Genomic DNA, 72,089 nt, shown 5'->3' with positions numbered 1-72,089 from the left:
GAATTTTCTGGTAGGCCTGCATGATTGCGCATTACATTTTTGAAAATAATTTTGGAATATCAAAATATACCATCGTAGTATTTTTAGAGGGTGTTCCTAGGACATGTGAGAAGAACTTTGCATATTCAGAATTTTCGGGTAGGCCTGCATGATTGCACATTACATTTTTGAAAATAATGTTGGAATATCAAAATATACCATCGTAGTATTTTTAGAGGGTGTTCCTAGGACATGTGAGAAAAACTTTGCATATTCAGAATTTTCGGGTAGGCCTGCATGATTGCGCATTACATTTTTGAAAATAATTTTGGAATATCAAAATATAACATCGTAGTACTTTTAGAGGGTAATCCTAGGACATGTGAGAAGAACTTTGAACATTCAGAATTTTCGGGTAGGCCTGCATGATTGCGCATTATATTTTTGAAAATAATTTAGAAATATCAAAATATACCATCGTAGTATTTTTAGAGGGTGTTCCTAGGACATGTGAGAAGAACTTTAAATATTCAGAATTTTTTGGGTAGGCCTGCATGATTACGCATTACATTTTTGAAAATAATTTTGGAATATCAAAATATACCATCGTAGTATTTTTAGAAGGTGTTCCTAGGACATGTGAGAAGAACTTTGCATATTCAGAATTTTCGGTTAAGCCTGCATGATTGCACATTACATTTTTGAAAATAATGTTGGAATATCAAAATATACCATCGTAGTATTTTTAGAGGGTGTTCCTAGGACATGTGAGAAAAACTTTGCATATTCAGAATTTTCTGGTAGGCCTGCATGATTGCGCATTACATTTTTGAAAATAATTTTGGAATATCAAAATATACCATCGTAGTATTTTTAGAGGGTGTTCCTAGGACATGTGAGAAGAACTTTGCATATTCAGAATTTTCTGGTAGGCCTGCATGATTGCACATTACATTTTTGAAAATAATGTTGGAATATCAAAATATACCATCGTAGTATTTTTAGAGGGTGTTCCTAGGACATGTGAGAAAAACTTTGCATATTCAGAATTTTCGGGTAGGCCTGCATGATTGCGCATTACATTTTTGAAAATAATTTTGGAATATCAAAATATACCATCGTTGTTTTTATTTTTAAGGGTGTTCCTAGGACATATGAGAAGAACTTTGAATATTCAGAATTTTTGGGTAGGCCTGCATGATTGCGCATTACATTTTTGAAAATAATTTTGGAATTCCAAAATATACCACCGTAGTATTTTTAAAGGGTGTTCCTAGGACATGTGAGAAGAACTTTAAATATTCAGAATTTTTCGGGTAGGCCTGCATGATTACGCATTACATTTTTGAAAATAATTTTGGAATATCAAAATATACCATCGTAGTATTTTTAGAAGGTGTTCCTAGGACATGTGAGAAGAACTTTGCATATTCAGAATTTTCGGTTAAGCCTGCATGATTGCGCATTACATTTTTGAAAATAATTTTGGAATATCAAAATATACCATCGTAGTATTTTTAGAGGGTGTTCCTAGGACATGTGAGAAGAACTTTGCATATTCAGAATTTTCGGGTAGGCCTGCATGATTACACATTACATTTTTGAAAATAATGTTGGAATATCAAAATATACCATCGTAGTATTTTTAGAGGGTGTTCCTAGGACATGTGAGAAAAACTTTGCATATTCAGAATTTTCGGGTAGGCCTGCATGATTGCGCATTACATTTTTGAAAATAATTTTGGAATATCAAAATATACCATCGTAGTATGTTTTGAGGGTGTTCCTAGGACATGTGAGAAGAACTTTGAACTTTCAGAATTTTCGGGTAGGTCTGCATGATTGCGCATTACATTTTTGAACATAATTTTGGAATATCAAAATATACCATCGTAGTATTTTTAGAGGGTGTTCCTAGGACATGTGAGAAGAGCTTTGAACATTCAGAATTTTTGGGTAGGCCTGCATCATTGCGCATTACATTTTTGAAAATAATTTTGGAATATCAAAATATACCATCGTAGTATTTTTAGAAGGTGTTCCTAGGACATGTGAGAAGAACATTGAATATTCAGAATTTTCGGGTAGGCCTGCATGATTGCGCATTACATTTTTGAAAATAATTTTGGAATATCAAAATATACCATCGCAGTATTTTTAGAGGGTGTTCCTAGGACATATGAGAAGAACTTTGCATATTTAGAATTTTCTGTTGGGCCTGCATGATTACACATTACATTTTTGAATATAATTATGGAATATCAAAATATACCATCGTAGTATTTTTAGAGGGTGTTCCTAGGACATGTGAGAAGAACTTTGAATATTCAGAATTTTCGGGTAGGCCTGCATGATTGCGCATTACATTTTTGAAAATAATTTTGGAATATCAAAATATACCATCGTAGTATTTTTAGAGGGTGCTCCTAGGACATGTGAGAAGAACTTTGCATATTCAGAATTTTCTGGTAGGCCAGCATGATTACACATTACATATTTGAAAATAATTTTGGAATATCAAAATATACTATCGTAGTATTTTTAGAGGGTGTTCCTAGGACATATGAGAAGAACTTGGCATATTTAGAATTTTCTGTTAGGCCTGCATGATTACACATTACATTTTTGAATATAATTATGGAATATCAAAATATACCATCGTAGTATGTTTTGAGGGTGTTCCTAGGACATGTGAGAAGAACTTTGAATATTCAGAATTTTCGGGTAGGCCTGCATGATTGCGCATTACATTTTTGAAAATAATTTTGGAATATCAAAATATACCATCGTAGTATTTTTAGAGGGTGTTCCTAGGACATGTGAGAAGAACTTTGCATATTCAGAATTTTCGGGTAAGCCTGCATGATTGCGCATTACATTTTTGAAAATAATTTTGGAATACCAAAATATACCATCGTAGTATTTTTAGAGGGTGTTCCTAGGACATGTGAGAAGAACTTTAAATATTCAGAATTTTCGGGTAGGCCTGCATCATTGCGCATTACATTTTTGAAAATAATTTTGGAATATCAAAATATACCATCGTAGTATTTTTAGAGGGTGTTCCTAGGACATGTGAGAAGAACTTTGAATATTCAGAATTTTCGGGTAGGCCTGCATGATTGCACATTACATTTTTGAAAATAATGTTGGAATATCAAAATATACCATCGTAGTATTTTTAGAGGGTGTTCCTAGGACATGTGAGAAGAACTTTGCATATTCAGAATTTTCGGGTAGGCCTGCATGATTGCGCATTACATTTTTGAAAATAATTTTGGAATATCAAAATATTCCATCGTAGAATTTTTAGAGGGTGTTCCTAGGACATGTGAGAAGAACTTTGCATATTCAGAATTTTCGGGTAGGCCTGCATGATTACACATTACATTTTTGAAAATAATTTTGGAATATCAAAATATACCATCGTAGCACTTTTAGAGGGTGTTCCTAGGACATGTGAGAAGAACTTTGAATATTCAGAATTTTCTGGTAGGCCTGCATGATTACACACTACATTTTTGAAAATAATTTTGGAATATCAAAATATACCATCGTAGTATGTTTTGAGGGTGTTCCTAGGACATGTGAGAAGAACTGTGAATATTCAGAATTTTCGGGTAGGCCTGCATGATTGCGCATTACATTTTTGAAAATAATGTTGGAATATCAAAATATACCATCGTAGTATTTTTAGAGGGTGTTCCTAAGACATGTGAGAAGAACTTTGCATATTCAGAATTTTCGGGTAGGCCTGCATGATTGCGCATTACATTTTTGAAAATAATTTTGGAATATCAAAATATACCATCGTAGTATTTTTAGAAGGTGTTCCTAGGACATGTGAGAAGAACTTTGCATATTCAGAATTTTCTGGTAGGCCAGCATGATTACACATTACATATTTAAAAATAATTTTGGAATATCAAAATATACCATCGTAGTATGTTTTGAGGGTGTTCCTAGGACATGTGAGAAGAACTTTGCATATTCAGAATTTTCTGTTAGGCCTGCATGATTACACATTGAATTTTTGAAAATAATTTTGGAATATCAAAATATACCATCGTTGTTTTTATTTTTAAGGGTTTTCCTAGGACATATGAGAAGAACTTTGAATATTCAGAATTTTTGGGTAGGCCTGCATGATTGCGCATTACATTTTTGAAAATAATTTTGGAATTCCAAAATATACCACCGTAGTATTTTTAGAGGGTATTCCTAGGACATGTGAACTTTAAATATTCAGAATTTTTCTGGTAGGCCTGCATGATTACGCATTACATTTTTGAAAATAATTTTGGAATATAAAAATATACCATCGTAGTATTTTTAGAGGGTGTTCCTAGGACATATGAGAAGAAATTTGAATATTCAGAATTTTCGGGTAGGCCTGCATGATTGCGCATTACATTTCTGAAAATAATTTTGGAATATCAAAATATACCATCGTAGTATTTTTAGAGGGTGTTCCTAGGACATGTGAGAAGAACTTTGAATATTCAGAATTTTCGGGTAGGCCTGCATGATTGCGGATTACATTTTTGAAAATAATTTTGGAATATCAAAATATACCATCGTAGTATTTTTAGAGGGTGTTCCTAGGACATGTGAGAAGAACTTTGCATATTCAGAATTTTCGGGTAAGCCTGCATGATTGCGCATTACATTTTTGAAAATAATTTTGGAATACCAAAATATACCATCGTAGTATTTTTAGAGGGTGTTCCTAGGACATGTGAGAAGAACTTTAAATATTCAGAATTTTCGGGTAGGCCTGCATCATTGCGCATTACATTTTTGAAAATAATTTTGGAATATCAAAATATACCATCGTAGTATTTTTAGAGGGTGTTCCTAGGACATGTGAGAAGAACTTTGAATATTCAGAATTTTTGGGTAGGCCTGCATGATTGCACATTACATTTTCGAAAATAATGTTGGAATATCAAAATATACCATCGTAGTATTTTTAGAGGGTGTTCCTAGGACATGTGAGAAGAACTTTGCATATTCAGAATTTTCGGGTAGGCCTGCATGATTGCGCATTACATTTTTGAAAATAATTTTGGAATATCAAAATATTCCATCGTAGAATTTTTAGAGGGTGTTCCTAGGACATGTGAGAAGAACTTTGCATATTCAGAATTTTCTGGTAGGCCTGCATGATTACACATTACATTTTTGAAAATAATTTTGGAATATCAAAATATACCATCGTAGCACTTTTAGAGGGTGTTCCTAGGACATGTGAGAAGAACTTTGAATATTCAGAATTTTCTGGTAGGCCTGCATGATTACACACTACATTTTTGAAAATAATTTTGGAATATCAAAATATACCATCGTAGTATGTTTTGAGGGTGTTCCTAGGACATGTGAGAAGAACTGTGAATATTCAGAATTTTCGGGTAGGCCTGCATGATTGCGCATTACATTTTTGAAAATAATGTTGGAATATCAAAATATACCATCGTAGTATTTTTAGAGGGTGTTCCTAAGACATGTGAGAAGAACTTTGCATATTCAGAATTTTCGGGTAGGCCTGCATGATTGCGCATTATATTTTTGAAAATAATTTTGGAATATCAAAATATACCATCGTAGTATTTTTAGAGGGTGTTTCTAGGACATGTGAGAAGAACTTTGCATATTCAGAATTTTCTGGTAGGCCTGCATGATTGCGCATTACATTTTTGAAAATAATTTTGGAATATCAAAATATACCATCGTAGTATTTTTAGAGGGTGTTCCTAGGACATGTGAGAAGAACATTGAATATTCAGAATTTTCGGGTAGGCCTGCATGATTGCGCATTACATTTTTGAAAATAATTTTGGAATATCAAAATATACCATCGTAGTATTTTTAGAGGGTGTTCCTAGGACATGTGAGAAGAACATTGAATATTCAGAATTTTCGGGTAGGCCTGCATGATTGCGCATTACATTTTTGAAAATAATTTTGGAATATCAAAATATACCATCGTTGTTTTTATTTTTAAGGGTGTTCCTAGGGCATATGAGAAGAACTTTGAATATTCAGAATTTTTGGGTAGGCCTGCATGATTGCGCATTACATTTTTGAAAATAATTTTGGAATTCCAAAATATACCACCGTAGTATTTTTAGAGGGTGTTCCTAGGACATGTGAGAAGAACTTTAAATATTCAGAATTTTTCGGGTAGGCCTGCATGATTACGCATTACATTTTTGAAAATAATTTTGGAATATCAAAATATACCATCGTAGTATTTTTAGAGGGTGTTCCTAGGACATGTGAGAAGAACTTTGCATATTCAGAATTTTCGGTTAAGCCTGCATGATTGCGCATTACATTTTTGAAAATAATTTTGGAATATCAAAATATACCATCGTAGTATTTTTAGAGGGTGTTCCTAGGACATGTGAGAAGAACTTTGCATATTCAGAATTTTCTGGTAGGCCAGCATGATTACACATTACATATTTGAAAATAATTTTGGAATATCAAAATATACCATCGTAGTATTTTTAGAGGGTGTTCCTAGGACATGTGAGAAGAACTTTGCATATTCAGAATTTTCTGTTAGGCCTGCATGATTACACATTACATTTTTGAAAATAATTTTGGAATATCAAAATATACCATCGTTGTTTTTATTTTTAAGGGTGTTCCTAGGACATGTGAGAAGAACTTTAAATATTCAGAATTTTTCGAGTAGGCCTGCATGATTACGCATTACATTTTTGAAAATAATTTTGGAATATCAAAATATACCATCGTAGTATTTTTAGAGGGTGTTCCTAGGACATGTGAGAAGAACTTTGCATATTCAGAATTTTCGGTTAAGCCTGCATGATTGCGCATTACATTTTTGAAAATAATTTTGGAATATCAAAATATACCATCGTAGTATTTTTAGAGGGTGTTCCTAGGACATGTGAGAAGAACTTTGCATATTCAGAATTTTCTGGTAGGCCAGCATGATTACACATTACATATTTGAAAATAATTTTGGAATATCAAAATATACCATCGTAGTATTTTTAGAGGGTGTTCCTAGGACATATGAGAAGAACTTTGCATATTTAGAATTTTCTGTTAGGCCTGCATGATTACACATTACATTTTTGAAAATAATTATGGAATATCAAAATATACCATCGTAGTATTTTTAGAGGGTGTTCCTAGGACATGTGAGAAGAACTTTGCATATTCAGAATTTTCGGGTAGGCCTGCATGATTGCACATTACATTTTTGAAAATAATGTTGGAATATCAAAATATACCATCGTAGTATTTTTAGAGGGTGTTCCTAGGACATGTGAGAAAAACTTTGCATATTCAGAATTTTCGGGTAGGCCTGCATGATTGCGCATTACATTTTTGAAAATAATTTTGGAATATCAAAATATACCATCGTAGTATTTTTAGAGGGTGTTCCTAGGACATGTGAGAAGAACTTTGAATATTCAGAATTTTCGGGTAGGCCTGCATCATTGCGCATTACATTTTTGAAAATAATTTTGGAATATCAAAATATACCATCGTAGTATTTTTAGAGGGTGTTCCTAGGACATGTGAGAAGAACTTTGCATATTCAGAATTTTCGGGTAGGCCTGCATGATTGCACATTACATTTTTGAAAATAATGTTGGAATATCAAAATATACCATCGTAGTATTTTTAGAGGGTGTTCCTAGGACATGTGAGAAAAACTTTGCATATTCAGAATTTTCGGGTAGGCCTGCATGATTGCGCATTACATTTTTGAAAATAATTTTGGAATATCAAAATGTACCATCGTAGTATGTTTTGAGGGTGTTCCTAGGACATGTGAGAAGAACTTTGAACTTTCAGAATTTTCGGGTAGGTCTGCATGATTGCGCATTACATTTTTGAACATAATTTTGGAATATCAAAATATACCATCGTAGTATTTTTAGAGGGTGTTCCTAGGACATGTGAGAAGAGCTTTGAACATTCAGAATTTTCGTGTAGGCCTGCATCATTGCGCATTACATTTTTGAAAATAATTTTGGAATATCAAAATATACCATCGTAGTATTTTTAGAGGGTGTTCCTAGGACATGTGAGAAGAACATTGAATATTCAGAATTTTCGGGTAGGCCTGCATGATTGCGCATTACATTTTTGAAAATAATTTTGGAATATCAAAATATACCATCGTTGTTTTTATTTTTAAGGGTGTTCCTAGGGCATATGAGAAGAACTTTGAATATTCAGAATTTTTGGGTAGGCCTGCATGATTGCGCATTACATTTTTGAAAATAATTTTGGAATTCCAAAATATACCACCGTAGTATTTTTAGAGGGTGTTCCTAGGACATGTGAGAAGAACTTTAAATATTCAGAATTTTTCGGGTAGGCCTGCATGATTACGCATTACATTTTTGAAAATAATTTTGGAATATCAAAATATACCATCGTAGTATTTTTAGAGGGTGTTCCTAGGACATGTGAGAAGAACTTTGCATATTCAGAATTTTCGGTTAAGCCTGCATGATTGCGCATTACATTTTTGAAAATAATTTTGGAATATCAAAATATACCATCGTAGTATTTTTAGAGGGTGTTCCTAGGACATGTGAGAAGAACTTTGCATATTCAGAATTTTCTGGTAGGCCAGCATGATTACACATTACATATTTGAAAATAATTTTGGAATATCAAAATATACCATCGTAGTATTTTTAGAGGGTGTTCCTAGGACATGTGAGAAGAACTTTGCATATTCAGAATTTTCTGTTAGGCCTGCATGATTACACATTACATTTTTGAAAATAATTTTGGAATATCAAAATATACCATCGTTGTTTTTATTTTTAAGGGTGTTCCTAGGACATGTGAGAAGAACTTTAAATATTCAGAATTTTTCGAGTAGGCCTGCATGATTACGCATTACATTTTTGAAAATAATTTTGGAATATCAAAATATACCATCGTAGTATTTTTAGAGGGTGTTCCTAGGACATGTGAGAAGAACTTTGCATATTCAGAATTTTCGGTTAAGCCTGCATGATTGCGCATTACATTTTTGAAAATAATTTTGGAATACCAAAATATACCATCGTAGTATTTTTAGAGGGTGTTCCTAGGACATGTGAGAAGAACTTTAAATATTCAGAATTTTCGGGTAGGCCTGCATCATTGCGCATTACATTTTTGAAAATAATTTTGGAATATCAAAATATACCATCGTAGTATTTTTAGAGGGTGTTCCTAGGACATGTGAGAAGAACTTTGAATATTCAGAATTTTTGGGTAGGCCTGCATGATTGCACATTACATTTTCGAAAATAATGTTGGAATATCAAAATATACCATCGTAGTATTTTTAGAGGGTGTTCCTAGGACATGTGAGAAGAACTTTGCATATTCAGAATTTTCGGGTAGGCCTGCATGATTGCGCATTACATTTTTGAAAATAATTTTGGAATATCAAAATATTCCATCGTAGAATTTTTAGAGGGTGTTCCTAGGACATGTGAGAAGAACTTTGCATATTCAGAATTTTCTGGTAGGCCTGCATGATTACACATTACATTTTTGAAAATAATTTTGGAATATCAAAATATACCATCGTAGCACTTTTAGAGGGTGTTCCTAGGACATGTGAGAAGAACTTTGAATATTCAGAATTTTCTGGTAGGCCTGCATGATTACACACTACATTTTTGAAAATAATTTTGGAATATCAAAATATACCATCGTAGTATGTTTTGAGGGTGTTCCTAGGACATGTGAGAAGAACTGTGAATATTCAGAATTTTCGGGTAGGCCTGCATGATTGCGCATTACATTTTTGAAAATAATGTTGGAATATCAAAATATACCATCGTAGTATTTTTAGAGGGTGTTCCTAAGACATGTGAGAAGAACTTTGCATATTCAGAATTTTCGGGTAGGCCTGCATGATTGCGCATTATATTTTTGAAAATAATTTTGGAATATCAAAATATACCATCGTAGTATTTTTAGAGGGTGTTTCTAGGACATGTGAGAAGAACTTTGCATATTCAGAATTTTCTGGTAGGCCTGCATGATTGCGCATTACATTTTTGAAAATAATTTTGGAATATCAAAATATACCATCGTAGTATTTTTAGAGGGTGTTCCTAGGACATGTGAGAAGAACATTGAATATTCAGAATTTTCGGGTAGGCCTGCATGATTGCGCATTACATTTTTGAAAATAATTTTGGAATATCAAAATATACCATCGTAGTATTTTTAGAGGGTGTTCCTAGGACATGTGAGAAGAACATTGAATATTCAGAATTTTCGGGTAGGCCTGCATGATTGCGCATTACATTTTTGAAAATAATTTTGGAATATCAAAATATACCATCGTTGTTTTTATTTTTAAGGGTGTTCCTAGGGCATATGAGAAGAACTTTGAATATTCAGAATTTTTGGGTAGGCCTGCATGATTGCGCATTACATTTTTGAAAATAATTTTGGAATTCCAAAATATACCACCGTAGTATTTTTAGAGGGTGTTCCTAGGACATGTGAGAAGAACTTTAAATATTCAGAATTTTTCGGGTAGGCCTGCATGATTACGCATTACATTTTTGAAAATAATTTTGGAATATCAAAATATACCATCGTAGTATTTTTAGAGGGTGTTCCTAGGACATGTGAGAAGAACTTTGCATATTCAGAATTTTCGGTTAAGCCTGCATGATTGCGCATTACATTTTTGAAAATAATTTTGGAATATCAAAATATACCATCGTAGTATTTTTAGAGGGTGTTCCTAGGACATGTGAGAAGAACTTTGCATATTCAGAATTTTCTGGTAGGCCAGCATGATTACACATTACATATTTGAAAATAATTTTGGAATATCAAAATATACCATCGTAGTATTTTTAGAGGGTGTTCCTAGGACATGTGAGAAGAACTTTGCATATTCAGAATTTTCTGTTAGGCCTGCATGATTACACATTACATTTTTGAAAATAATTTTGGAATATCAAAATATACCATCGTTGTTTTTATTTTTAAGGGTGTTCCTAGGACATGTGAGAAGAACTTTAAATATTCAGAATTTTTCGAGTAGGCCTGCATGATTACGCATTACATTTTTGAAAATAATTTTGGAATATCAAAATATACCATCGTAGTATTTTTAGAGGGTGTTCCTAGGACATGTGAGAAGAACTTTGCATATTCAGAATTTTCGGTTAAGCCTGCATGATTGCGCATTACATTTTTGAAAATAATTTTGGAATATCAAAATATACCATCGTAGTATTTTTAGAGGGTGTTCCTAGGACATGTGAGAAGAACTTTGCATATTCAGAATTTTCTGGTAGGCCAGCATGATTACACATTACATATTTGAAAATAATTTTGGAATATCAAAATATACCATCGTAGTATTTTTAGAGGGTGTTCCTAGGACATATGAGAAGAACTTTGCATATTTAGAATTTTCTGTTAGGCCTGCATGATTACACATTACATTTTTGAAAATAATTATGGAATATCAAAATATACCATCGTAGTATTTTTAGAGGGTGTTCCTAGGACATGTGAGAAGAACTTTGCATATTCAGAATTTTCGGGTAGGCCTGCATGATTGCACATTACATTTTTGAAAATAATGTTGGAATATCAAAATATACCATCGTAGTATTTTTAGAGGGTGTTCCTAGGACATGTGAGAAAAACTTTGCATATTCAGAATTTTCGGGTAGGCCTGCATGATTGCGCATTACATTTTTGAAAATAATTTTGGAATATCAAAATATACCATCGTAGTATTTTTAGAGGGTGTTCCTAGGACATGTGAGAAGAACTTTGAATATTCAGAATTTTCGGGTAGGCCTGCATCATTGCGCATTACATTTTTGAAAATAATTTTGGAATATCAAAATATACCATCGTAGTATTTTTAGAGGGTGTTCCTAGGACATGTGAGAAGAACTTTGCATATTCAGAATTTTCGGGTAGGCCTGCATGATTGCACATTACATTTTTGAAAATAATGTTGGAATATCAAAATATACCATCGTAGTATTTTTAGAGGGTGTTCCTAGGACATGTGAGAAAAACTTTGCATATTCAGAATTTTCGGGTAGGCCTGCATGATTGCGCATTACATTTTTGAAAATAATTTTGGAATATCAAAATGTACCATCGTAGTATGTTTTGAGGGTGTTCCTAGGACATGTGAGAAGAACTTTGAACTTTCAGAATTTTCGGGTAGGTCTGCATGATTGCGCATTACATTTTTGAACATAATTTTGGAATATCAAAATATACCATCGTAGTATTTTTAGAGGGTGTTCCTAGGACATGTGAGAAGAGCTTTGAACATTCAGAATTTTCGTGTAGGCCTGCATCATTGCGCATTACATTTTTGAAAATAATTTTGGAATATCAAAATATACCATCGTAGTATTTTTAGAGGGTGTTCCTAGGACATGTGAGAAGAACATTGAATATTCAGAATTTTCGGGTAGGCCTGCATGATTGCGCATTACATTTTTGAAAATAATTTTGGAATATCAAAATATACCATCGTTGTTTTTATTTTTAAGGGTGTTCCTAGGGCATATGAGAAGAACTTTGAATATTCAGAATTTTTGGGTAGGCCTGCATGATTGCGCATTACATTTTTGAAAATAATTTTGGAATTCCAAAATATACCACCGTAGTATTTTTAGAGGGTGTTCCTAGGACATGTGAGAAGAACTTTAAATATTCAGAATTTTTCGGGTAGGCCTGCATGATTACGCATTACATTTTTGAAAATAATTTTGGAATATCAAAATATACCATCGTAGTATTTTTAGAGGGTGTTCCTAGGACATGTGAGAAGAACTTTGCATATTCAGAATTTTCGGTTAAGCCTGCATGATTGCGCATTACATTTTTGAAAATAATTTTGGAATATCAAAATATACCATCGTAGTATTTTTAGAGGGTGTTCCTAGGACATGTGAGAAGAACTTTGCATATTCAGAATTTTCTGGTAGGCCAGCATGATTACACATTACATATTTGAAAATAATTTTGGAATATCAAAATATACCATCGTAGTATTTTTAGAGGGTGTTCCTAGGACATGTGAGAAGAACTTTGCATATTCAGAATTTTCTGTTAGGCCTGCATGATTACACATTACATTTTTGAAAATAATTTTGGAATATCAAAATATACCATCGTTGTTTTTATTTTTAAGGGTGTTCCTAGGACATGTGAGAAGAACTTTAAATATTCAGAATTTTTCGAGTAGGCCTGCATGATTACGCATTACATTTTTGAAAATAATTTTGGAATATCAAAATATACCATCGTAGTATTTTTAGAGGGTGTTCCTAGGACATGTGAGAAGAACTTTGCATATTCAGAATTTTCGGTTAAGCCTGCATGATTGCGCATTACATTTTTGAAAATAATTTTGGAATATCAAAATATACCATCGTAGTATTTTTAGAGGGTGTTCCTAGGACATGTGAGAAGAACTTTGCATATTCAGAATTTTCTGGTAGGCCAGCATGATTACACATTACATATTTGAAAATAATTTTGGAATATCAAAATATACCATCGTAGTATTTTTAGAGGGTGTTCCTAGGACATATGAGAAGAACTTTGCATATTTAGAATTTTCTGTTAGGCCTGCATGATTACACATTACATTTTTGAAAATAATTATGGAATATCAAAATATACCATCGTAGTATTTTTAGAGGGTGTTCCTAGGACATGTGAGAAGAACTTTGCATATTCAGAATTTTCGGGTAGGCCTGCATGATTGCACATTACATTTTTGAAAATAATGTTGGAATATCAAAATATACCATCGTAGTATTTTTAGAGGGTGTTCCTAGGACATGTGAGAAAAACTTTGCATATTCAGAATTTTCGGGTAGGCCTGCATGATTGCGCATTACATTTTTGAAAATAATTTTGGAATATCAAAATATACCATCGTAGTATTTTTAGAGGGTGTTCCTAGGACATGTGAGAAGAACTTTGAATATTCAGAATTTTCGGGTAGGCCTGCATCATTGCGCATTACATTTTTGAAAATAATTTTGGAATATCAAAATATACCATCGTAGTATTTTTAGAGGGTGTTCCTAGGACATGTGAGAAGAACTTTGCATATTCAGAATTTTCGGGTAGGCCTGCATGATTGCACATTACATTTTTGAAAATAATGTTGGAATATCAAAATATACCATCGTAGTATTTTTAGAGGGTGTTCCTAGGACATGTGAGAAAAACTTTGCATATTCAGAATTTTCGGGTAGGCCTGCATGATTGCGCATTACATTTTTGAAAATAATTTTGGAATATCAAAATGTACCATCGTAGTATGTTTTGAGGGTGTTCCTAGGACATGTGAGAAGAACTTTGAACTTTCAGAATTTTCGGGTAGGTCTGCATGATTGCGCATTACATTTTTGAACATAATTTTGGAATATCAAAATATACCATCGTAGTATTTTTAGAGGGTGTTCCTAGGACATGTGAGAAGAGCTTTGAACATTCAGAATTTTCGTGTAGGCCTGCATCATTGCGCATTACATTTTTGAAAATAATTTTGGAATATCAAAATATACCATCGTAGTATTTTTAGAAGGTGTTCCTAGGACATGTGAGAAGAACATTGAATATTCAGAATTTTCGGGTAGGCCTGCATGATTGCGCATTACATTTTTGAAAATAATTTTGGAATATCAAAATATACCATCGCAGTATTTTTAGAGGGTGTTCCTAGGACATATGAGAAGAACTTTGCATATTTAGAATTTTCTGTTAGGCCTGCATGATTACACATTACATTTTTGAATATAATTATGGAATATCAAAATATACCATCGTAGTATTTTTAGAGGGTGTTCCTAGGACATGTGAGAAGAACTTTGAATATTCAGAATTTTCGGGTAGGCCTGCATGATTGCGCATTACATTTTTGAAAATAATTTTGGAATATCAAAATATACCATCGTAGTATTTTTAGAGGGTGTTCCTAGGACATGTGAGAAGAACTTTGCATATTCAGAACTTTGCATATTCAGAATTTTCTGGTAGGCCAGCATGATTACACATTACATATTTGAAAATAATTTTGGAATATCAAAATATACTATCGTAGTATTTTTAGAGGGTGTTCCTAGGACATATGAGAAGAACTTGGCATATTTAGAACTTTCTGTTAGGCCTGCATGATTACACATTACATTTTTGAATATAATTATGGAATATCAAAATATACCATCGTAGTATTTTTAGAGGGTGTTCCTAGGACATGTGAGAAGAACTTTGAATATTCAGAATTTTCTGGTAGGCCTGCATGATTGCGCATTACATTTTTGAAAATAATTTTGGAATATCAAAATATACCATCGTAGTATTTTTAGAGGGTGTTCCTAGGACATGTGAGAAGAACTTTGCATATTCAGAATTTTCGGGTAAGCCTGCATGATTGCGCATTACATTTTTGAAAATAATTTTGGAATACCAAAATATACCATCGTAGTATTTTTAGAGGGTGTTCCTAGGACATGTGAGAAGAACTTTAAATATTCAGAATTTTCGGGTAGGCCTGCATCATTGCGCATTACATTTTTGAAAATAATTTTGGAATATCAAAATATACCATCGTAGTATTTTTAGAGGGTGTTCCTAGGACATGTGAGAAGAACTTTGAATAATCAGAATTTTCGGGTAGGCCTGCATGATTGCACATTACATTTTTGAAAATAATGTTAAAATATCAAAATATACCATCGTAGTATTTTTAGAGGGTGTTCCTAGGACATGTGAGAAGAACTTTGCATATTCAGAATTTTCGGGTAGGCCTGCATGATTGCGCATTACATTTTTGAAAATAATTTTGGAATATCAAAATATTCCATCGTAGAATTTTTAGAGGGTGTTCCTAGGACATGTGAGAAGAACTTTGAATATTCAGAATTTTCGGGTAGGCCTGCATGATTGCGCATTACATTTTTGAAAATAATTTTGGAATATCAAAATATACCATCGTAGTATTTTTAGAGGGTGTTCCTAGGACATGTGAGAAGAACTTTGCATATTCAGAATTTTCGGGTAAGCCTGCATGATTGCGCATTACATTTTTGAAAATAATTTTGGAATACCAAAATATACCATCGTAGTATTTTTAGAGGGTGTTCCTAGGACATGTGAGAAGAACTTTGCATATTCAGAATTTTCTGGTAGGCCTGCATGATTACACATTACATTTTTGAAAATAATTTTGGAATATCAAAATATACCATCGTAGCACTTTTAGAGGGTGTTCCTAGGACATGTGAGAAGAACTTTGAATATTCAGAATTTTCTGGTAGGCCTGCATGATTACACACTACATTTTTGAAAATAATTTTGGAATATCAAAATATACCATCGTAGTATGTTTTGAGGGTGTTCCTAGGACATCTGAGAAGAACTGTGAATATTCAGAATTTTCGGGTAGGCCTGCATGATTGCGCATTACATTTTTGAAAATAATGTTGGAATATCAAAATATACCATCGTAGTATTTTTAGAGGGTGTTCCTAAGACATGTGAGAAGAACTTTGCATATTCAGAATTTTCGGGTAGGCCTGCATGATTGCGCATTATATTTTTGAAAATAATTTTGGAATATCAAAATATACCATCGTAGTATTTTTAGAGGGTGTTTCTAGGACATGTGAGAAGAACTTTGCATATTCAGAATTTTCTGGTAGGCCTGCATGATTGCGCATTACATTTTTGAAAATAATTTTGGAATATCAAAATATACCATCGTAGTATTTTTAGAGGGTGTTCCTAGGACATGTGAGAAGAACATTGAATATTCAGAATTTTCGGGTAGGCCTGCATGATTGCGCATTACATTTTTGAAAATAATTTTGGAATATCAAAATATACCATCGTAGTATTTTTAGAGGGTGTTCCTAGGACATGTGAGAAGAACATTGAATATTCAGAATTTTCGGGTAGGCCTGCATGATTGCGCATTACATTTTTGAAAATAATTTTGGAATATCAAAATATACCATCGTTGTTTTTATTTTTAAGGGTGTTCCTAGGGCATATGAGAAGAACTTTGAATATTCAGAATTTTTGGGTAGGCCTGCATGATTGCGCATTACATTTTTGAAAATAATTTTGGAATTCCAAAATATACCACCGTAGTATTTTTAGAGGGTGTTCCTAGGACATGTGAGAAGAACTTTAAATATTCAGAATTTTTCGGGTAGGCCTGCATGATTACGCATTACATTTTTGAAAATAATTTTGGAATATCAAAATATACCATCGTAGTATTTTTAGAGGGTGTTCCTAGGACATGTGAGAAGAACTTTGCATATTCAGAATTTTCGGTTAAGCCTGCATGATTGCGCATTACATTTTTGAAAATAATTTTGGAATATCAAAATATACCATCGTAGTATTTTTAGAGGGTGTTCCTAGGACATGTGAGAAGAACTTTGCATATTCAGAATTTTCTGGTAGGCCAGCATGATTACACATTACATATTTGAAAATAATTTTGGAATATCAAAATATACCATCGTAGTATTTTTAGAGGGTGTTCCTAGGACATGTGAGAAGAACTTTGCATATTCAGAATTTTCTGTTAGGCCTGCATGATTACACATTACATTTTTGAAAATAATTTTGGAATATCAAAATATACCATCGTTGTTTTTATTTTTAAGGGTGTTCCTAGGACATGTGAGAAGAACTTTAAATATTCAGAATTTTTCGAGTAGGCCTGCATGATTACGCATTACATTTTTGAAAATAATTTTGGAATATCAAAATATACCATCGTAGTATTTTTAGAGGGTGTTCCTAGGACATGTGAGAAGAACTTTGCATATTCAGAATTTTCGGTTAAGCCTGCATGATTGCGCATTACATTTTTGAAAATAATTTTGGAATATCAAAATATACCATCGTAGTATTTTTAGAGGGTGTTCCTAGGACATGTGAGAAGAACTTTGCATATTCAGAATTTTCTGGTAGGCCAGCATGATTACACATTACATATTTGAAAATAATTTTGGAATATCAAAATATACCATCGTAGTATTTTTAGAGGGTGTTCCTAGGACATATGAGAAGAACTTTGCATATTTAGAATTTTCTGTTAGGCCTGCATGATTACACATTACATTTTTGAAAATAATTATGGAATATCAAAATATACCATCGTAGTATTTTTAGAGGGTGTTCCTAGGACATGTGAGAAGAACTTTGCATATTCAGAATTTTCGGGTAGGCCTGCATGATTGCACATTACATTTTTGAAAATAATGTTGGAATATCAAAATATACCATCGTAGTATTTTTAGAGGGTGTTCCTAGGACATGTGAGAAAAACTTTGCATATTCAGAATTTTCGGGTAGGCCTGCATGATTGCGCATTACATTTTTGAAAATAATTTTGGAATATCAAAATATACCATCGTAGTATTTTTAGAGGGTGTTCCTAGGACATGTGAGAAGAACTTTGAATATTCAGAATTTTCGGGTAGGCCTGCATCATTGCGCATTACATTTTTGAAAATAATTTTGGAATATCAAAATATACCATCGTAGTATTTTTAGAGGGTGTTCCTAGGACATGTGAGAAGAACTTTGCATATTCAGAATTTTCGGGTAGGCCTGCATGATTGCACATTACATTTTTGAAAATAATGTTGGAATATCAAAATATACCATCGTAGTATTTTTAGAGGGTGTTCCTAGGACATGTGAGAAAAACTTTGCATATTCAGAATTTTCGGGTAGGCCTGCATGATTGCGCATTACATTTTTGAAAATAATTTTGGAATATCAAAATGTACCATCGTAGTATGTTTTGAGGGTGTTCCTAGGACATGTGAGAAGAACTTTGAACTTTCAGAATTTTCGGGTAGGTCTGCATGATTGCGCATTACATTTTTGAACATAATTTTGGAATATCAAAATATACCATCGTAGTATTTTTAGAGGGTGTTCCTAGGACATGTGAGAAGAGCTTTGAACATTCAGAATTTTCGTGTAGGCCTGCATCATTGCGCATTACATTTTTGAAAATAATTTTGGAATATCAAAATATACCATCGTAGTATTTTTAGAAGGTGTTCCTAGGACATGTGAGAAGAACATTGAATATTCAGAATTTTCGGGTAGGCCTGCATGATTGCGCATTACATTTTTGAAAATAATTTTGGAATATCAAAATATACCATCGCAGTATTTTTAGAGGGTGTTCCTAGGACATATGAGAAGAACTTTGCATATTTAGAATTTTCTGTTAGGCCTGCATGATTACACATTACATTTTTGAATATAATTATGGAATATCAAAATATACCATCGTAGTATTTTTAGAGGGTGTTCCTAGGACATGTGAGAAGAACTTTGAATATTCAGAATTTTCGGGTAGGCCTGCATGATTGCGCATTACATTTTTGAAAATAATTTTGGAATATCAAAATATACCATCGTAGTATTTTTAGAGGGTGTTCCTAGGACATGTGAGAAGAACTTTGCATATTCAGAACTTTGCATATTCAGAATTTTCTGGTAGGCCAGCATGATTACACATTACATATTTGAAAATAATTTTGGAATATCAAAATATACTATCGTAGTATTTTTAGAGGGTGTTCCTAGGACATATGAGAAGAACTTGGCATATTTAGAACTTTCTGTTAGGCCTGCATGATTACACATTACATTTTTGAATATAATTATGGAATATCAAAATATACCATCGTAGTATTTTTAGAGGGTGTTCCTAGGACATGTGAGAAGAACTTTGAATATTCAGAATTTTCTGGTAGGCCTGCATGATTGCGCATTACATTTTTGAAAATAATTTTGGAATATCAAAATATACCATCGTAGTATTTTTAGAGGGTGTTCCTAGGACATGTGAGAAGAACTTTGCATATTCAGAATTTTCGGGTAAGCCTGCATGATTGCGCATTACATTTTTGAAAATAATTTTGGAATACCAAAATATACCATCGTAGTATTTTTAGAGGGTGTTCCTAGGACATGTGAGAAGAACTTTAAATATTCAGAATTTTCGGGTAGGCCTGCATCATTGCGCATTACATTTTTGAAAATAATTTTGGAATATCAAAATATACCATCGTAGTATTTTTAGAGGGTGTTCCTAGGACATGTGAGAAGAACTTTGAATAATCAGAATTTTCGGGTAGGCCTGCATGATTGCACATTACATTTTTGAAAATAATGTTAAAATATCAAAATATACCATCGTAGAATTTTTAGAGGGTGTTCCTAGGACATGTGAGAAGAACTTTGCATATTCAGAATTTTCGGGTAGGCCTGCATGATTGCGCATTACATTTTTGAAAATAATTTTGGAATATCAAAATATTCCATCGTAGAATTTTTAGAGGGTGTTCCTAGGACATGTGAGAAGAACTTTGAATATTCAGAATTTTCGGGTAGGCCTGCATGATTGCGCATTACATTTTTGAAAATAATTTGGGAATATCAAAATATACCATCGTAGTATTTTTAGAGGGTGTTCCTAGGACATGTGAGAAGAACTTTGCATATTCAGAATTTTCGGGTAAGCCTGCATGATTGCGCATTACATTTTTGAAAATAATTTTGGAATACCAAAATATACCATCGTAGTATTTTTAGAGGGTGTTCCTAGGACATGTGAGAAGAACTTTAAATATTCAGAATTTTCGGGTGGGCCTGCATCATTGCGCATTACATTTTTGAAAATAATTTTGGAATATCAAAATATACCATCGTAGTATTTTTAGAGGGTGTTCCTAGGACATGTGAGAAGAACTTTGAATATTCAGAATTTTCGGGTAGGCCTGCATGATTGCACATTACATTTTTGAAAATAATGTTGGAATATCAAAATATACCATCGTAGTATTTTTAGAGGGTGTTCCTAGGACATGTGAGAAGAACTTTGCATATTCAGAATTTTCGGGTAGGCCTGCATGATTGCGCATTACATTTTTGAAAATAATTTTGGAATACCAAAATATTCCATCGTAGAATTTTTAGAGGGTGTTCCTAGGACATGTGAGAAGAACTTTGCATATTTAGAATTTTCTGGTAGGCCTGCATGATTACACATTACATTTTTGAAAATAATTTTGGAATATCAAAATATACCATCGTAGCACTTTTAGAGGGTGTTCCTAGGACATGTGAGAAGAACTTTGAATATTCAGAATTTTCTGGTAGGCCTGCATGATTACACACTACATTTTTGAAAATAATTTTGGAATATCAAAATATACCATCGTAGTATGTTTTGAGGGTGTTCCTAGGACATGTGAGAAGAACTGTGAATATTCAGAATTTTCGGGTAGGCCTGCATGATTGCGCATTACATTTTTGAAAATAATGTTGGAATATCAAAATATACCATCGTAGTATTTTTAGAGGGTGTTCCTAAGACATGTGAGAAGAACTTTGCATATTCAGAATTTTCGGGTGGGCCTGCATGATTGCGCATTAGATTTTTGAAAATAATTTTGGAATATCAAAATATCAGGAATCAGGAATCAGTAGCGTCTGGCTCAAATGGCACGTTCCCCATGTTGATCGGAGATTTGTGCCTTGCCAAGAATCGTTTTTTCATCATTTTCCTGATGGGAAGGATTGGGGAAGTGGTAAGGTTAGGGGTAAGGAAAACAACGACACATAACAATTAAAACAGAGCATTCTGCACCCCCGGAGTGATGCTGAACGATCTGCAGGTGCTACAACAGCAGGAATAAAACTTCCAACCCCCGGAGGGATTTAGAACCTCTACTCAAACAGTGAGCGGATATATCAACACCCCCGAGGGGATATTGAGATAACAGAACGACAACACCCCCGAAGAGATATTGTCATTCAAATACGGCTAAAAACTATAGCTCTTTACCACACTGGGTTAGGAACAAAAGCATATCCTTAAATTTCAGCTCTCTGTACATAGGTTCATCTATGTATGGAGAACCAAAAATCCGGATGCGCAATTGCATTAATACAGGGCAATTGTATATCAAATGATATGATGTTCCGTAATCGGATTCACAAAGATCACATGAATAATACTCAGCGCGCTGAATAGTAGCCATGTGATAATTGAGTTTGCAATGTCCAGTCAGTGCCCTGACCAGAATACTGCAGTTGTGCTTGGAAAAATGCAACAAATTTCTTGACATTTTCGGACTCACATCCGGCAGAAAAACCTTTGTTTGAACGCAAGTTTGCAAGCTACGCCAATGGTTGGCATGTTCGAATGCAGCCCAAGAGCGAATCTTGTGCTTTATCCAACTTATTGACAGTGGTAGAACTGGTTCTGGACCAACGAAATCAGTCGCAGCGCCAGCTCTAGCCAATTCGTCCGCCCATTTATTTCCAGTAATACCGGAATGACCGGGTACCCATAGAAGGTAGATAGCATTTGAAATGCTAAGTTCTTCGATTTGAGTTCGACATGCGATTACTAATTTCGATCTCGAATCTGCCGAACTAAGTGCTTTCAGGGCAGCCTGACTGACAGAGCAAAAATAGATTCTTTTACCGCAAATTCCCTGTTGAAGTGCGGATTGTACGCCACACAGAATCGCAAAGATTTCTGCTTGGAATACGGTACAGTATCTACCAAGCGAATGAGATTGGTTCTCATGACAATAGACACCAGCACCGGCTCGGCCATCCAACAAAGAACCGTCCGTATAACAAACTACGTATTCTTCAAGTTGTCGCTCCATCCAGCCAGACAGCCATTCCTCTCAAAGAGGAATTCTCACATTGAAAGTTTTAGAAGGAAAACTACATGTGAGTGTAAGGTCACTGGGAGCAAGTGTATATTCATCCCAAGTAACCATTTGGGGCCACAGTCTTGTGTGGCTAGTTACACGATCTATTGGGTTACTGTTCCAGAGCCCAGTAACTTTAAGACGGTATGCACAAGAAAGTGCTTCTTGTTTCAGAAACACATGTAGTGGTTTTATGTTCAAGAGTGCCTCGAGAGCAGCAGTAGGTGTTGTCGAGAACGCACCAGTCATCGCCATCAAGACTATCCTCTGAAGATGGTTTAACTTTGATTGGATTGTCATGACTTCTCCCTTCTGCCACCAAACAAGGCCACCCGTATGCCAGTATTGGTCTAACAATTGTTGTGTAGATCCACTGAATGTACTTGGGTTTGAGCCCCCAGGATTTGCCGAAAGCCCGTCTACATTGGCCAAAGGCCATGCAAGCTTTCTTGATCCTGAACTCGATGTGAGCTGTCCAATTAAGTTTTGAGTCGAGAATTACCCCAACGTACTTAACTTGATCTTCGACAATAATTTCAGAGTCAAAAAACTGCAATGGACGAGCTCCGGTTGTAATCCCTCGTTGCGTGAAAAGCACCATTGAGGTTTTATTTGGATTAACTGATAGTCTAACATGAAGACACCACCGCTCAACAACACATAAGGCTTGTTGCATCAAATCAAAAAGTGTGTTAATGCAAATACCGGTGATCATTATATGATAATCATCGGCGAAACCATACGTCGGAAACCCAAGCTCATTTAGTTTTCTCAACAAGCTATCGGCGACAAGGTTCCATAGAAGTGGTGACAGCACACCACCTTGAGGACATCCGCAGACACTCAGTTTCCTCATCTCTACTTGTCTTAACGATGAGCACAGATGTCGGTTGCTAAGCATTGCGTGTATCCAGTTCGTGATATATGAAGGTACTCCATGATCTCGTGCTGCTTCCAAAATGGATTCGAAAGACACGTTGTCAAAAGCCCCGTCAATATCGCAAAAAACTCCTAAACTTGATTGCTTTTGTGAAAAAGCTTTTTCAATGTTGTAGACAACATTGTGTAACAGGGTGGTAGTAGACTTCCCCTGCTGATATCCATGTTGCATTGCATGCAGCGGGTGCTCGCCCAAGCTACCATCCCGAATGTAGTGGTCGATTAAACGTTCCACTGATTTGAGAAGGAAGGAGGTCAGACTGATCGGTCTAAAGCTCTCTGCCTCCTCATAAGTGACGCGGCCACCTTTGGGAATGAATTTGACAGTTATTTTCATAACTGACATACTTCAACCCGCCGGATGCCACGCGGACTCTAGGCTGGTTTTGTCCGGAGAAAGATAATAGAGTTATCAACCTCCTAGTGGACCACAGCCAGTTACTGGGGAGTTCGCCCGGCTCTTCCCAGGCTCCGTTCGCCATTGAGAATATTTTAAACCCCCTCAACAATTTTACCCATAGCACGGGTCGCATGACACTATGGAATTGGGGTTCCCTGTTTGGTGTTACCACCGGAACAGGTGGTCCGTAGTGTAATTCTTAGCCGGTTGAAACAACCACTACCGACACTACACGGCTTATCTAGGCTGTTCGGAGAAAGAAGCTGACATTGATGGACAGCTCCCATAGATGGCCGAACAGCCAGGAATATCAAAATATACCATCGTAGTATTTTTAGAGGGTGTTCCTAAGACATGTGAGAAGAACTTTGCATATTCAGAATTTTCGGGTAGGCCTGCATGATTGCGCATTAGATTTTTGAAAATAATTTTGGAATATCAAAATATACCATCGTAGTATTTTTAGAGGGTGTTCCTAGGACATGTGAGAAGAACTTTGCATATTCAGAATTTTCTGGTAGGCCTGCATGATTGCGCATTACATTTTTGAAAATAATTTTGGAATATCAAAATATACCATCGTAGTATTTTTAGAGGGTGTTCCTAGGACATGTGAGAAGAACTTTGCATATTCAGAATTTTCGGGTAGGCCTGCATGATTGCACATTACATTTTTGAAAATAATGTTGGAATATCAAAATATACCATCGTAGTATTTTTAGAGGGTGTTCCTAGGACATGTGAGAAAAACTTTGCATATTCAGAATTTTCGGGTAGGCCTGCATGATTGCGCATTACATTTTTGAAAATAATTTTGGAATATCAAAATGTACCATCGTAGTATGTTTTGAGGGTGTTCCTAGGACATGTGAGAAGAACTTTGAACTTTCAGAATTTTCGGGTAGGTCTGCATGATTGCGCATTACATTTTTGAACATAATTTTGGAATATCAAAATATACCATCGTAGTATTTTTAGAGGGTGTTCCTAGGACATGTGAGAAGAGCTTTGAACATTCAGAATTTTCGTGTAGGCCTGCATCATTGCGCATTACATTTTTGAAAATAATTTTGGAATATCAAAATATACCATCGTAGTATTTTTAGAAGGTGTTCCTAGGACATGTGAGAAGAACATTGAATATTCAGAATTTTCGGGTAGGCCTGCATGATTGCGCATTACATTTTTGAAAATAATTTTGGAATATCAAAATATACCATCGCAGTATTTTTAGAGGGTGTTCCTAGGACATATGAGAAGAACTTTGCATATTTAGAATTTTCTGTTAGGCCTGCATGATTACACATTACATTTTTGAATATAATTATGGAATATCAAAATATACCATCGTAGTATTTTTAGAGGGTGTTCCTAGGACATGTGAGAAGAACTTTGAATATTCAGAATTTTCGGGTAGGCCTGCATGATTGCGCATTACATTTTTGAAAATAATTTTGGAATATCAAAATATACCATCGTAGTATTTTTAGAGGGTGTTCCTAGGACATGTGAGAAGAACTTTGCATATTCAGAACTTTGCATATTCAGAATTTTCTGGTAGGCCAGCATGATTACACATTACATATTTGAAAATAATTTTGGAATATCAAAATATACTATCGTAGTATTTTTAGAGGGTGTTCCTAGGACATATGAGAAGAACTTGGCATATTTAGAACTTTCTGTTAGGCCTGCATGATTACACATTACATTTTTGAATATAATTATGGAATATCAAAATATACCATCGTAGTATTTTTAGAGGGTGTTCCTAGGACATGTGAGAAGAACTTTGAATATTCAGAATTTTCTGGTAGGCCTGCATGATTGCGCATTACATTTTTGAAAATAATTTTGGAATATCAAAATATACCATCGTAGTATTTTTAGAGGGTGTTCCTAGGACATGTGAGAAGAACTTTGCATATTCAGAATTTTCGGGTAAGCCTGCATGATTGCGCATTACATTTTTGAAAATAATTTTGGAATACCAAAATATACCATCGTAGTATTTTTAGAGGGTGTTCCTAGGACATGTGAGAAGAACTTTAAATATTCAGAATTTTCGGGTAGGCCTGCATCATTGCGCATTACATTTTTGAAAATAATTTTGGAATATCAAAATATACCATCGTAGTATTTTTAGAGGGTGTTCCTAGGACATGTGAGAAGAACTTTGAATAATCAGAATTTTCGGGTAGGCCTGCATGATTGCACATTACATTTTTGAAAATAATGTTAAAATATCAAAATATACCATCGTAGAATTTTTAGAGGGTGTTCCTAGGACATGTGAGAAGAACTTTGCATATTCAGAATTTTCGGGTAGGCCTGCATGATTGCGCATTACATTTTTGAAAATAATTTTGGAATATCAAAATATTCCATCGTAGAATTTTTAGAGGGTGTTCCTAGGACATGTGAGAAGAACTTTGAATATTCAGAATTTTCGGGTAGGCCTGCATGATTGCGCATTACATTTTTGAAAATAATTTTGGAATATCAAAATACACCATCGTAGTATTTTTAGAGGGTGTTCCTAGGACATGTGAGAAGAACTTTGCATATTTAGAATTTTCGGGTAAGCCTGCATGATTGCGCATTACATTTTTGAAAATAATTTTGGAATACCAAAATATACCATCGTAGTATTTTTAGAGGGTGTTCCTAGGACATGTGAGAAGAACTTTAAATATTCAGAATTTTCGGGTGGGCCTGCATCATTGCGCATTACATTTTTGAAAATAATTTTGGAATATCAAAATATACCATCGTAGTATTTTTAGAGGGTGTTCCTAGGACATGTGAGAAGAACTTTGAATATTCAGAATTTTCGGGTAGGCCTGCATGATTGCACATTACATTTTTGAAAATAATGTTGGAATATCAAAATATACCATCGTAGTATTTTTAGAGGGTGTTCCTAGGACATGTGAGAAGAACTTTGCATATTCAGAATTTTCGGGTAGGCCTGCATGATTGCGCATTACATTTTTGAAAATAATTTTGGAATATCAAAATATTCCATCGTAGAATTTTTAGAGGGTGTTCCTAGGACATGTGAGAAGAACTTTGCATATTTAGAATTTTCTGGTAGGCCTGCATGATTACACATTACATTTTTGAAAATAATTTTGGAATATCAAAATATACCATCGTAGCACTTTTAGAGGGTGTTCCTAGGACATGTGAGAAGAACTTTGAATATTCAGAATTTTCTGGTAGGCCTGCATGATTACACACTACATTTTTGAAAATAATTTTGGAATATCAAAATATACCATCGTAGTATGTTTTGAGGGTGTTCCTAGGACATGTGAGAAGAACTGTGAATATTCAGAATTTTCGGGTAGGCCTGCATGATTGCGCATTACATTTTTGAAAATAATGTTGGAATATCAAAATATACCATCGTAGTATTTTTAGAGGGTGTTCCTAAGACATGTGAGAAGAACTTTGCATATTCAGAATTTTCGGGTAGGCCTGCATGATTGCGCATTAGATTTTTGAAAATAATTTTGGAATATCAAAATATCAGGAATCAGGAATCAGTAGCGTCTGGCTCAAATGGCACGTTCCCCATGTTGATCGGAGATTTGTGCCTTGCCAAGAATCGTTTTTTCATCATTTTCCTGATGGGAAGGATTGGGGAAGTGGTAAGGTTAGGGGTAAGGAAAACAACGACACATAACAATTAAAACAGAGCATTCTGCACCCCCGGAGTGATGCTGAACGATCTGCAGGTGCTACAACAGCAGGAATAAAACTTCCAACCCCCGGAGGGATTTAGAACCTCTACTCAAACAGTGAGCGGATATATCAACACCCCCGAGGGGATATTGAGATAACAGAACGACAACACCCCCGAAGAGATATTGTCATTCAAATACGGCTAAAAACTATAGCTCTTTACCACACTGGGTTAGGAACAAAAGCATATCCTTAAATTTCAGCTCTCTGTACATAGGTTCATCTATGTATGGAGAACCAAAAATCCGGATGCGCAATTGCATTAATACAGGGCAATTGTATATCAAATGATATGATGTTCCGTAATCGGATTCACAAAGATCACATGAATAATACTCAGCGCGCTGAATAGTAGCCATGTGATAATTGAGTTTGCAATGTCCAGTCAGTGCCCTGACCAGAATACTGCAGTTGTGCTTGGAAAAATGCAACAAATTTCTTGACATTTTCGGACTCACATCCGGCAGAAAAACCTTTGTTTGAACGCAAGTTTGCAAGCTACGCCAATGGTTGGCATGTTCGAATGCAGCCCAAGAGCGAATCTTGTGCTTTATCCAACTTATTGACAGTGGTAGAACTGGTTCTGGACCAACGAAATCAGTCGCAGCGCCAGCTCTAGCCAATTCGTCCGCCCATTTATTTCCAGTAATACCGGAATGACCGGGTACCCATAGAAGGTAGATAGCATTTGAAATGCTAAGTTCTTCGATTTGAGTTCGACATGCGATTACTAATTTCGATCTCGAATCTGCCGAACTAAGTGCTTTCAGGGCAGCCTGACTGACAGAGCAAAAATAGATTCTTTTACCGCAAATTCCCTGTTGAAGTGCGGATTGTACGCCACACAGAATCGCAAAGATTTCTGCTTGGAATACGGTACAGTATCTACCAAGCGAATGAGATTGGTTCTCATGACAATAGACACCAGCACCGGCTCGGCCATCCAACAAAGAACCGTCCGTATAACAAACTACGTATTCTTCAAGTTGTCGCTCCATCCAGCCAGACAGCCATTCCTCTCAAAGAGGAATTCTCACATTGAAAGTTTTAGAAGGAAAACTACATGTGAGTGTAAGGTCACTGGGAGCAAGTGTATATTCATCCCAAGTAACCATTTGGGGCCACAGTCTTGTGTGGCTAGTTACACGATCTATTGGGTTACTGTTCCAGAGCCCAGTAACTTTAAGACGGTATGCACAAGAAAGTGCTTCTTGTTTCAGAAACACATGTAGTGGTTTTATGTTCAAGAGTGCCTCGAGAGCAGCAGTAGGTGTTGTCGAGAACGCACCAGTCATCGCCATCAAGACTATCCTCTGAAGATGGTTTAACTTTGATTGGATTGTCATGACTTCTCCCTTCTGCCACCAAACAAGGCCACCCGTATGCCAGTATTGGTCTAACAATTGTTGTGTAGATCCACTGAATGTACTTGGGTTTGAGCCCCCAGGATTTGCCGAAAGCCCGTCTACATTGGCCAAAGGCCATGCAAGCTTTCTTGATCCTGAACTCGATGTGAGCTGTCCAATTAAGTTTTGAGTCGAGAATTACCCCAACGTACTTAACTTGATCTTCGACAATAATTTCAGAGTCAAAAAACTGCAATGGACGAGCTCCGGTTGTAATCCCTCGTTGCGTGAAAAGCACCATTGAGGTTTTATTTGGATTAACTGATAGTCTAACATGAAGACACCACCGCTCAACAACACATAAGGCTTGTTGCATCAAATCAAAAAGTGTGTTAATGCAAATACCGGTGATCATTATATGATAATCATCGGCGAAACCATACGTCGGAAACCCAAGCTCATTTAGTTTTCTCAACAAGCTATCGGCGACAAGGTTCCATAGAAGTGGTGACAGCACACCACCTTGAGGACATCCGCAGACACTCAGTTTCCTCATCTCTACTTGTCTTAACGATGAGCACAGATGTCGGTTGCTAAGCATTGCGTGTATCCAGTTCGTGATATATGAAGGTACTCCATGATCTCGTGCTGCTTCCAAAATGGATTCGAAAGACACGTTGTCAAAAGCCCCGTCAATATCGCAAAAAACTCCTAAACTTGATTGCTTTTGTGAAAAAGCTTTTTCAATGTTGTAGACAACATTGTGTAACAGGGTGGTAGTAGACTTCCCCTGCTGATATCCATGTTGCATTGCATGCAGCGGGTGCTCGCCCAAGCTACCATCCCGAATGTAGTGGTCGATTAAACGTTCCACTGATTTGAGAAGGAAGGAGGTCAGACTGATCGGTCTAAAGCTCTCTGCCTCCTCATAAGTGACGCGGCCACCTTTGGGAATGAATTTGACAGTTATTTTCATAACTGACATACTTCAACCCGCCGGATGCCACGCGGACTCTAGGCTGGTTTTGTCCGGAGAAAGATAATAGAGTTATCAACCTCCTAGTGGACCACAGCCAGTTACTGGGGAGTTCGCCCGGCTCTTCCCAGGCTCCGTTCGCCATTGAGAATATTTTAAACCCCCTCAACAATTTTACCCATAGCACGGGTCGCATGACACTATGGAATTGGGGTTCCCTGTTTGGTGTTACCACCGGAACAGGTGGTCCGTAGTGTAATTCTTAGCCGGTTGAAACAACCACTACCGACACTACACGGCTTATCTAGGCTGTTCGGAGAAAGAAGCTGACATTGATGGACAGCTCCCATAGATGGCCGAACAGCCAGGAATATCAAAATATACCATCGTAGTATTTTTAGAGGGTGTTCCTAAGACATGTGAGAAGAACTTTGCATATTCAGAATTTTCGGGTAGGCCTGCATGATTGCGCATTAGATTTTTGAAAATAATTTTGGAATATCAAAATATACCATCGTAGTATTTTTAGAGGGTGTTCCTAGGACATGTGAGAAGAACTTTGCATATTCAGAATTTTCTGGTAGGCCTGCATGATTGCGCATTACATTTTTGAAAATAATTTTGGAATATCAAAATATACCATCGTAGTATTTTTAGAGGGTGTTCCTAGGACATGTGAGAAGAACATTGAATATTCAGAATTTTGGGTAGGCCTGCATGATTGCGCATTACATTTTTGAAAATAATTTTGGAATATCAAAATATACCATCGTAGTATTTTTAGAGGGTGTTCCTAGGACATGTGAGAAGAACATTGAATATTCAGAATTTTCGGGTAGGCCTGCATGATTGCGCATTACATTTTTGAAAATAATTTTGGAATATCAAAATATACCATCGTTGTTTTTATTTTTAAGGGTGTTCCTAGGACATATGAGAAGAACTTTGAATATTCAGAATTTTTGGGTAGGCCTGCATGATTGCGCATTACATTTTTGAAAATAATTTTGGAATTCCAAAATATACCACCGTAGTGTTTTTAAAGGGTGTTCCTAGGACATGTGAGAAGAACTTTAAATATTCAGAATTTTTCGGGTAGGCCTGCATGATTACGCATTACATTTTTGAAAATAATTTTGGAATATCAAAATATACCATCGTAGTATTTTTAGAAGGTGTTCCTAGGACATGTAAGAAGAACTTTGCATATTCAGAATTTTCGGTTAAGCCTGCATGATTGCGCATTACATTTTTGAAAATAATTTTGGAATATCAAAATATACCATCGTAGTATTTTTAGAGGGTGTTCCTAGGACATGTGAGAAGAACTTTGCATATTCAGAATTTTCGGGTAGGCCTGCATGATTGCACATTACATTTTTGAAAATAATGTTGGAATATCAAAATATACCATCGTAGTATTTTTAGAGGGTGTTCCTAGGACATGTGAGAAAAACTTTGCATATTCAGAATTTTCGGGTAGGCCTGCATGATTGCGCATTACATTTTTGAAAATAATTTTGGAATATCAAAATATACCATCGTAGTATGTTTTGAGGGTGTTCCTAGGACATGTGAGAAGAACTTTGAACTTTCAGAATTTTCGGGTAGGTCTGCATGATTGCGCATTACATTTTTGAAAATAATTTTGGAATATCAAAATATACCATCGTAGTATTTTTAGAGGGTGTTCCTAGGACATGTGAGAAGAGCTTTGAACATTCAGAATTTTTGGGTAGGCCTGCATCATTGCGCATTACATTTTTGAAAATAATTTTGGAATATCAAAATATACCATCGTAGTATTTTTAGAAGGTGTTCCTAGGACATGTGAGAAGAACATTGAATATTCAGAATTTTCGGGTAGGCCTGCATGATTGCGCATTACATTTTTGAAAATAATTTTGGAATATCAAAATATACCATCGCAGTATTTTTAGAGGGTGTTCCTAGGACATATGAGAAGAACTTTGCATATTTAGAATTTTCTGTTAGGCCTGCATGATTACACATTACATTTTTGAATATAATTATGGAATATCAAAATATACCATCGTAGTATTTTTAGAGGGTGTTCCTAGGACATGTGAGAAGAACTTTGAATATTCAGAATTTTCGGGTAGGCCTGCATGATTGCGCATTACATTTTTGAAAATAATTTTGGAATATCAAAATATACCATCGTAGTATTTTTAGAGGGTGTTCCTAGGACATGTGAGAAGAACTTTGCATATTCAGAACTTTGCATATTCAGAATTTTCTGGTAGGCCAGCATGATTACACATTACATATTTGAAAATAATTTTGGAATATCAAAATATACTATCGTAGTATTTTTAGAGGGTGTTCCTAGGACATATGAGAAGAACTTGGCATATTTAGAATTTTCTGTTAGGCCTGCATGATTACACATTACATTTTTGAATATAATTATGGAATATCAAAATATACCATCGTAGTATGTTTTGAGGGTGTTCCTAGGACATGTGAGAAGAACTTTGAATATTCAGAATTTTCGGGTAGGCCTGCATGATTGCGCATTACATTTTTGAAAATAATTTTGGAATATCAAAATATACCATCGTAGTATTTTTAGAGGGTGTTCCTAGGACATGTGAGAAGAACTTTGCATATTCAGAATTTTCGGGTAAGCCTGCATGATTGCGCATTACATTTTTGAAAATAATTTTGGAATACCAAAATATACCATCGTAGTATTTTTAGAGGGTGTTCCTAGGACATGTGAGAAGAACTTTAAATATTCAGAATTTTCGGGTAGGCCTGCATCATTGCGCATTACATTTTTGAAAATAATTTTGGAATATCAAAATATACCATCGTAGTATTTTTAGAGGGTGTTCCTAGGACATGTGAGAAGAACTTTGAATATTCAGAATTTTCGGGTAGGCCTGCATGATTGCACATTACATTTTTGAAAATAATGTTGGAATATCAAAATATACCATCGTAGTATTTTTAGAGGGTGTTCCTAGGACATGTGAGAAGAACTTTGCATATTCAGAATTTTCGGGTAGGCCTGCATGATTGCGCATTACATTTTTGAACATAATTTTGGAATATCAAAATATACCATCGTAGAATTTTTAGAGGGTGTTCCTAGGACATGTGAGAAGAACTTTGCATATTCAGAATTTTCTGGTAGGCCTGCATGATTACACATTACATTTTTGAAAATAATTTTGGAATATCAAAATATACCATCGTAGCACTTTTAGAGGGTGTTCTTAGGACATGTGAGAAGAACATTGAATATTCAGAATTTTCTGGTAGGCCTGCATGATTACACACTACATTTTTGAAAATAATTTTGGAATATCAAAATATACCATCGTAGTATGTTTTGAGGGTGTTCCTAGGACATGTGAGAAGAACTGTGAATATTCAGAATTTTCGGGTAGGCCTGCATGATTGCGCATTACATTTTTGAAAATAATGTTGGAATATCAAAATATACCATCGTAGTATTTTTAGAGGGTGTTCCTAAGACATGTGAGAAGAACTTTGCATATTCAGAATTTTCGGGTAGGCCTGCATGATTGCGCATTAGATTTTTGAAAATAATTTTGGAATATCAAAATATCAGGAATCAGGAATCAGTAGCGTCTGGCTCAAATGGCACGTTCCCCATGTTGATCGGAGATTTGTGCCTTGCCAAGAATCGTCTTTTCATCATTTTCCTGATGGGAAGGATTGGGGAAGTGGTAAGGTTAGGGGTAAGGAAAACAACGACACATAACAATTAAAACAGAGCATTCTGCACCCCCGGAGTGATGCTGAACGATCTGCAGGTGCTACAACAGCAGGAATAAAACTTCCAACCCCCGGAGGGATTTAGAACCTCTACTCAAACAGTGAGCGGATATATCAACACCCCCGAGGGGATATTGAGATAACAGAACGACAACACCCCCGAAGAGATATTGTCATTCAAATACGGCTAAAAACTATAGCTCTTTACCACACTGGGTTAGGAACAAAAGCATATCCTTAAATTTCAGCTCTCTGTACATAGGTTCATCTATGTATGGAGAACCAAAAATCCGGATGCGCAATTGCATTAATACAGGGCAATTGTATATCAAATGATATGATGTTCCGTAATCGGATTCACAAAGATCACATGAATAATACTCAGCGCGCTGAATAGTAGCCATGTGATAATTGAGTTTGCAATGTCCAGTCAGTGCCCTGACCAGAATACTGCAGTTGTGCTTGGAAAAATGCAACAAATTTATTGACATTTTCGGACTCACATCCGGCAGAAAAACCTTTGTTTGAACATAAGTTTGCAAGCTACGCCAATGGTTGGCATGTTCGAATGCAGCCCAAGAGCGAATCTTGTGCTTTATCCAACTTATTGACAGTGGTAGAACTTGTTCTGGACCAACGAAATCAGTCGCAGCGCCAGCTCTAGCCAATTCGTCCGCCCATTTATTTCCAGTAATACCGGAATGACCGGGTACCCATAGAAGGTAGATAGCATTTGAAATGCTAAGTTCTTCGATTTGAAAATCATTTTGGAATATCAAAATATACCATCGTTGTTTTTATTTTTAAGGGTGTTCCTAGGACATATGAGAAGAACTTTGAATATTCAGAATTTTTGGGTAGGCCTGCATGATTGCGCATTACATTTTTGAAAATAATTTTGGAATTCCAAAATATACCACAGTAGTATTTTTAAAGGGTGTTCCTAGGACATGTGAGAAGAACTTTAAATATTCAGAATTTTTCGGGTAGGCCTGCATGATTACGCATTACATTTTTGAAAATAATTTTGGAATATCAAAATATACCATCGTAGTATTTTTAGAAGGTGTTCCTAGGACATGTAAGAAGAACTTTGCATATTCAGAATTTTCGGTTAAGCCTGCATGATTGCGCATTACATTTTTGAAAATAATTTTGGAATATCAAAATATACCATCGTAGTATTTTTAGAGGGTGTTCCTAGGACATGTGAGAAGAACTTTGCATATTCAGAATTTTCGGGTAGGCCTGCATGATTGCACATTACATTTTTGAAAATAATGTTGGAATATCAAAATATACCATCGTAGTATTTTTAGAGGGTGTTCCTAGGACATGTGAGAAAAACTTTGCATATTCAGAATTTTCGGGTAGGCCTGCATGATTGCGCATTACATTTTTGAAAATAATTTTGGAATATCAAAATATACCATCGTAGTATGTTTTGAGGGTGTTCCTAGGACATGTGAGAAGAACTTTGAACTTTCAGAATTTTCGGGTAGGTCTGCATGATTGCGCATTACATTTTTGAAAATAATTTTGGAATATCAAAATATACCATCGTAGTATTTTTAGAGGGTGTTCCTAGGACATGTGAGAAGAGCTTTGAACATTCAGAATTTTTGGGTAGGCCTGCATCATTGCGCATTACATTTTTGAAAATAATTTTGGAATATCAAAATATACCATCGTAGTATTTTTAGAAGGTGTTCCTAGGACATGTGAGAAGAACATTGAATATTCAGAATTTTCGGGTAGGCCTGCATGATTGCGCATTACATTTTTGAAAATAATTTTGGAATATCAAAATATACCATCGCAGTATTTTTAGAGGGTGTTCCTAGGACATATGAGAAGAACTTTGCATATTTATAATTTTCTGTTAGGCCTGCATGATTACACATTACATTTTTGAATATAATTATGGAATATCAAAATATACCATCGTAGTATTTTTAGAGGGTGTTCCTAGGACATGTGAGAAGAACTTTGAATATTCAGAATTTTCGGGTAGGCCTGCATGATTGCGCATTACATTTTTGAAAATAATTTTGGAATATCAAAATATACCATCGTAGTATTTTTAGAGGGTGTTCCTAGGACATGTGAGAAGAACTTTGCATATTCAGAACTTTGCATATTCAGAATTTTCTGGTAGGCCAGCATGATTACACATTACATATTTGAAAATAATTTTGGAATATCAAAATATACTATCGTAGTATTTTTAGAGGGTGTTCCTAGGACATATGAGAAGAACTTGGCATATTTAGAATTTTCTGTTAGGCCTGCATGATTACACATTACATTTTTGAATATAATTATGGAATATCAAAATATACCATCGTAGTATGTTTTGAGGGTGTTCCTAGGACATGTGAGAAGAACTTTGAATATTCAGAATTTTCGGGTAGGCCTGCATGATTGCGCATTACATTTTTGAAAATAATTTTGGAATATCAAAATATACCATCGTAGTATTTTTAGAGGGTGTTCCTAGGACATGTGAGAAGAACTTTGCATATTCAGAATTTTCTGTTAGGCCTGCATGATTACACATTACATTTTTGAAAATAATTTTGGAATATCAAAATATACCATCGTTGTTTTTATTTTTAAGGGTGTTCCTAGGACATATGAGAAGAACTTTGAATATTCAGAATTTTTGGGTAGGCCTGCATGATTGCGCATTACATTTTTGAAAATAATTTTGGAATTCCAAAATATACCACCGTAGTATTTTTAGAGGGTGTTCCTAGGGCATGTGAGAAGAACTTTAAATATTCAGAATTTTTCTGGTAGGCCTGCATGATTACGCATTACATTTTTGAAAATAATTTTGGAATATCAAAATATACCATCGTAGTATTTTTAGAGGGTGTTCCTAGGACATATGAGAAGAACTTTGCATATTCAGAATTTTCGGGTAGGCCTGCATGATTGCGCATTACATTTCTGAAAATAATTTTGGAATATCAAAATATACCATCGTAGTATTCTTAGAGGGTGTTCCTAGGACATGTGAGAAGAACATTGAATATTCAGAATTTTCGGGTAGGCCTGCATGATTGCGCATTACATTTTTGAAAATAATTTTGGAATATCAAAATATACCATCGTAGTATGTTTTGAGGGTGTTCCTAGGACATGTGAGAAGAACTTTGAATATTCAGTATTTTCGGGTAGGCCTGCATGATTGCGCATTACATTTTTGAAAATAATGTTGGAATATCAAAATATACCATCGTAGTATTTTTAGAGGGTGTTCCTAGGACATGTGAGAAGATCTTTGAATATTCAGAATTTTCGGGTAGGCCTGCATGATTGCGCATTACATTTTTGAAAATAATTTTGGAATATCAAAATATACCATCGCAGTATGTTTTGAGGGTGTTTCTAGGACATGTGAGAAGAACTTTGAACTTTCAGAATTTTCGGGTAGGTCTGCATGATTGCGCATTACATTTTTGAACATAATTTTGGAATATCAAAATATACCATCGTAGTATTTTTAGAGGGTGTTCCTAGGACATGTGAGAAGAGCTTTGAACATTCAGAATTTTCGGGTAGGCCTGCATCATTGCGCATTACATTTTTGAAAATAATTTTGGAATATCAAAATATACCATCGTAGTATTTTTAGAAGGTGTTCCTAGGACATGTGAGAAGAACATTGAATATTCAGAATTTTCGGGTAGGCCTGCATGATTGCGCATTACATTTTTGAAAATAATTTTGGAATATCAAAATATACCATCGCAGTATTTTTAGAGGGTGTTCCTAGGACATATGAGAAGAACTTTGCATATTTAGAATTTTCTGTTAGGCCTGCATGATTACACATTACATTTTTGAATATAATTATGGAATATCAAAATATACCATCGTAGTATTTTTAGAGGGTGTTCCTAGGACATGTGAGAAGAACTTTGAATATTCAGAATTTTCGAGTAGGCCTGCATGATTGCGCATTACATTTTTGAAAATAATTTTGGAATATCAAAATATACCATCGTAGTATTTTTAGAGGGTGTTCCTAGGACATGTGAGAAGAACTTTGCATATTCAGAACTTTGCATATTCAGAATTTTCTGGTAGGCCAGCATGATTACACATTACATTTTTGAAAATAATTTTGGAATATCAAAATATACTATCGTAGTATTTTTAGAGGGTGTTCCTAGGACATATGAGAAGAACTTGGCATATTTAGAATTTTCTGTTAGGCCTGCATGATTACACATTACATTTTTGAATATAATTATGGAATATCAAAATATACCATCGTAGTATGTTTTGAGGGTGTTCCTAGGACATGTGAGAAGAACTTTGAATATTCAGAATTTTCGGGTAGGCCTGCATGATTGCGCATAACATTTTTGAAAATAATTTTGGAATATCAAAATATACCATCGTAGTATTTTTAGAGGGTGTTCCTAGGACATGTGAGAAGAACTTTGCATATTCAGAATTTTCGGGTAAGCCTGCATGATTGCGCATTACATTTTTGAAAATAATTTTGGAATTCCAAAATATACCATCGTAGTATTTTTAGAGGGTGTTCCTAGGACATGTGAGAAGAACTTTAAATATTCAGAATTTTCGGGTAGGCCTGCATCATTGCGCATTACATTTTTGAAAATAATTTTGGAATATCAAAATATACCATCGTAGTATTTTTAGAGGGTGTTCCTAGGACATGTGAGAAGAACTTTGAATATTCAGAATTTTCGGGTAGGCCTGCATGATTGCACATTACATTTTTGAAAATAATGTTGGAATATCAAAATATACCATCGTAGTATTTTTAGAGGGTGTTCCTAGGACATGTGAGAAGAACTTTGCATATTCAGAATTTTCGGGTAGGCCTGCATGATTGCGCATTACATTTTTGAAAATAATTTTGGAATATCAAAATATACCATCGTAGAATTTTTAGAGGGTGTTCCTAGGACATGTGAGAAGAACTTTGCATATTCAGAATTTTCTGGTAGGCCTGCATGATTACACATTACATTTTTGAAAATAATTTTGGAATATCAAAATATACCATCGTAGCACTTTTAGAGGGTGTTCCTAGGACATGTGAGAAGAACTTTGAATATTCAGAATTTTCTGGTAGGCCTGCATGATTACACACTACATTTTTGAAAATAATTTTGGAATATCAAAATATACCATCGTAGTATGTTTTGAGGGTGTTCCTAGGACATGTGAGAAGAACTGTGAATATTCAGAATTTTCGGGTAGGCCTGCATGATTGCGCATTACATTTTTGAAAATAATGTTGGAATATCAAAATATACCATCGTAGTATTTTTAGAGGGTGTTCCTAAGACATGTGAGAAGAACTTTGCATATTCAGAATTTTCGGGTAGGCCTGCATGATTGCGCATTAGATTTTTGAAAATAATTTTGGAATATCAAAATATCAGGAATCAGGAATCAGTAGCGTCTGGCTCAAATGGCACGTTCCCCATGTTGATCGGAGATTTGTGCCTTGCCAAGAATCGTCTTTTCATCATTTTCCTGATGGGAAGGATTGGGGAAGTGGTAAGGTTAGGGGTAAGGAAAACAACGACACATAACAATTAAAACAGAGCATTCTGCACCCCCGGAGTGATGCTGAACGATCTGCAGGTGCTACAACAGCAGGAATAAAACTTCCAACCCCCGGAGGGATTTAGAACCTCTACTCAAACAGTGAGCGGATATATCAACACCCCCGAGGGGATATTGAGATAACAGAACGACAACACCCCCGAAGAGATATTGTCATTCAAATACGGCTAAAAACTATAGCTCTTTACCACACTGGGTTAGGAACAAAAGCATATCCTTAAATTTCAGCTCTCTGTACATAGGTTCATCTATGTATGGAGAACCAAAAATCCGGATGCGCAATTGCATTAATACAGGGCAATTGTATATCAAATGATATGATGTTCCGTAATCGGATTCACAAAGATCACATGAATAATACTCAGCGCGCTGAATAGTAGCCATGTGATAATTGAGTTTGCAATGTCCAGTCAGTGCCCTGACCAGAATACTGCAGTTGTGCTTGGAAAAATGCAACAAATTTCTTGACATTTTCGGACTCACATCCGGCAGAAAAACCTTTGTTTGAACGCAAGTTTGCAAGCTACGCCAATGGTTGGCATGTTCGAATGCAGCCCAAGAGCGAATCTTGTGCTTTATCCAACTTATTGACAGTGGTAGAACTGGTTCTGGACCAACGAAATCAGTCGCAGCGCCAGCTCTAGCCAATTCGTCCGCCCATTTATTTCCAGTAATACCGGAATGACCGGGTACCCATAGAAGGTAGATAGCATTTGAAATGCTAAGTTCTTCGATTTGAGTTCGACATGCGATTACTAATTTCGATCTCGAATCTGCCGAACTAAGTGCTTTCAGGGCAGCCTGACTGACAGAGCAAAAATAGATTCTTTTACCGCAAATTCCCTGTTGAAGTGCGGATTGTACGCCACACAGAATCGCAAAGATTTCTGCTTGGAATACGGTACAGTATCTACCAAGCGAATGAGATTGGTTCTCATGACAATAGACACCAGCACCGGCTCGGCCATCCAACAAAGAACCGTCCGTATAACAAACTACGTATTCTTCAAGTTGTCGCTCCATCCAGCCAGACAGCCATTCCTCTCAAAGAGGAATTCTCACATTGAAAGTTTTAGAAGGAAAACTACATGTGAGTGTAAGGTCACTGGGAGCAAGTGTATATTCATCCCAAGTAACCATTTGGGGCCACAGTCTTGTGTGGCTAGTTACACGATCTATTGGGTTACTGTTCCAGAGCCCAGTAACTTTAAGACGGTATGCACAAGAAAGTGCTTCTTGTTTCAGAAACACATGTAGTGGTTTTATGTTCAAGAGTGCCTCGAGAGCAGCAGTAGGTGTTGTCGAGAACGCACCAGTCATCGCCATCAAGACTATCCTCTGAAGATGGTTTAACTTTGATTGGATTGTCATGACTTCTCCCTTCTGCCACCAAACAAGGCCACCCGTATGCCAGTATTGGTCTAACAATTGTTGTGTAGATCCACTGAATGTACTTGGGTTTGAGCCCCCAGGATTTGCCGAAAGCCCGTCTACATTGGCCAAAGGCCATGCAAGCTTTCTTGATCCTGAACTCGATGTGAGCTGTCCAATTAAGTTTTGAGTCGAGAATTACCCCAACGTACTTAACTTGATCTTCGACAATAATTTCAGAGTCAAAAAACTGCAATGGACGAGCTCCGGTTGTAATCCCTCGTTGCGTGAAAAGCACCATTGAGGTTTTATTTGGATTAACTGATAGTCTAACATGAAGACACCACCGCTCAACAACACATAAGGCTTGTTGCATCAAATCAAAAAGTGTGTTAATGCAAATACCGGTGATCATTATATGATAATCATCGGCGAAACTATACGTCGGAAACCCAAGCTCATTTAGTTTTCTCAACAAGCTATCGGCGACAAGGTTCCATAGAAGTGGTGACAGCACACCACCTTGAGGACATCCGCAGACACTCAGTTTCCTCATCTCTACTTGTCTTAACGATGAGCACAGATGTCGGTTGCTAAGCATTGCGTGTATCCAGTTCGTGATATATGAAGGTACTCCATGATCTCGTGCTGCTTCCAAAATGGATTCGAAAGACACGTTGTCAAAAGCCCCGTCAATATCGCAAAAAACTCCTAAACTTGATTGCTTTTGTGAAAAAGCTTTTTCAATGTTGTAGACAACATTGTGTAACAGGGTGGTAGTAGACTTCCCCTGCTGATATCCATGTTGCATTGCATGCAGCGGGTGCTCGCCCAAGCTACCATCCCGAATGTAGTGGTCGATTAAACGTTCCACTGATTTGAGAAGGAAGGAGGTCAGACTGATCGGTCTAAAGCTCTCTGCCTCCTCATAAGTGACGCGGCCACCTTTGGGAATGAATTTGACAGTTATTTTCATAACTGACATACTTCAACCCGCCGGATGCCACGCGGACTCTAGGCTGGTTTTGTCCGGAGAAAGATAATAGAGTTATCAACCTCCTAGTGGACCACAGCCAGTTACTGGGGAGTTCGCCCGGCTCTTCCCAGGCTCCGTTCGCCATTGAGAATATTTTAAACCCCCTCAACAATTTTACCCATAGCACGGGTCGCATGACACTATGGAATTGGGGTTCCCTGTTTGGTGTTACCACCGGAACAGGTGGTCCGTAGTGTAATTCTTAGCCGGTTGAAACAACCACTACCGACACTACACGGCTTATCTAGGCTGTTCGGAGAAAGAAGCTGACATTGATGGACAGCTCCCATAGATGGCCGAACAGCCAGGAATATCAAAATATACCATCGTAGTATTTTTAGAGGGTGTTCCTAAGACATGTGAGAAGAACTTTGCATATTCAGAATTTTCGGGTAGGCCTGCATGATTGCGCATTAGATTTTTGAAAATAATTTTGGAATATCAAAATATACCATCGTAGTATTTTTAGAGGGTGTTCCTAGGACATGTGAGAAGAACTTTGCATATTCAGAATTTTCTGGTAGGCCTGCATGATTGCGCATTACATTTTTGAAAATAATTTTGGAATATCAAAATATACCATCGTAGTATTTTTAGAGGGTGTTCCTAGGACATGTGAGAAGAACATTGAATATTCAGAATTTTCGGGTAGGCCTGCATGATTGCGCATTACATTTTTGAAAATAATTTTGGAATATCAAAATATACCATCGTAGTATTTTTAGAGGGTGTTCCTAGGACATGTGAGAAGAACATTGAATATTCAGAATTTTCGGGTAGGCCTGCATGATTGCGCATTACATTTTTGAAAATAATTTTGGAATATCAAAATATACCATCGTTGTTTTTATTTTTAAGGGTGTTCCTAGGACATATGAGAAGAACTTTGAATATTCAGAATTTTTGGGTAGGCCTGCATGATTGCGCATTACATTTTTGAAAATAATTTTGGAATTCCAAAATATACCACCGTAGTGTTTTTAAAGGGTGTTCCTAGGACATGTGAGAAGAACTTTAAATATTCAGAATTTTTCGGGTAGGCCTGCATGATTACGCATTACATTTTTGAAAATAATTTTGGAATATCAAAATATACCATCGTAGTATTTTTAGAAGGTGTTCCTAGGACATGTAAGAAGAACTTTGCATATTCAGAATTTTCGGTTAAGCCTGCATGATTGCGCATTACATTTTTGAAAATAATTTTGGAATATCAAAATATACCATCGTAGTATTTTTAGAGGGTGTTCCTAGGACATGTGAGAAGAACTTTGCATATTCAGAATTTTCGGGTAGGCCTGCATGATTGCACATTACATTTTTGAAAATAATGTTGGAATATCAAAATATACCATCGTAGTATTTTTAGAGGGTGTTCCTAGGACATGTGAGAAAAACTTTGCATATTCAGAATTTTCGGGTAGGCCTGCATGATTGCGCATTACATTTTTGAAAATAATTTTGGAATATCAAAATATACCATCGTAGTATGTTTTGAGGGTGTTCCTAGGACATGTGAGAAGAACTTTGAACTTTCAGAATTTTCGGGTAGGTCTGCATGATTGCGCATTACATTTTTGAAAATAATTTTGGAATATCAAAATATACCATCGTAGTATTTTTAGAGGGTGTTCCTAGGACATGTGAGAAGAACTTTGCATATTCAGAATTTTCGGGTAAGCCTGCATGATTGCGCATTACATTTTTGAAAATAATTTTGGAATACCAAAATATACCATCGTAGTATTTTTAGAGGGTGTTCCTAGGACATGTGAGAAGAACTTTGAATATTCAGAATTTTCGGGAAGCCCTGCATCATTGCGCATTACATTTTTGAAAATAATTTTGGAATATCAAAATATACCATCGTAGTATTTTTAGAGGGTGTTCCTAGGACATGTGAGAAGAACATTGAATATTCAGAATTTTCGGGTAGGCCTGCATGATTGCGCATTACATTTTTGAAAATAATTTTGGAATATCAAAATATACCATCGTTGTTTTTATTTTTAAGGGTGTTCCTAGGACATATGAGAAGAACTTTGAATATTCAGAATTTTCGGGTAGGCCTGCATTATTGCGCATTACATTTTTGAAAATAATTTTGGAATATCAAAATATACCATCGTAGTATTTTTAGAGGGTGTTCCTAGGACATGTGAGAAGAACTTTGCATATTCAGAATTTTCGGGTAAGCCTGCATGATTGCGCATTACATTTTTGAAAATAATTTTGGAATACCAAAATATACCATCGTAGTATTTTTAGAGGGTGTTCCTAGGACATGTGAGAAGAACTTTGAATATTCAGAATTTTCGGGAAGCCCTGCATCATTGCGCATTACATTTTTGAAAATAATTTTGGAATATCAAAATATACCATCGTAGTATTTTTAGAGGGTGTTCCTAGGACATGTGAGAAGAACTTTGCATATTCAGAATTTTCGGGTAGGCCTGCATGATTGCGCATTACATTTTTGAAAATAATTTTGGAATATCAAAATATACCATCGTAGTATTTTTGAGGGTGTTCCTAGGACATGTGGGAAGAACTTTGCATATTCAGAATTTTCTGGTAGGCCTGCATGATTACACATTACATTTTTGAAAATAATTTTGGAATATCAAAATATACCATCGTAGCACTTTTAGAGGGTGTTCCTAGGACATGTGAGAAGAACTTTGAATATTCAGAATTTTCTGGTAGGCCTGCATGATTACACACTACATTTTTGAATATAATTTTGGAATATCAAAATATACCATCGTAGTATGTTTTGAGGGTGTTCCTAGGACATGTGAGAAGAACTGTGAACTTTCAGAATTTTCGGGTAGGCCTGCATGATTGCGCATTACATTTTTGAAAATAATGTTGGAATATCAAAATATACCATCGTAGTATTTTTAGAGGGTGTTCCTAGGACATGTGAGAAGAACTTTGCATATTCAGAATTTTCTGGTAGGCCTGCATGATTGCGCATTACATTTTTGAAAATAATTTTGGAATATCAAAATATACCATCGTAGTATTTTTAGAGGGTGTTCCTAGGACATGTGAGAAGAACATTGAATATTCAGAATTTTCGGGTAGGCCTGCATGATTGCGCATTACATTTTTGAAAATAATTTTGGAATATCAAAATATACCATCGTAGTATTTTTGAGGGTGTTCCTAGGACATGTGAGAAGAACTTTGCATATTCAGAATTTTCTGGTAGGCCTGCATGATTACACATTACATTTTTGATAATAATTTTGGAATATCAAAATATACCATCGTAGCACTTTTAGAGGGTGTTCCTAGGACATGTGAGAAGAACTTTGAATATTCAGAATTTTCTGGTAGGCCTGCATGATTACACACTACATTTTTGAATATAATTTTGGAATATCAAAATATACCATCGTAGTATGTTTTGAGGGTGTTCCTAGGACATGTGAGAAGAACTGTGAACTTTCAGAATTTTCGGGTAGGCCTGCATGATTGCGCATTACATTTTTGAAAATAATGTTGGAATATCAAAATATACCATCGTAGTATTTTTAGAGGGTGTTCCTAGGACATGTGAGAAGAACTTTGCATATTCAGAATTTTCTGGTAGGCCTGCATGATTGCGCATTACATTTTTGAAAATAATTTTGGAATATCAAAATATACCATCGTAGTATTTTTAGAGGGTGTTCCTAGGACATGTGAGAAGAACATTGAATATTCAGAATTTTCGGGTAGGCCTGCATGATTGCGCATTACATTTTTGAAAATAATTTTGGAATATCAAAATATACCATCGTAGTATTTTTAGAAGGTGTTCCTAGGACATGTGAGAAGAACATTGAATATTCAGAATTTTCGGGTAGGCCTGCATGATTACACACTACATTTTTGAAAATAATTTTGGAATATCAAAATATACCATCGTAGTATTTTTAGAGGGTGTTCCTAGGACATGTGAGAAGAATTTTGCATATTCAGAATTTTCTGGTAGGCCAGCATGATTACACATTACATATTTGAAAATAATTTTGGAATATCAAAATATACCATCGTAGTATTTTTAGAGGGTGTTCCTAGGACATGTGAGAAGAACTTTGCATATTCAGAATTTTCTGTTAGGCCTGCATGATTACACATTACATTTTTGAAAATAATTTTGGAATATCAAAATATACCATCGTTGTTTTTATTTTTAAGGGTGTTCCTAGGAAATATGAGAAGAACTTTGAATATTCAGAATTTTTGGGTAGGCCTGCATGATTGCGCATTACATTTTTGAAAATAATTTTGGAATATCAAAATATACCATCGTAGTATTTTTAGAGGGTGTTCCTAGGACACATGAGAAGAACTTTGCATATTCAGAATTTTCGGTTAGGCCTGCATGATTGCGCATTACATTTTTGAAAATAATTTTGGAATATCAAAATATACCATCGTAGTATTTTTAGAGGGTGTTCCTAGGACATGTGAGAAGAACTTTGCATATTCAGAATTTTCTGGTAGGCCAGCATGATTACACATTACATATTTGAAAATAATTTTGGAATATCAAAATATACCATCGTAGTATTTTTAGAGGGTGTTCCTAGGACATGTGAGAAGAACTTTGCATATTCAGAATTTTCTGTTAGGCCTGCATGATTACACATTACATTTTTGAAAATAATTTTGGAATATGAAAATATACCATCGTTGTTTTTATTTTTAAGGGTGTTCCTAGGAAATATGAGAAGAACTTTGAATATTCAGAATTTTTGGGTAGGCCTGCATCATTGCGCATTACATTTTTGAATATAATTTTGGAATTCCAGAATATACCACCGTAGTATTTTTAGAGGGTGTTCCTAGGACATGTGAGAAGAACTTTAAATATTCAGAATTTTTCGGGTAGGCCTGCATGATTACGCATTACATTTTTGAAAATAATTTTGGAATATCAAAATATGCCATCGTAGTATTGTTAGAGGGTGTTCCTAGGACATATGAGAAGAACTTTGAATATTCAGAATTTTCGGGTAGGCCTGCATGATCGCGCATTACATTTCTGAAAATAATTTTGGAATATCAAAATATACCATCGTAGTATTTTTAGAGGGTGTTCCTAGGACATGTGAGAAGAACATTGAATATTCAGTATTTTCGGGTAGGCCTGCATGATTGCGCATTACATTTTTGAAAATAATGTTGGAATATCAAAATATACCATCGTAGTATGTTTTGAGGGTGTTCCTAGTACATGTGAGAAGAACTTTGAATATTCAGAAATTTCGAGTAGGCCTGCATGATTGCGCATTACATTTTTGAAAATAATTTTGGAATATCAAAATATACCATCGTAGTATGTTTTGAGGGTGTTCCTAGGACATGTGAGAAGAACTTTGAACATTCAGAATTTTCGGGTAGGCCTGCATCATTGCGCATTATATTTTTGAAAATAATGTTGGAATATCAAAATATACCATCGTAGTATTTTTAGAGGGTGTTCCTAGGACATGTGAGAAGAACATTGAATATTCAGAATTTTCGGGTAGGCCTGCATGATTGCGCATTACATTTTTGAAAATAATTTTGGAATATCAAAATATACCATCGTAGTATTTTTAGAGGGTGTTCCTAGGACATGTGAGAAGAACTTTGCATATTCAGAATTTTCTGGTAGGCCAGCATGATTACACATTACATATTGGAAAATAATTTTGGAATATCAAAATATATCATCGTAGTATTTTTAGAGGGTGTTCCTAGGACATATGAGAAGAACTTTGCATATTTAGAGTTTTCTGTTAGGCCTGCATGATTACACATTACATTTTTGAATATAATTATGGAATATCAAAATATACCATCGTAGTATTTTTAGAGGGTATTCCTAGGACATGTGAGAAGAACTGTGAATATTCAGAAATTTCGAGTAGGCCTGCATGATTGCGCATTACATTTTTGTAAATAATTTTGGAATATCAAAATATACCATCGTAGTATGTTTTGAGGGTGTTCCTAGGACATGTGAGAAGAACTTTGAACATTCAGAATTTTCGGGTAGCCCTGCATCATTGCGCATTATATTTTTGAAAATAATGTTGGAATATCAAAATATACCATCGTAGTATTTTTAGAGGGTGTTCCTAGGACATGTGAGAAGAACATTGAATATTCAGAATTTTCGGGTAGGCCTGCATGATTGCGCATTACATTTTTGAAAATAATGTTGGAATATCAAAATATACCATCGTAGTATTTTTAGAGGGTGTTCCTAGGACATGTGAGAAGAACTTTGCATATTCAGAATTTTCTGGTAGGCCAGCATGATTACACATTACATATTGGAAAATAATTTTGGAATATCAAAATATATCATCGTAGTATTTTTAGAGGGTGTTCCTAGGACATATGAGAAGAACTTTGCATATTTAGAGTTTTCTGTTAGGCCTGCATGATTACACATTACATTTTTGAAAATAATTTTGGAATATCAAAATATACCATCGTAGCACTTTTAGAGGGTGTTCCTAGGACATGTGAGAAGAACTTTGAATATTCAGAATTTTCTGGTAGGCCTGCATGATTACACACTACATTTTTGAAAATAATTTTGGAATATCAAAATATACCATCGTAGTATGTTTTGAGGGTGTTCCTAGGACATGTGAGAAGAACTGTGAATATTCAGAATTTTCGGGTAGGCCTGCATGATTGCGCATTACATTTTTGAAAATAATGTTGGAATATCAAAATATACCATCGTAGTATTTTTAGAGGGTGTTCCTAAGACATGTGAGAAGAACTTTGCATATTCAGAATTTTCGGGTAGGCCTGCATGATTGCGCATTAGATTTTTGAAAATAATTTTGGAATATCAAAATATCAGGAATCAGGAATCAGTAGCGTCTGGCTCAAATGGCACGTTCCCCATGTTGATCGGAGATTTGTGCCTTGCCAAGAATCGTCTTTTCATCATTTTCCTGATGGGAAGGATTGGGGAAGTGGTAAGGTTAGGGGTAAGGAAAACAACGACACATAACAATTAAAACAGAGCATTCTGCACCCCCGGAGTGATGCTGAACGATCTGCAGGTGCTACAACAGCAGGAATAAAACTTCCAACCCCCGGAGGGATTTAGAACCTCTACTCAAACAGTGAGCGGATATATCAACACCCCCGAGGGGATATTGAGATAACAGAACGACAACACCCCCGAAGAGATATTGTCATTCAAATACGGCTAAAAACTATAGCTCTTTACCACACTGGGTTAGGAACAAAAGCATATCCTTAAATTTCAGCTCTCTGTACATAGGTTCATCTATGTATGGAGAACCAAAAATCCGGATGCGCAATTGCATTAATACAGGGCAATTGTATATCAAATGATATGATGTTCCGTAATCGGATTCACAAAGATCACATGAATAATACTCAGCGCGCTGAATAGTAGCCATGTGATAATTGAGTTTGCAATGTCCAGTCAGTGCCCTGACCAGAATACTGCAGTTGTGCTTGGAAAAATGCAACAAATTTCTTGACATTTTCGGACTCACATCCGGCAGAAAAACCTTTGTTTGAACGCAAGTTTGCAAGCTACGCCAATGGTTGGCATGTTCGAATGCAGCCCAAGAGCGAATCTTGTGCTTTATCCAACTTATTGACAGTGGTAGAACTGGTTCTGGACCAACGAAATCAGTCGCAGCGCCAGCTCTAGCCAATTCGTCCGCCCATTTATTTCCAGTAATACCGGAATGACCGGGTACCCATAGAAGGTAGATAGCATTTGAAATGCTAAGTTCTTCGATTTGAATTCGACATGCGATTACTAATTTCGATCTCGAATCTGCCGAACTAAGTGCTTTCAGGGCAGCCTGACTGACAGAGCAAAAATAGATTCTTTTACCGCAAATTCCCTGTTGAAGTGCGGATTGTACGCCACACAGAATCGCAAAGATTTCTGCTTGGAATACGGTACAGTATCTACCAAGCGAATGAGATTGGTTCTCATGACAATAGACACCAGCACCGGCTCGGCCATCCAACAAAGAACCGTCCGTATAACAAACTACGTATTCTTCAAGTTGTCGCTCCATCCAGCCAGACAGCCATTCCTCTCAAAGAGGAATTCTCACATTGAAAGTTTTAGAAGGAAAACTACATGTGAGTGTAAGGTCACTGGGAGCAAGTGTATATTCATCCCAAGTAACCATTTGGGGCCACAGTCTTGTGTGGCTAGTTACACGATCTATTGGGTTACTGTTCCAGAGCCCAGTAACTTTAAGACGGTATGCACAAGAAAGTGCTTCTTGTTTCAGAAACACATGTAGTGGTTTTATGTTCAAGAGTGCCTCGAGAGCAGCAGTAGGTGTTGTCGAGAACGCACCAGTCATCGCCATCAAGACTATCCTCTGAAGATGGTTTAACTTTGATTGGATTGTCATGACTTCTCCCTTCTGCCACCAAACAAGGCCACCCGTATGCCAGTATTGGTCTAACAATTGTTGTGTAGATCCACTGAATGTACTTGGGTTTGAGCCCCCAGGATTTGCCGAAAGCCCGTCTACATTGGCCAAAGGCCATGCAAGCTTTCTTGATCCTGAACTCGATGTGAGCTGTCCAATTAAGTTTTGAGTCGAGAATTACCCCAACGTACTTAACTTGATCTTCGACAATAATTTCAGAGTCAAAAAACTGCAATGGACGAGCTCCGGTTGTAATCCCTCGTTGCGTGAAAAGCACCATTGAGGTTTTATTTGGATTAACTGATAGTCTAACATGAAGACACCACCGCTCAACAACACATAAGGCTTGTTGCATCAAATCAAAAAGTGTGTTAATGCAAATACCGGTGATCATTATATGATAATCATCGGCGAAACCATACGTCGGAAACCCAAGCTCATTTAGTTTTCTCAACAAGCTATCGGCGACAAGGTTCCATAGAAGTGGTGACAGCACACCACCTTGAGGACATCCGCAGACACTCAGTTTCCTCATCTCTACTTGTCTTAACGATGAGCACAGATGTCGGTTGCTAAGCATTGCGTGTATCCAGTTCGTGATATATGAAGGTACTCCATGATCTCGTGCTGCTTCCAAAATGGATTCGAAAGACACGTTGTCAAAAGCCCCGTCAATATCGCAAAAAACTCCTAAACTTGATTGCTTTTGCGAAAAAGCTTTTTCAATGTTGTAGACAACATTGTGTAACAGGGTGGTAGTAGACTTCCCCTGCTGATATCCATGTTGCATTGCATGCAGCGGGTGCTCGCCCAAGCTACCATCCCGAATGTAGTGGTCGATTAAACGTTCCACTGATTTGAGAAGGAAGGAGGTCAGACTGATCGGTCTAAAGCTCTCTGCCTCCTCATAAGTGACGCGGCCACCTTTGGGAATGAATTTGACAGTTATTTTCATAACTGACATACTTCAACCCGCCGGATGCCACGCGGACTCTAGGCTGGTTTTGTCCGGAGAAAGATAATAGAGTTATCAACCTCCTAGTGGACCACAGCCAGTTACTGGGGAGTTCGCCCGGCTCTTCCCAGGCTCCGTTCGCCATTGAGAATATTTTAAACCCCCTCAACAATTTTACCCATAGCACGGGTCGCATGACACTATGGAATTGGGGTTCCCTGTTTGGTGTTACCACCGGAACAGGTGGTCCGTAGTGTAATTCTTAGCCGGTTGAAACAACCACTACCGACACTACACGGCTTATCTAGGCTGTTCGGAGAAAGAAGCTGACATTGATGGACAGCTCCCATAGATGGCCGAACAGCCAGGAATATCAAAATATACCGTAGTATTTTTAGAGGGTGTTCCTAGGACATGTGAGAAGAACTTTGCATATTCAGAATTTTCGGTTAAGCCTGCATGATTGCGCATTACATTTTTGAAAATAATTTTGGAATATCAAAATATACCATCGTAGTATTTTTAGAGGGTGTTCCTAGGACATGTGAGAAGAACTTTGCATATTCAGAATTTTCTGGTAGGCCAGCATGATTACACATTACATATTTGAAAATAATTTTGGAATATCAAAATATACCATCGTAGTATTTTTAGAGGGTGTTCCTAGGACATGTGAGAAGAACTTTGCATATTCAGAATTTTCTGTTAGGCCTGCATGATTACACATTACATTTTTGAAAATAATTTTGGAATATCAAAATATACCATCGTTGTTTTTATTTTTAAGGGTGTTCCTAGGACATATGAGAAGAACTTTGAATATTCAGAATTTTTGGGTAGGCCTGCATGATTGCGCATTACATTTTTGAAAATAATTTTTGGAATTCCAAAATATACCCGTAGTATTTTTAGAGGGTGTTCCTAGGACATGTGAGAAGAACTTTAAATATTCAGAATTTTTCTGGTAGGCCTGCATGATTACGCATTACATTTTTGAAAATAATTTTGGAATATCAAAATATATCATCGTAATATTTTTAGAGGGTGTTCCTAGGACATATGAGAAGAACTTTGAATATTCAGAATTTTCGGGTAGGCCTGCATGATTGCGCATTACATTTCTGAAAATAATTTTGGAATATCAAAATATACCATCGTAGTATTTTTAGAGGGTGTTCCTAGGACATGTGAGAAGAACATTGAATATTCAGAATTTTCGGGTAGGCCTGCATGATTGCGCATTACATTTTTGAAAATAATTTTGGAATATCAAAATATACCATCGTAGTATGTTTTGAGGGTGTTCCTAGGACATGTGAGAAGAACTTTGAATATTCAGAATTTTCGGGTAGGCCTGCATGATTGCGCATTACATTTTTGAAAATAATCTTGGAATATCAAAATATACCATCGTTGTTTTTATTTTTAAGGGTGTTCCTAGGAAATATGAGATGAACTTTGCATATTCAGAATTTTTGGGTAGGCCTGCATGATTGCGCATTACATTTTTGAAAATAATGTTGGAATATCAAAATATACCATCGTAGTATTTTTAGAGGGTGTTCCTAGGACATGTGAGAAGAACTTTGAATATTCAGAATTTTCGGGTAGGCCTGCATGATTGCGCATTACATTTTTGAAAATAATTTTGGAATATCAAAATATACCATCGCAGTAGGTTTTGAGGGTGTTCCTAGGACATGTGAGAAGAACTTTGAACTTTCTGAATTTTCGGGTAGGTCTGCATGATTGCGCATTAGATTTTTGAACATAATTTTGGAATATCAAAATATACCATCGTAGTATTTTTAGAGGGTGTTCCTAGGACATGTGAGAAGAATTTGCATTTTCAGAATTTTCGGGTAGGCCTGCATGATTGCGCATTACATTTTTGAAAATAATTTTGGAATATCAAAATATACCATCGTAGTATTTTTAGAGGGTGTTCCTAGGACATGTGAGAAGAACTTTGAATATTCAGAATTTTCTGGTAGGCCAGCATGATTACACATTACATATTTGAAAATAATTTTGGAATATCAAAATATACCATCGTAGTATTTTTAGAGGGTGTTTCTAGGACATATGAGAAGAACTTTGCATATTTAGAATTTTCTGTTAGGCCTGCATGATTACACATTACATTTTTGAATATAATTATGGAATATCAAAATATACCATCGTAGTATTTTTAGAGGGTGTTCCTAGGACATGTGAGAAGAACTTTGAATATTCAGAATTTTCGGGTAGGCCTGCATGATTGCGCATTACATTTTTGAAAATAATTTTGGAATATCAAAATATACCATCGTAGTATTTTTAGAGGGTGTTCCTAGGACATGTGAGAAGAACTTTGCATATTCAGAATTTTCGGGTAAGCCTGCATGATTGCGCATTACATTTTTGAAAATAATTTTGGAATATCAAAATATACCATCGTAGTATTTTTAGAGGGTGTTCCTAGGACATGTGAGAAGAACTTTGAATATTCAGAATTTTCGGGAAGCCCTGCATCATTGCGCATTACATTTTTGAAAATAATTTTGGAATATCAAAATATACCATCGTAGTATTTTTAGAGGGTGTTCCTAGGACATGTGAGAAGAACTTTGCATATTCAGAATTTTCGGGTAGGCCTGCATGATTGCGCATTACATTTTTGAAAATAATGTTGGAATATCAATATATACCATCGTAGTATTTTTAGAGGGTGTTCCTAGGACATGTGAGAAGAATTTGCATTTTCAGAATTTTCGGGTAGGCCTGCATGATTGCGCATTACATTTTTGAAAATAATTTTGGAATATCAAAATATACCATCGTAGTATTTTTGAGGGTGTTCCTAGGACATGTGAGAAGAACTTTGCATATTCAGAATTTTCTGGTAGGCCTGCATGATTACACATTACATTTTTGAAAATAATTTTGGAATATCAAAATATACCATCGTAGCACTTTTAGAGGGTGTTCCTAGGACATGTGAGAAGAACTTTGAATATTCAGAATTTTCTGGTAGGCCTGCATGATTACACACTACATTTTTGAAAATAATTTTGGAATATCAAAATATACCATCGTAGTATGTTTTGAGGGTGTTCCTAGGACATGTGAGAAGAACTGTGAACTTTCAGAATTTTCGGGTAGGCCTGCATGATTGCGCATTACATTTTTGAAAATAATGTTGGAATATCAAAATATACCATCGTAGTATTTTTAGAGGGTGTTCCTAGGACATGTGAGAAGAACTTTGAATATTCCGAAATTTCGGGTAGGCCTGCATGATTGCGCATTACATTTTTGAAAATAATTTTGGAATATCAAAATATACCATCGTAGTATGTTTTGAGGGTGTTCCTAGGACATGTGAGAAGAACTTTGAATATTCAGAATTTTCGGGTAGGCCTGCATGATTGCGCATTACATTTTTGAAAATAATTTTGGAATATCAAAATATACCATCGTTGTTTTTATTTTTAAGGGTGTTCCTAGGACATATGAGAAGAACATTGAATATTCAGAATTTTTGGGTAGGCCTGCATGATTGCGCATTACATTTTTGAAAATAATTTTGGAATTCCAAAATATACCACCGTAGTATTTTTAGAGGGTGTTCCTAGGACATGTGAGAAGAACTTTGAATATTCAGAATTTTTCGGGTAGGCCTGCATGATTACGCATTACATTTTTGAAAATAATTTTGGAATATCAAAATATACCATCGTAGTATTTTTAGAAGGTGTTCCTAGGACATGTGAGAAGAACTTTGCATATTCAGAATTTTCGGTTAAGCCTGCATGATTGCGCATTACATTTTTGAAAATAATTTTGGAATATCAAAATATACCATCGTAGTATTTTTAGAGGGTGTTCCTAGGACATGTGAGAAGAACTTTGCATATTCAGAATTTTCTGTTAGGCCTGCATGATTACACATTACATTTTTGAAAATAATTTTGGAATATCAAAATATACCATCGTTGTTTTTATTTTTAAGGGTGTTCCTAGGACATATGAGAAGAACTTTGAATATTCAGAATTTTTGGGTAGGCCTGCATGATTGCGCATTACATTTTTGAAAATAATTTTTGGAATTCCAAAATATACCCGTAGTATTTTTAGAGGGTGTTCCTAGGACATGTGAGAAGAACTTTAAATATTCAGAATTTTTCTGGTAGGCCTGCATGATTACGCATTACATTTTTGAAAATAATTTTGGAATATCAAAATATATCATCGTAGTATTTTTAGAGGGTGTTCCTAGGACATATGAGAAGAACTTTGAATATTCAGAATTTTCGGGTAGGCCTGCATGATTGCGCATTACATTTCTGAAAATAATTTTGGAATATCAAAATATACCATCGTAGTATTCTTAGAGGGTGTTCCTAGGACATGTGAGAAGAACATTGAATATTCAGAATTTTCGGGTAGGCCTGCATGATTGCGCATTACATTTTTGAAAATAATTTTGGAATATCAAAATATACCATCGTAGTATGTTTTGAGGGTGTTCCTAGGACATGTGAGAAGAACTTTGAATATTCAGAATTTTCGGGTAGGCCTGCATGATTGCGCATTACATTTTTGAAAATAATCTTGGAATATCAAAATATACCATCGTTGTTTTTATTTTTAAGGGTGTTCCTAGGAAATATGAGAAGAACTTTGAATATTCAGAATTTTTGGGTAGGCCTGCATGATTGCGCATTACATTTTTGAAAATAATGTTGGAATATCAAAATATACCATCGTAGTATTTTTAGAGGGTGTTCCTAGGACATGTGAGAAGAACTTTGAATATTCAGAATTTTCGGGTAGGCCTGCATGATTGCGCATTACATTTTTGAAAATAATTTTGGAATATCAAAATATACCATCGCAGTAGGTTTTGAGGGTGTTCCTAGGACATGTGAGAAGAACTTTGAACTTTCAGAATTTTCGGGTAGGTCTGCATGATTGCGCATTAGATTTTTGAACATAATTTTGGAATATCAAAATATACCATCGTAGTATTTTTAGAGGGTGTTCCTAGGACATGTGAGAAGAACTTTGAACATTCAGAATTTTCGGGTAGGCCTGCATCATAGCGCATTACATTTTTGAAAATAATTTTGGAATATCAAAATATACCATCGTAGTATTTTTAGAGGGTGTTCCTAGGACATGTGAGAAGAACTTTGCATATTCAGAATTTTCTGGTAGACCTGCATGATTGCGCATTACATTTTTGAAAATAATTTTGGAATATCAAAATATACCATCGAAGTATTTTTAGAGGGTGTTCCTAGGACATGTGAGAAGAACTTTGCATATTCAGAATTTTCTGGTAGGCCAGCATGATTACACATTACATATTTGAAAATAATTTTGGAATATCAAAATATACCATCGTAGTATTTTTAGAGGGTGTTTCTAGGACATATGAGAAGAACTTTGCATATTTAGAATTTTCTGTTAGGCCTGCATGATTACACATTACATTTTTGAATATAATTATGGAATATCAAAATATACCATCGTAGTATTTTTAGAGGGTGTTCCTAGGACATGTGAGAAGAACTTTGAATATTCAGAATTTTCGGGTAGGCCTGCATGATTGCGCATTACATTTTTGAAAATAATTTTGGAATATCAAAATATACCATCGTAGTATTTTTAGAGGGTGTTCCTAGGACATGTGAGAAGAACTTTGCATATTCAGAATTTTCGGGTAGGCCTGCATGATTGCGCATTACATTTTTGAAAATAATGTTGGAATATCAATATATACCATCGTAGTATTTTTAGAGGGTGTTCCTAGGACATGTGAGAAGAATTTGCATTTTCAGAATTTTCGGGTAGGCCTGCATGATTGCGCATTACATTTTTGAAAATAATTTTGGAATATCAAAATATACCATCGTAGTATTTTTGAGGGTGTTCCTAGGACATGTGAGAAGAACTTTGCATATTCAGAATTTTCTGGTAGGCCTGCATGATTACACATTACATTTTTGAAAATAATTTTGGAATATCAAAATATACCATCGTAGCACTTTTAGAGGGTGTTCCTAGGACATGTGAGAAGAACTTTGAATATTCAGAATTTTCTGGTAGGCCTGCATGATTACACACTACATTTTTGAAAATAATTTTGGAATATCAAAATATACCATCGTAGTATGTTTTGAGGGTGTTCCTAGGACATGTGAGAAGAACTGTGAATATTCAGAATTTTCGGGTAGGCCTGCATGATTGCGCATTACATTTTTGAAAATAATCTTGGAATATCAAAATATACCATCGTAGTATTTTTAGAGGGTGTTCCTAGGACATGTGAGAAGAACTTTGAATATTCCGAAATTTCGGGTAGGCCTGCATGATTGCGCATTACATTTTTGAAAATAATTTTGGAATATCAAAATATACCATCGTAGTATGTTTTGAGGGTGTTCCTAGGACATGTGAGAAGAACATTGAATATTCAGAATTTTCGGGTAGGCCTGCATGATTGCGCATTACATTTTTGAAAATAATTTTGGAATATCAAAATATACCATCGTAGTATTTTTAGAAGGTGTTCCTAGGACATGTGAGAAGAACATTGAATATTCAGAATTTTCGGGTAGGCCTGCATGATTACACACTACATTTTTGAAAATAATTTTGGAATATCAAAATATACCATCGTAGTATTTTTAGAGGGTGTTCCTAGGACATGTGAGAAGAACTTTGCATATTCAGAATTTTCTGGTAGGCCAGCATGATTACACATTACATATTTGAAAATAATTTTGGAATATCAAAATATACCATCGTAGTATTTTTAGAGGGTGTTCCTAGGACATGTGAGAAGAACTTTGCATATTCAGAATTTTCTGTTAGGCCTGCATGATTACACATTACATATTTGAAAATAAATTTGGAATATCAAAATATACCATCGTTGTTTTTATTTTTAAGGGTGTTCCTAGGAAATATGAGAAGAACATTGAATATTCAGAATTTTTGAGTAGGCCTTCATGATTGCGCATTACATTTTTGAAAATAATTTTGGAATTCCAAAATATACCACCGTAGTATTTTTAGAGGGTGTTCCTAGGACATGTGAGAAGAACTTTAAATATTCAGAATTTTTCGGGTAGGCCTGCATGATTACACATTACATTTTTGAAAATAATTTTGGAATATCAAAATATACCATCGTAGCACTTTTAGAGGGTGTTCCTAGGACATGTGAGAAGAACTTTGAATATTCAGAATTTTCTGGTAGGCCTGCATGATTACACACTACATTTTTGAAAATAATTTTGGAATATCAAAATATACCATCGTAGTATTTTTAGAGGGTGTTCCTAGGACATGTGAGAAGAACTTTGCATATTCAGAATTTTCTGGTAGGCCAGCATGATTACACATTACATATTTGAAAATAATTTTGGAATATCAAAATATACCATCGTAGTATATTTAGAGGGTGTTCCTAGGACATGTGAGAAGAACTTTGCATATTCAGAATTTTCTGTTAGGCCTGCATGATTACACATTACATTTTTGAAAATAATTTTGGAATATCAAAATATACCATCGTTGTTTTTATTTTTAAGGGTGTTCCTAGGAAATATGAGAAGAACTTTGAATATTCAGAATTTTTGGGTAGGCCTGCATGATTGCGCATTACATTTTTGAAAATAATTTTGGAATTCCAAATTATACCACCGTAGTATTTTTAGAGGGTGTTCCTAGGACATGTGAGAAGAACATTGAATATTCAGAATTTTCTGGTAGGCCTGCATGATTGCGCATTACATTTTTGAAAATAATTTTGGAATATCAAAATATACCATCGCAGTATTTTTAGAGGGTGTTCCTAGGACATGTGAGAAGAACTTTGCATATTCAGAATTTTCTGGTAGGCCAGCATGATTACACATTACATATTTGAAAATAATTTTGGAATATCAAAATATACCATCGTAGTATTTTTAGAGGGTGTTCCTAGGACATATGAGAAGAACTTTGCATATTTAGAATTTTCTGTTAGGCCTGCATGATTACACATTACATTTTTGAATATAATTATGGAATATCAAAATATACCATCGTAGTATTTTTAGAGGGTGTTCCTAGGACATGTGAGAAGAACTTTGAATATTCAGAATTTTCGGGTAGGCCTGCATGATTGCGCATTACATTTTTGAAAATAATTTTGGAATATCAAAATATACCATCGTAGTATTTTTAGAGGGTGTTCCTAGGACATGTGAGAAGAACTTTGCATATTCAGAATTTTCGGGTAAGCCTGCATGATTGCGCATTACATTTTTGAAAATAATTTTGGAATACCAAAATATACCATCGTAGTATTTTTAGAGGGTGTTCCTAGGACATGTGAGAAGAACTTTGAATATTCAGAATTTTCGGGAAGCCCTGCATCATTGCGCATTACATTTTTGAAAATAATTTTGGAATATCAAAATATACCATCGTAGTATTTTTAGAGGGTGTTCCTAGGACATGTGAGAAGAACTTTGCATATTCAGAATTTTCGGGTAGGCCTGCATGATTGCGCATTACATTTTTGAAAATAATTTTGGAATATCAAAATATACCATCGTAGTATTTTTGAGGGTGTTCCTAGGACATGTGAGAAGAACTTTGCATATTCAGAATTTTCTGGTAGGCCTGCATGATTACACATTACATTTTTGAAAATAATTTTGGAATATCAAAATATACCATCGTAGCACTTTTAGAGGGTGTTCCTAGGACATGTGAGAAGAACTTTGAATATTCAGAATTTTCTGGTAGGCCTGCATGATTACACACTACATTTTTGAAAATAATTTTGGAATATCAAAATATACCATCGTAGTATGTTTTGAGGGTGTTCCTAGGACATGTGAGAAGAACTGTGAATATTCAGAATTTTCGGGTAGGCCTGCATGATTGCGCATTACATTTTTGAAAATAATCTTGGAATATCAAAATATACCATCGTAGTATTTTTAGAGGGTGTTCCTAGGACATGTGAGAAGAACTTTGAATATTCCGAAATTTCGGGTAGGCCTGCATGATTGCGCATTACATTTTTGAAAATAATTTTGGAATATCAAAATATACCATCGTAGTATGTTTTGAGGGTGTTCCTAGGACATGTGAGAAGAACATTGAATATTCAGAATTTTCGGGTAGGCCTGCATGATTGCGCATTACATTTTTGAAAATAATTTTGGAATATCAAAATATACCATCGTAGTATTTTTAGAAGGTGTTCCTAGGACATGTGAGAAGAACATTGAATATTCAGAATTTTCGGGTAGGCCTGCATGATTACACACTACATTTTTGAAAATAATTTTGGAATATCAAAATATACCATCGTAGTATTTTTAGAGGGTGTTCCTAGGACATGTGAGAAGAACTTTGCATATTCAGAATTTTCTGGTAGGCCAGCATGATTACACATTACATATTTGAAAATAATTTTGGAATATCAAAATATACCATCGTAGTATTTTTAGAGGGTGTTCCTAGGACATGTGAGAAGAACTTTGCATATTCAGAATTTTCTGTTAGGCCTGCATGATTACACATTACATATTTGAAAATAAATTTGGAATATCAAAATATACCATCGTTGTTTTTATTTTTAAGGGTGTTCCTAGGAAATATGAGAAGAACATTGAATATTCAGAATTTTTGAGTAGGCCTTCATGATTGCGCATTACATTTTTGAAAATAATTTTGGAATTCCAAAATATACCACCGTAGTATTTTTAGAGGGTGTTCCTAGGACATGTGAGAAGAACTTTAAATATTCAGAATTTTTCGGGTAGGCCTGCATGATTACACATTACATTTTTGAAAATAATTTTGGAATATCAAAATATACCATCGTAGCACTTTTAGAGGGTGTTCCTAGGACATGTGAGAAGAACTTTGAATATTCAGAATTTTCTGGTAGGCCTGCATGATTACACACTACATTTTTGAAAATAATTTTGGAATATCAAAATATACCATCGTAGTATTTTTAGAGGGTGTTCCTAGGACATGTGAGAAGAACTTTGCATATTCAGAATTTTCTGGTAGGCCAGCATGATTACACATTACATATTTGAAAATAATTTTGGAATATCAAAATATACCATCGTAGTATATTTAGAGGGTGTTCCTAGGACATGTGAGAAGAACTTTGCATATTCAGAATTTTCTGTTAGGCCTGCATGATTACACATTACATTTTTGAAAATAATTTTGGAATATCAAAATATACCATCGTTGTTTTTATTTTTAAGGGTGTTCCTAGGAAATATGAGAAGAACTTTGAATATTCAGAATTTTTGGGTAGGCCTGCATGATTGCGCATTACATTTTTGAAAATAATTTTGGAATTCCAAATTATACCACCGTAGTATTTTTAGAGGGTGTTCCTAGGACATGTGAGAAGAACATTGAATATTCAGAATTTTCTGGTAGGCCTGCATGATTGCGCATTACATTTTTGAAAATAATTTTGGAATATCAAAATATACCATCGCAGTATTTTTAGAGGGTGTTCCTAGGACATGTGAGAAGAACTTTGCATATTCAGAATTTTCTGGTAGGCCAGCATGATTACACATTACATATTTGAAAATAATTTTGGAATATCAAAATATACCATCGTAGTATTTTTAGAGGGTGTTCCTAGGACATATGAGAAGAACTTTGCATATTTAGAATTTTCTGTTAGGCCTGCATGATTACACATTACATTTTTGAATATAATTATGGAATATCAAAATATACCATCGTAGTATTTTTAGAGGGTGTTCCTAGGACATGTGAGAAGAACTTTGAATATTCAGAATTTTCGGGTAGGCCTGCATGATTGCGCATTACATTTTTGAAAATAATTTTGGAATATCAAAATATACCATCGTAGTATTTTTAGAGGGTGTTCCTAGGACATGTGAGAAGAACTTTGCATATTCAGAATTTTCGGGTAAGCCTGCATGATTGCGCATTACATTTTTGAAAATAATTTTGGAATACCAAAATATACCATCGTAGTATTTTTAGAGGGTGTTCCTAGGACATGTGAGAAGAACTTTGAATATTCAGAATTTTCGGGAAGCCCTGCATCATTGCGCATTACATTTTTGAAAATAATTTTGGAATATCAAAATATACCATCGTAGTATTTTTAGAGGGTGTTCCTAGGACATGTGAGAAGAACTTTGCATATTCAGAATTTTCGGGTAGGCCTGCATGATTGCGCATTACATTTTTGAAAATAATTTTGGAATATCAAAATATACCATCGTAGTATTTTTGAGGGTGTTCCTAGGACATGTGAGAAGAACTTTGCATATTCAGAATTTTCTGGTAGGCCTGCATGATTACACATTACATTTTTGAAAATAATTTTGGAATATCAAAATATACCATCGTAGCACTTTTAGAGGGTGTTCCTAGGACATGTGAGAAGAACTTTGAATATTCAGAATTTTCTGGTAGGCCTGCATGATTACACACTACATTTTTGAATATAATTTTGGAATATCAAAATATACCATCGTAGTATGTTTTGAGGGTGTTCCTAGGACATGTGAGAAGAACTGTGAACTTTCAGAATTTTCGGGTAGGCCTGCATGATTGCGCATTACATTTTTGAAAATAATGTTGGAATATCAAAATATACCATCGTAGTATTTTTAGAGGGTGTTCCTAGGACATGTGAGAAGAACTTTGCATATTCAGAATTTTCTGGTAGGCCTGCATGATTGCGCATTACATTTTTGAAAATAATTTTGGAATATCAAAATATACCATCGTAGTATTTTTAGAGGGTGTTCCTAGGACATGTGAGAAGAACATTGAATATTCAGAATTTTCGGGTAGGCCTGCATGATTGCGCATTACATTTTTGAAAATAATTTTGGAATATCAAAATATACCATCGTAGTATTTTTAGAGGGTGTTCCTAGGACATGTGAGAAGAACTTTGCATATTCAGAATTTTCTGGTAGGCCTGCATGATTACACATTACATTTTTAAAAATAATTTTGGAATATCAAAATATACCATCGTAGCACTTTTAGAGGGTGTTCCTAGGACATGTGAGAAGAACTTTGAATATTCAGAATTTTCTGGTAGGCCTGCATGATTACACACTACATTTTTGAATATAATTTTGGAATATCAAAATATACCATCGTAGTATGTTTTGAGGGTGTTCCTAGGACATGTGAGAAGAACTGTGAACTTTCAGAATTTTCGGGTAGGCCTGCATGATTGCGCATTACATTTTTGAAAATAATGTTGGAATATCAAAATATACCATCGTAGTATTTTTAGAGGGTGTTCCTAGGACATGTGAGAAGAACTTTGCATATTCAGAATTTTCTGGTAGGCCTGCATGATTGCGCATTACATTTTTGAAAATAATTTTGGAATATCAAAATATACCATCGTAGTATTTTTAGAGGGTGTTCCTAGGACATGTGAGAAGAACATTGAATATTCAGAATTTTCGGGTAGGCCTGCATGATTGCGCATTACATTTTTGAAAATAATTTTGGAATATCAAAATATACCATCGTAGTATTTTTAGAAGGTGTTCCTAGGACATGTGAGAAGAACATTGAATATTCAGAATTTTCGGGTAGGCCTGCATGATTACACACTACATTTTTGAAAATAATTTTGGAATATCAAAATATACCATCGTAGTATTTTTAGAGGGTGTTCCTAGGACATGTGAGAAGAATTTTGCATATTCAGAATTTTCTGGTAGGCCAGCATGATTACACATTACATATTTGAAAATAATTTTGGAATATCAAAATATACCATCGTAGTATTTTTAGAGGGTGTTCCTAGGACATGTGAGAAGAACTTTGAATATTCAGAATTTTCGGGTAGGCCTGCATGATTGCGCATTACATTTTTGAAAATAATTTTGGAATATCAAAATATACCATCGCAGTAGGTTTTGAGGGTGTTCCTAGGACATGTGAGAAGAACTTTGAACTTTCAGAATTTTCGGGTAGGTCTGCATGATTGCGCATTAGATTTTTGAACATAATTTTGGAATATCAAAATATACCATCGTAGTATTTTTAGAGGGTGTTCCTAGGACATGTGAGAAGAACTTTGAACATTCAGAATTTTCGGGTAGGCCTGCATCATAGCGCATTACATTTTTGAAAATAATTTTGGAATATCAAAATATACCATCGTAGTATTTTTAGAGGGTGTTCCTAGGACATGTGAGAAGAACTTTGAATATTCAGAATTTTCTGGTAGACCTGCATGATTGCGCATTACATTTTTGAAAATAATTTTGGAATATCAAAATATACCATCGAAGTATTTTTAGAGGGTGTTCCTAGGACATGTGAGAAGAACTTTGCATATTCAGAATTTTCTGGTAGGCCAGCATGATTACACATTACATATTTGAAAATAATTTTGGAATATCAAAATATACCATCGTAGTATTTTTAGAGGGTGTTTCTAGGACATATGAGAAGAACTTTGCATATTTAGAATTTTCTGTTAGGCCTGCATGATTACACATTACATTTTTGAATATAATTATGGAATATCAAAATATACCATCGTAGTATTTTTAGAGGGTGTTCCTAGGACATGTGAGAAGAACTTTGAATATTCAGAATTTTCGGGTAGGCCTGCATGATTGCGCATTACATTTTTGAAAATAATTTTGGAATATCAAAATATACCATCGTAGTATTTTTAGAGGGTGTTCCTAGGACATGTGAGAAGAACTTTGCATATTCAGAATTTTCGGGTAAGCCTGCATGATTGCGCATTACATTTTTGAAAATAATTTTGGAATACCAAAATATACCATCGTAGTATTTTTAGAGGGTGTTCCTAGGACATGTGAGAAGAACTTTGAATATTCAGAATTTTCGGGAAGCCCTGCATCATTGCGCATTACATTTTTGAAAATAATTTTGGAATATCAAAATATACCATCGTAGTATTTTTAGAGGGTGTTCCTAGGACATGTGAGAAGAACTTTGCATATTCAGAATTTTCGGGTAGGCCTGCATGATTGCGCATTACATTTTTGAAAATAATGTTGGAATATCAATATATACCATCGTAGTATTTTTAGAGGGTGTTCCTAGGACATGTGAGAAGAATTTGCATTTTCAGAATTTTCGGGTAGGCCTGCATGATTGCGCATTACATTTTTGAAAATAATTTTGGAATATCAAAATATACCATCGTAGTATTTTTGAGGGTGTTCCTAGGACATGTGAGAAGAACTTTGCATATTCAGAATTTTCTGGTAGGCCTGCATGATTACACATTACATTTTTGAAAATAATTTTGGAATATCAAAATATACCATCGTAGCACTTTTAGAGGGTGTTCCTAGGACATGTGAGAAGAACTTTGAATATTCAGAATTTTCTGGTAGGCCTGCATGATTACACACTACATTTTTGAAAATAATTTTGGAATATCAAAATATACCATCGTAGTATGTTTTGAGGGTGTTCCTAGGACATGTGAGAAGAACTGTGAATATTCAGAATTTTCGGGTAGGCCTGCATGATTGCGCATTACATTTTTGAAAATAATCTTGGAATATCAAAATATACCATCGTAGTATTTTTAGAGGGTGTTCCTAGGACATGTGAGAAGAACTTTGAATATTCCGAAATTTCGGGTAGGCCTGCATGATTGCGCATTACATTTTTGAAAATAATTTTGGAATATCAAAATATACCATCGTAGTATGTTTTGAGGGTGTTCCTAGGACATGTGAGAAGAACATTGAATATTCAGAATTTTCGGGTAGGCCTGCATGATTGCGCATTACATTTTTGAAAATAATTTTGGAATATCAAAATATACCATCGTAGTATTTTTAGAAGGTGTTCCTAGGACATGTGAGAAGAACATTGAATATTCAGAATTTTCGGGTAGGCCTGCATGATTACACACTACATATTTGAAAATAATTTTGGAATATCAAAATATACCATCGTAGTATTTTTAGAGGGTGTTCCTAGGACATGTGAGAAGAACTTTGCATATTCAGAATTTTCTGTTAGGCCTGCATGATTACACATTACATATTTGAAAATAATTTTGGAATATCAAAATATACCATCGTTGTTTCTATTTTTAAGGGTGTTCCTAGGAAATATGAGAAGAACATTGAATATTCAGAATTTTTGAGTAGGCCTTCATGATTGCGCATTACATTTTTGAAAATAATTTTGGAATTCCAAAATATACCACCGTAGTATTTTTAGAGGGTGTTCCTAGGACATGTGAGAAGAACTTTAAATATTCAGAATTTTTCGGGTAGGCCTGCATGATTACACATTACATTTTTGAAAATAATTTTGGAATATCAAAATATACCATCGTAGCACTTTTAGAGGGTGTTCCTAGGACATGTGAGAAGAACTTTGAATATTCAGAATTTTCTGGTAGGCCTGCATGATTACACACTACATTTTTGAAAATAATTTTGGAATATCAAAATATACCATCGTAGTATTTTTAGAGGGTGTTCCTAGGACATGTGAGAAGAACTTTGCATATTCAGAATTTTCTGGTAGGCCAGCATGATTACACATTACATATTTGAAAATAATTTTGGAATATCAAAATATACCATCGTAGTATATTTAGAGGGTGTTCCTAGGACATGTGAGAAGAACTTTGCATATTCAGAATTTTCTGTTAGGCCTGCATGATTACACATTACATTTTTGAAAATAATTTTGGAATATCAAAATATACCATCGTTGTTTTTATTTTTAAGGGTGTTCCTAGGAAATATGAGAAGAACTTTGAATATTCAGAATTTTTGGGTAGGCCTGCATGATTGCGCATTACATTTTTGAAAATAATTTTGGAATTCCAAATTATACCACCGTAGTATTTTTAGAGGGTGTTCCTAGGACATGTGAGAAGAACATTGAATATTCAGAATTTTCTGGTAGGCCTGCATGATTGCGCATTACATTTTTGAAAATAATTTTGGAATATCAAAATATACCATCGCAGTATTTTTAGAGGGTGTTCCTAGGACATGTGAGAAGAACTTTGCATATTCAGAATTTTCTGGTAGGCCAGCATGATTACACATTACATATTTGAAAATAATTTTGGAATATCAAAATATACCATCGTAGTATTTTTAGAGGGTGTTCCTAGGACATATGAGAAGAACTTTGCATATTTAGAATTTTCTGTTAGGCCTGCATGATTACACATTACATTTTTGAATATAATTATGGAATATCAAAATATACCATCGTAGTATTTTTAGAGGGTGTTCCTAGGACATGTGAGAAGAACTTTGAATATTCAGAATTTTCGGGTAGGCCTGCATGATTGCGCATTACATTTTTGAAAATAATTTTGGAATATCAAAATATACCATCGTAGTATTTTTAGAGGGTGTTCCTAGGACATGTGAGAAGAACTTTGCATATTCAGAATTTTCGGGTAAGCCTGCATGATTGCGCATTACATTTTTGAAAATAATTTTGGAATACCAAAATATACCATCGTAGTATTTTTAGAGGGTGTTCCTAGGACATGTGAGAAGAACTTTGAATATTCAGAATTTTCGGGAAGCCCTGCATCATTGCGCATTACATTTTTGAAAATAATTTTGGAATATCAAAATATACCATCGTAGTATTTTTAGAGGGTGTTCCTAGGACATGTGAGAAGAACTTTGCATATTCAGAATTTTCGGGTAGGCCTGCATGATTGCGCATTACATTTTTGAAAATAATTTTGGAATATCAAAATATACCATCGTAGTATTTTTGAGGGTGTTCCTAGGACATGTGAGAAGAACTTTGCATATTCAGAATTTTCTGGTAGGCCTGCATGATTACACATTACATTTTTGAAAATAATTTTGGAATATCAAAATATACCATCGTAGCACTTTTAGAGGGTGTTCCTAGGACATGTGAGAAGAACTTTGAATATTCAGAATTTTCTGGTAGGCCTGCATGATTACACACTACATTTTTGAATATAATTTTGGAATATCAAAATATACCATCGTAGTATGTTTTGAGGGTGTTCCTAGGACATGTGAGAAGAACTGTGAACTTTCAGAATTTTCGGGTAGGCCTGCATGATTGCGCATTACATTTTTGAAAATAATGTTGGAATATCAAAATATACCATCGTAGTATTTTTAGAGGGTGTTCCTAGGACATGTGAGAAGAACTTTGCATATTCAGAATTTTCTGGTAGGCCTGCATGATTGCGCATTACATTTTTGAAAATAATTTTGGAATATCAAAATATACCATCGTAGTATTTTTAGAGGGTGTTCCTAGGACATGTGAGAAGAACATTGAATATTCAGAATTTTCGGGTAGGCCTGCATGATTGCGCATTACATTTTTGAAAATAATTTTGGAATATCAAAATATACCATCGTAGTATTTTTAGAGGGTGTTCCTAGGACATGTGAGAAGAACTTTGCATATTCAGAATTTTCTGGTAGGCCTGCATGATTACACATTACATTTTTAAAAATAATTTTGGAATATCAAAATATACCATCGTAGCACTTTTAGAGGGTGTTCCTAGGACATGTGAGAAGAACTTTGAATATTCAGAATTTTCTGGTAGGCCTGCATGATTACACACTACATTTTTGAATATAATTTTGGAATATCAAAATATACCATCGTAGTATGTTTTGAGGGTGTTCCTAGGACATGTGAGAAGAACTGTGAACTTTCAGAATTTTCGGGTAGGCCTGCATGATTGCGCATTACATTTTTGAAAATAATGTTGGAATATCAAAATATACCATCGTAGTATTTTTAGAGGGTGTTCCTAGGACATGTGAGAAGAACTTTGCGTATTCAGAATTTTCTGGTAGGCCTGCATGATTGCGCATTACATTTTTGAAAATAATTTTGGAATATCAAAATATACCATCGTAGTATTTTTAGAGGGTGTTCCTAGGACATGTGAGAAGAACATTGAATATTCAGAATTTTCGGGTAGGCCTGCATGATTGCGCATTACATTTTTGAAAATAATTTTGGAATATCAAAATATACCATCGTAGTATTTTTAGAAGGTGTTCCTAGGACATGTGAGAAGAACATTGAATATTCAGAATTTTCGGGTAGGCCTGCATGATTACACACTACATTTTTGAAAATAATTTTGGAATATCAAAATATACCATCGTAGTATTTTTAGAGGGTGTTCCTAGGACATGTGAGAAGAATTTTGCATATTCAGAATTTTCTGGTAGGCCAGCATGATTACACATTACATATTTGAAAATAATTTTGGAATATCAAAATATACCATCGTAGTATTCTTAGAGGGTGTTCCTAGGACATGTGAGAAGAACATTGAATATTCAGAATTTTCGGGTAGGCCTGCATGATTGCGCATTACATTTTTGAAAATAATTTTGGAATATCAAAATATACCATCGTAGTATGTTTTGAGGGTGTTCCTAGGACATGTGAGAAGAACTTTGAATATTCAGAATTTTCGGGTAGGCCTGCATGATTGCGCATTACATTTTTGAAAATAATCTTGGAATATCAAAATATACCATCGTTGTTTTTATTTTTAAGGGTGTTCCTAGGACATGTGAGAAGAACTTTGAATATTCAGAATTTTTGGGTAGGCCTGCATGATTGCGCATTACATTTTTGAAAATAATGTTGGAATATCAAAATATACCATCGTAGTATTTTTAGAGGGTGTTCCTAGGACATGTGAGAAGAACTTTGAATATTCAGAATTTTCGGGTAGGCCTGCATGATTGCGCATTACATTTTTGAAAATAATTTTGGAATATCAAAATATACCATCGCAGTAGGTTTTGAGGGTGTTCCTAGGACATGTGAGAAGAACTTTGAACTTTCAGAATTTTCGGGTAGGTCTGCATGATTGCGCATTAGATTTTTGAACATAATTTTGGAATATCAAAATATACCATCGTAGTATTTTTAGAGGGTGTTCCTAGGACATGTGAGAAGAATTTGCATTTTCAGAATTTTCGGGTAGGCCTGCATGATTGCGCATTACATTTTTGAAAATAATTTTGGAATATCAAAATATACCATCGTAGTGTTTTTAGAGGGTGTTCCTAGGACATGTGAGAAGAACTTTGAATATTCAGAATTTTCTGGTAGGCCAGCATGATTACACATTACATATTTGAAAATAATTTTGGAATATCAAAATATACCATCGTAGTATTTTTAGAGGGTGTTTCTAGGACATATGAGAAGAACTTTGCATATTTAGAATTTTCTGTTAGGCCTGCATGATTACACATTACATTTTTGAATATAATTATGGAATATCAAAATATACCATCGTAGTATTTTTAGAGGGTGTTCCTAGGACATGTGAGAAGAACTTTGAATATTCAGAATTTTCGGGTAGGCCTGCATGATTGCGCATTACATTTTTGAAAATAATTTTGGAATATCAAAATATACCATCGTAGTATTTTTAGAGGGTGTTCCTAGGACATGTGAGAAGAACTTTGCATATTCAGAATTTTCGGGTAAGCCGCATTACATTTTTGAAAATAATTTTGGAATACCAAAATATACCATCGTAGTATTTTTAGAGGGTGTTCCTAGGACATGTGAGAAGAACTTTGAATATTCAGAATTTTCCGGAAGCCCTGCATCATTGCGCATTACATTTTTGAAAATAATTTTGGAATATCAAAATATACCATCGTAGTATTTTTAGAGGGTGTTCCTAGGACATGTGAGAAGAACTTTGCATATTCAGAATTTTCGGGTAGGCCTGCATGATTGCGCATTACATTTTTGAAAATAATGTTGGAATATCAATATATACCATCGTAGTATTTTTAGAGGGTGTTCCTAGGACATGTGAGAAGAATTTGCATTTTCAGAATTTTCGGGTAGGCCTGCATGATTGCGCATTACATTTTTGAAAATAATTTTGGAATATCAAAATATACCATCGTAGTATTTTTGAGGGTGTTCCTAGGACATGTGAGAAGAACTTTGCATATTCAGAATTTTCTGGTAGGCCTGCATGATTACACATTACATTTTTGAAAATAATTTTGGAATATCAAAATATACCATCGTAGCACTTTTAGAGGGTGTTCCTAGGACATGTGAGAAGAACTTTGAATATTCAGAATTTTCTGGTAGGCCTGCATGATTACACACTACATTTTTGAAAATAATTTTGGAATATCAAAATATACCATCGTAGTATGTTTTGAGGGTGTTCCTAGGACATGTGAGAAGAACTGTGAACTTTCAGAATTTTCGGGTAGGCCTGCATGATTGCGCATTACATTTTTGAAAATAATGTTGGAATATCAAAATATACCATCGTAGTATTTTTAGAGGGTGTTCCTAGGACATGTGAGAAGAACTTTGAATATTCCGAAATTTCGGGTAGGCCTGCATGATTGCGCATTACATTTTTGAAAATAATTTTGGAATATCAAAATATACCATCGTAGTATGTTTTGAGGGTGTTCCTAGGACATGTGAGAAGAACTTTGAATATTCAGAATTTTCGGGTAGGCCTGCATGATTGCGCATTACATTTTTGAAAATAATTTTGGAATATCAAAATATACCATCGTTGTTTTTATTTTTAAGGGTGTTCCTAGGACATATGAGAAGAACTTTGAATATTCAGAATTTTTGGGTAGGC

The sequence above is a fragment of the Topomyia yanbarensis genome, chromosome 2, assembly GCF_030247195.1.
Source record: "Topomyia yanbarensis strain Yona2022 chromosome 2, ASM3024719v1, whole genome shotgun sequence".
NCBI classification, from domain to species: Eukaryota; Metazoa; Arthropoda; class Insecta; order Diptera; family Culicidae; genus Topomyia; species Topomyia yanbarensis.
The sequence above is the reverse complement of the archived record's forward strand: the minus strand, read 5'-3'. Positions refer to the sequence as shown.